Source organism: Phaseolus vulgaris, chromosome 6, assembly GCF_000499845.2.
Source record: "Phaseolus vulgaris cultivar G19833 chromosome 6, P. vulgaris v2.0, whole genome shotgun sequence".
Taxonomy (NCBI): Eukaryota; Viridiplantae; Streptophyta; class Magnoliopsida; order Fabales; family Fabaceae; genus Phaseolus; species Phaseolus vulgaris.
Genome location: NC_023754.2, coordinates 16,781,181 through 16,853,269, shown reverse-complemented (window position 1 = coordinate 16,853,269; position 72,089 = coordinate 16,781,181). Strand labels below are relative to the sequence as shown.

General features: G+C 30.5%; 6 protein-coding genes and 1 non-coding gene across 13 annotated transcripts; 1 reads left to right on the top strand and 6 right to left on the bottom strand.

The window, feature by feature from the left end:
- Positions 1-11,843: 11,843 nt before the first annotated feature.
- Positions 11,844-13,660, bottom strand: LOC137831394 (uncharacterized). Its single transcript, XM_068639058.1, has 2 exons — positions 13,527-13,660; positions 11,844-12,813 (listed from the first exon to the last, which is right to left on the bottom strand). Exon 2 carries the CDS (start codon positions 12,804-12,806, stop codon positions 12,144-12,146), a length of 663 nt encoding a protein of 220 aa, XP_068495159.1. The 5' UTR covers positions 12,807-12,813; positions 13,527-13,660; the 3' UTR covers positions 11,844-12,143.
- A 7,138-nt stretch (positions 13,661-20,798) lies between these two features.
- LOC137831390 (pentatricopeptide repeat-containing protein At2g22070-like) lies at positions 20,799-26,677 on the bottom strand. Of its 4 annotated transcripts, XM_068639055.1 has the most exons (6): positions 26,492-26,648; positions 26,268-26,358; positions 26,119-26,166; positions 22,711-25,391; positions 21,983-22,172; positions 20,799-21,035 (listed from the first exon to the last, which is right to left on the bottom strand). In XM_068639055.1, the coding sequence occupies exon 4, from the start codon at positions 25,214-25,216 to the stop codon at positions 23,135-23,137; it is 2,082 nt and encodes a 693-aa protein (XP_068495156.1). In that variant the 5' UTR covers positions 25,217-25,391; positions 26,119-26,166; positions 26,268-26,358; positions 26,492-26,648; the 3' UTR covers positions 20,799-21,035; positions 21,983-22,172; positions 22,711-23,134. The 4 variants fall into 4 exon arrangements, with proteins under 4 accessions (XP_068495156.1, XP_068495155.1, XP_068495154.1 ...); XM_068639054.1 differs by having other exon boundaries at positions 20,799-22,172; positions 26,119-26,186; positions 26,492-26,677; XM_068639053.1 differs by having other exon boundaries at positions 20,799-22,172.
- Positions 26,678-29,042: 2,365 nt separating this feature from the next.
- Positions 29,043-32,313, bottom strand: LOC137831389 (BTB/POZ domain-containing protein At1g55760). Its single transcript, XM_068639052.1, has 4 exons — positions 31,439-32,313; positions 30,955-31,100; positions 30,567-30,685; positions 29,043-29,898 (listed from the first exon to the last, which is right to left on the bottom strand). The coding sequence occupies exons 1-4, from the start codon at positions 31,555-31,557 to the stop codon at positions 29,296-29,298; spliced, it is 987 nt and encodes a 328-aa protein (XP_068495153.1). The 5' UTR covers positions 31,558-32,313; the 3' UTR covers positions 29,043-29,295.
- Positions 32,314-41,369: 9,056 nt separating this feature from the next.
- Positions 41,370-41,453, bottom strand: TRNAL-CAA (transfer RNA leucine (anticodon CAA)). The gene has a single exon. It is a non-coding gene; the product is annotated as a tRNA-Leu (tRNA).
- A 1,046-nt stretch (positions 41,454-42,499) lies between these two features.
- LOC137833075 (uncharacterized) lies at positions 42,500-45,566 on the bottom strand. Its single transcript, XM_068641455.1, has 3 exons — positions 45,202-45,566; positions 44,135-44,333; positions 42,500-43,823 (listed from the first exon to the last, which is right to left on the bottom strand). The coding sequence occupies exons 1-3, from the start codon at positions 45,503-45,505 to the stop codon at positions 42,713-42,715; spliced, it is 1,614 nt and encodes a 537-aa protein (XP_068497556.1). The 5' UTR covers positions 45,506-45,566; the 3' UTR covers positions 42,500-42,712.
- A 1,709-nt stretch (positions 45,567-47,275) lies between these two features.
- On the top strand, positions 47,276-48,560 carry LOC137831388 (uncharacterized protein At1g08160-like). The gene has a single exon (XM_068639051.1). The coding sequence runs from the start codon at positions 47,622-47,624 to the stop codon at positions 48,378-48,380; it is 759 nt and encodes a 252-aa protein (XP_068495152.1). The 5' UTR covers positions 47,276-47,621; the 3' UTR covers positions 48,381-48,560.
- Positions 48,561-51,037: 2,477 nt separating this feature from the next.
- LOC137831387 (uridine kinase-like protein 4) lies at positions 51,038-58,128 on the bottom strand. Of its 4 annotated transcripts, none has more exons than XM_068639046.1 (15): positions 57,892-58,128; positions 56,618-56,778; positions 56,056-56,147; positions 55,193-55,262; positions 54,593-54,705; positions 54,308-54,404; positions 53,761-53,840; positions 53,250-53,444; positions 53,063-53,146; positions 52,928-52,988; positions 52,102-52,162; positions 51,898-51,991; positions 51,742-51,814; positions 51,517-51,599; positions 51,038-51,423 (listed from the first exon to the last, which is right to left on the bottom strand). In XM_068639046.1, the coding sequence occupies exons 2-15, from the start codon at positions 56,766-56,768 to the stop codon at positions 51,247-51,249; spliced, it is 1,431 nt and encodes a 476-aa protein (XP_068495147.1). In that variant the 5' UTR covers positions 56,769-56,778; positions 57,892-58,128; the 3' UTR covers positions 51,038-51,246. The 4 variants fall into 4 exon arrangements, with proteins under 4 accessions (XP_068495147.1, XP_068495150.1, XP_068495151.1 ...); XM_068639049.1 differs by having other exon boundaries at positions 56,448-56,778; positions 57,892-57,992; XM_068639050.1 differs by having other exon boundaries at positions 56,641-56,778; positions 57,892-57,990.
- Between the last annotated feature and the right edge of the window lie 13,961 nt (positions 58,129-72,089).

Here is a 72,089-nt window from a genome sequence, read left to right as displayed (position 1 = left end):
CTAAATTGGTTATTGAAATTGTTCATTTTTTTAAAAAATAGAATATTTTTTCGTTTTTGATCTTTAAAATGAGTTGGGGAAAAATTTGGTGGCAAAACTAGGTAATCTTGGTTTGATTTGCATTTAACCAAATTTGATGATTTTGGTGGTTAGCGGGTTCTGGTGCCAAGAGTCATGAAATTTCGACCTCATGATTTTTTAGTCCTCTTCGTGGGAATCAAGCACAAGTGGACCCAAAATTATGTTGGCAAGATTTACGTGTAAAACCAACTCATCTTGGTTTGTTTTGTACTTAGTCATCATGTTTTATGGTTTTGGTGACTAGTGGGATTATGGTATCAAAAGTCATTAAATTTTGACTTCATGGTTTATTAGCCTTCTTGGTGGGAATCAACCACAAATGAGACCCAAAACGATATTGGGAAGGTTTGGGGGGAAAACCAAGCCATATGAAGTTTTTTGAATTTTTGAAATTTGACCGTTTTTAAAAAAATCATGAAATTCGAAACCTTAACCAATCTTAATAAAATATGGCGGGCACCTTCTTGATATTATTATGTGATGGGCTGAGAAAAATCATTCAAAAATTTGAAAAAATCTCATAAAAAATCGATCTTTAGGTCCCAAACACTCTGCTAAAAAAAATTGTATCTATTTGTACAAATTTAACTTTTGCATATTAGCCTATTATAGTGGGGATGTGCTCCTCAAGTCAACAACCCTCACAAGGGCTGGTTTGTAGAGTGTGCCATGAGGCATCCCCCCTCATGTTTTTCACTTGTATTCATGGTGGTGAGGCATGACTTCACATGTAATGATTGATCCATCAACCAGGGTTGGTGTCATCCACGGTCGAAAACTTGCCCGAAATCGGTCGACTTGTGACTTAAATTTGGAACTTGCCAAATTCGTTTCAAAAACTTGTGGGATTCATCGTGTGACTTATTTTAACACCCATAATTGATGAATGCTGCCAAATAGGGGCAATTTTGTTGCCTCTCGATTTTCTAAGGACCTTAGGCGATATTGTTTTTTGTCATGGGTGATTTTTGTGACCACCAGGGGTATGGCTTGGCTTCATTTGTGTGGTTTCTCCTTCAACACCACCTTCGCGGAATCGATGCCAAATAGGGTCCAATTTTTTTGCCTCTCGAATTTGAAAGGCACTAGACAACATCAATAGATCCGCGTAGATGGTCTTGCGAGAGTAGCCGCACGGATGAGAAGGGTTGTGACCATCCGTGGAGAGGCTTCGCTTCATTGGCGAGCTTTTCCTTCAACACCAACTTCGTGGAATCGGTGCTAAATAGGGTCCAATTTTTTTGCTCTCAAATTTTAAGGGCATTAAGCGACATCATTTGATCCACGTAGAAGGTGTTGGGAGTAGTTGCACGAATGAAGAAGGGTTTTTATCTTTGGTGATCACTGGAGGGAAGGCCTAACTTCATTGGCATGTCTTCTTCTTTAACACCATCTTCGCGAAATCGGTGCAAAATAGGGTCTAATAATTTGTTGCCTCTCAAATTTGAAGAGCTCTAAGCAACATCATTTGATCCACTTGGATGGTGTTAGGACCAAGGTTTTTCAATAAAAACATCATATTTTTCAAGCTTAGGTATAAAAGGACCATTTGTGATAGCATCCCAGATTCTTCTATTAATTGATTCAACAAAAAATTTCATTCTAACCTTCAATAATTGATAGTTCAACCCACAAAACAAAGGTGGTATGTATATAGAAGCACCCTCCCTAAATGGTAGTTTTTTAGTTATTTTCAAAAAGATTTTAGGATCAAAACTTGAGTAACTTTTAAGAACTCAGCTCGTGATACCAATTGTTAGAATTAATGTTCTAAACAAGAGGGGGTCGGGGCGGAGCAGCGGGGTGAATTGTTTTCACAAGATTTTTGCAAAGATTGGATGTAGAGTGAAAAGTGATGAAAATCAACCAATTGATTTTCTGTTCAACTTATTAAAATTTCGGTTTTAAGGTTCTTTATAGAAAATCAACCAGTTGTTTTCTCGATACAGCCGGTTGTTTATACCAACAAAATATAAAACAATGTTAAAGACAATGTATAAGAGAACCTATAGAGAGAATCACACAAGAGGTGTACACTGGTTCATTTTTAACCAAGAGCTACATCCAGTCCTCAGATAATCACTGAGAATTCAGTATGTAATCAAACTTAAATTACAAAACCCACACCAAAAGTGATGTTCTTGAACCCCTCAAGAACACACACCACTTTTTGGCAACATCAAAGTTTTCAAAAACCTTTTCTGAAACTACCTTACACATAAATACAAAAAATATAGTGTCCAAATAGAAGAGATTAAAATACACCTGAGCTTTACAAAGCTATATTACAAAAGTACACAAACACCCAATCTCATTCCACACACGAGTGATGATCCAAAATTCTTGATCTCTTGAAAAACGTTTTTGATAAACTATCTTTCTTAGTGACTTGAAAAAAAATATCAAACAACCTTTATATAAACTCAATCAAGTGATCAAAGTTGTTATATCAAAAACCAAAGGCAGTTGGAAGCATTTAAAACAGTCTAAAACACAAAACAAAATTTTGTTATAAAAACAACAAGTTGTTTTCCAAAACAACAAATTGAAATAAATTTTATGTTAAGGATTTCATAAAAACAACCAGTTGCTTTATCGAAATAACCGATTGTTTTTGTTGACAACAAAGACAAAATTAAGCAAAACTTTTCCAAATCAATTTGAAAACACTAAGAGTTAAACAATAGGTTGTTTTGACATTTCAACAGATTGAAATTTCACAACTTTTAGAAAACCCATATTTTCAAAAAAGATAAAGAACCAATTGAGTTTGGATCAAAATAAGAAGTTAATTAAATGGTAAAAAACTACTAGACAACATTGACATTAAGTTTAGATAATCATACCTTAGTGTCCTTTAGTAAAATCACTTTGCACACACCTCATGCACCACCCTACACAAGAAGAACACAATGCTAAATTGTTCATACAAAATTCACCACTTAATTTGATTGCGACTAACTAACTATATTAGCAGTGAGATTATAGAACTTAACCTTTGTTTCCTTGACTAGATAACTTTACACACACCTCATGCATTGCACCACCCCACACAAGGACAACACAACTCAAAAATTCTAAAATTACTTAACTGTGCAGAAAATTGGTAGTAGGTCACCATTTATTTCTACACAGATCACCACTTAGTCTGACTAACTACATTGACACTAAGATTAGACGATTTTGTTAGAAAAGATGGCTTTAAACTAGAGGGGGGTGAATTGTTTAAAGATAGTTTTCGCAAAATTTTAAAACAGGAATGAATTTATCTCAGGAAACAATTGATTCAGAAATTCAGTTCGCCAAAACAGCAAGCAAAAGCTGTAGTACCAGAAAAAACAATCGGTTGTTTATACCAGCAAACAACAAAATAAACTGAATTTAAAGAGTTAGAGATAGAGAGATTGTACACAGTTGTTTATACTGGTTCACTCCAAACCCAGAGCTACATCCAGTCTTCTCAGAACCCTGAGGAAATCCACTAAGCAATCACACCTTGATCACTTACACAACAACCTAGAGAATGACCTTGAACACCTCAAGAAACACACTCTCCTTGGCCAACACACCAACACTAAGATTGTTGATCTTGAACCCCTCAAGAACACACGGCCAATCTCAGCAAACACAGAAATGAATACTTGTTCAATAGAGTACAAGGATTACACTTGTTACAGAAGATAATCTGAAATCAATACAAGTAGAATCCTATTCCATACACTTTGATCAATCACAAACTCTTAGCAATCTCAGCTCCTTGAAAAACTCAAAAAAAAACTCTTAGCAAAAACTTGTCAAAGATTCTTAATTTGCAAATCTATTTTTCTGAATATATTCAAAGATGTAGTTTATTATCAAATCTTAACAAACTCTTAAATTGCATTAAAAGATTGGTCAAAACATTTAATGACTGAAGCGTAAGTAGTTAAAATATTTAAAGCTCAGTCAAAGATAAAACAGTTTTTCAGTTATGGTCCCAAAACAAACAATCGGTTGTTTCCTCGAATCAATCGGTTGTTTTGGTACTTAACAGTTCAACCATTTTAAAAACAGTTTTCAATCTTTTTCTCAAAACACCTAAGTACAAACAATCAGTTGTTTCGACAAAACAATCGGTTGTTTTAACTTAGTTTGAAAACATTTTACTTTCACAAAGATTGAGAATGCTAATGCTTTAGATTTAATCAAAGGGTGGATTACAACATATAAACTACTCCAGAACAAAGCTAAATCAGCACAACAACATCAAGCACAACAGAGGACTTGGATTCTTCAAAGCTTGAACACCACTTGGTTCAACAATCTCCCCCTATTTGATGAAGACAAATCCCTGATGCTTGTGTTGTACCTGATTAAATCTGAAGCAGTACCTGCAATAGAACTTTGAACAAAACATAGAACTTCTCATATTTTGTTAGGCACAGATAAACAGTAATAAACTTCAGAGCTAAATATCAGAAAAAAAATATTACATATCCCAAACTGTTTTAACAAATAAAAACAGAAACTTAAACACAACATATATCTCCCCCTATTTGTCTTCACAAATAGACAAAGATAAGAGATAAAACAAGATATTGTTTGGATTACATCAGAATTAAAGCAGCAACAGCAGAAAGAAAGAAATTTAAAAAACCAAAGATAACAGCAAGAAAACAATCGATTGTTCCGATAACCCATCGGTTGTTTTTCCTTCACTCTTCTTCATCAGCAAATTGAAGATCAAAAATTTGATTCTGAACAGCTTCAATCTGTTCATCCAGAGTCCTGAATCTTGCATCCATGTTGTTGAATTTGTTATCAATGTTCTGGAAGTTGCTAACACACAGATCATGAAGATTCCTTTGATTCTCCCCAAAAGTATCAAGCCTATTGATCATGTATGTTTCAAAAGAAGACATGGTTGGCATTCCATCTTCCTGATCTCTAGCACCAGCACTAGGTCCAGCATCTTGATAATCTTCAGGTTGATCTTCATTTTGAACATCCATATCAGCAAGTTCATCTTGTTCAAGATTAGCAGCACCACTAGATGAGGCACCATGATCACCATCCTTGCTTATCCATTTTCCACCTACTTTTGTAAAACCCATCTTGCTGAGTGATCCATTGTTCAACTCTTGAGTTGACTTGACCAACTCAGAAGTTTCATCTTCAAGGTTAACTTCAAAATAGAGTAGAAATTTAGATATCAAAACAACATATGGATAATGATAATCACCTAACCTCATGGCTTTTTGCATGTGTTCTTTGATGATATGAATCCAATTGATCTTGATTTTCTTGGTGATGCAGAAGATAAAAACCAGATCTTCTTCAGTTAGCACAAAATGATTACTCCTCCTTGGAGTTAGAATCCAAGTTACAATGAGAGCAAGCAATCTCTCATCAAGCTTCAAACCTCCAACCGAGCATGTACTAACTTGAGCATGTTTATTCTTCAAGCAACTTTTGTAGAATTGGATTTTGTTAAAATCCTCCACCACTCCAAGGTTTCCCTTGTTGATTCTAAGACCAGAGAACTTGAGACTAGGAACAGCAGTCCATACTTCATGAGTTATCTTCATTTCTACACCCTTCACATGAGAAACTAGATTGTTTCCATCAAACTTTAGGTTTGTGTAGAACACCCTCACCAAATCTGGATATATGTTTCCCTTCATCTCCAAGAACTTTCTGAGAGTTTGATCCTTGAGCAGCCTTCTCACATTATCAAGCTTTTGACTTTTCAGCCAATCAAAGCATACAACCTTGGGGTTGTTTATCGTTTTGATACTTGTTTCATACCTATACTTCTCAATAAGATCATTGTCTCCAAAAAACCAGCCTTCTAGCCTTCCTCCAGACCTTACAGCCCTGGTTTTGACTCTCTTTGAGGTGGGAGGAGTTGATTCCATGATGGCAGAGACGAAAACAAAGTAGAACTCACTTCACAGATTTTTGCAAGAGATGTTGCAAGCGATATTGCAAGAGATGTTGCAATTGGTTGTTCTTGTGGAAGAAATCTGCACCAGATTTTATAGCAGAAAAAGAATCAATTTGAATTTAATTTCATTCAATGGGTACCTGATTTTCAAAGAGAGAGGACTTGACTCTGCTCTGCACAGAAAATGTCAGAAAAAGCTGAGAATCACATGGTCTTCACATGTGATCTTTGACTAGTCATTAAGGCTCTTGAATTTCCAAGATTTTGGAATATTTTCCTTTATGACTGTTGTAACTCCTCTCTGAACATAATCAGCTTTCAACACAAATTCTTTGACCAAGATTCTCTCTTTTGAATTGATCTGCAACGGGTAGAAATTCAGAATAGCAATTAAAACAATTTCTTTATAGTGTTGTTAAACACAAAACAATCGGTTGTTTTTTTGCAGCAGTTAAAAACTGTTTTTGAATTTTAACCATGAGCAGAAGGAGTTCAAAGCAGATGATATTGATCATAAAAGGATTGTTTAACCATGAGAAAAAAAAACTTTGAAACAAAAATTAAGAACAAATAAAGGAAAGTCTTATCCTTATGTTAATTCTTCAATGAGCCATGTGCTTTATGATCAAGAATCCTCTTTTCACTGTTGAGGTCTTTTGCATAGCATTGATTCAGCTTCAATGATTGTCTTTTTCTTCAAGAACTTGATCAGATGACTCAGTCTCTCCTTTTTCTTTTGTTTTCCTGCATAAAAGATTTCAAGTTGCAAGATTTGGGTCCGTTTGACTTTTCTTTGCAATTAGAATCTTCACAACCCCTAGGAATCCATTTCATAAAACCTCTTGGAACATAATATTTCCTTATTTTACAGAACCTAACAGAGTGGCCTTTCTTCATGCAATAAAAGCATGTAACAACCGATTGTTTCGTCTTAACAATCGGTTGTTTTTCTGATTTTCTTGAAAAACTTTTTGAAAACTTATCTTGCTTGTTCTGTGGATTTAAGCCTAAACCAGCCTTTCCAAAAACACGACTTTGAGATGCCAAAACATTCTCAAAGTTTGATTTCCCCTTTGAAAGCTTGTCCACAGTTTCAACAAGATAGTGAACCTTTTTCTCAAGATTTTCACAATTTTCGTAAATGAGAGTATCACACTTGCAAGAGGCATTTTTGAAATGATCTTCCAATTTTTCAAAATCACTTTTTGCTTTTTCCAAATCCTCTTCAAGTGATTTAACTCTCTTTTCAAGCCAACTGTTAAAATCTTTCAATCGGTTGTTTGAAAGAACCAATCTATTAGTTTCGTCATGTGTTTCTTGAAAAGCTTCAAGTAATTCACTGTAATTTTGTTCATTTAAGGAAGCACATGAACTTACCTCACTTGAGCTGCAAGATTCATTATCATTTTCAACTACCAAACATATGTTTGCTTTTTCATCTTCACTTGATGAAGAACTTGATGATGACACCTCATTTTCATCCCAAGCTATGTAGGCTCTTTTTGTCTTGCCTTTCTTCTCCTTGTAGCTAGTCTTTTTTCTCTTTGCTCTTGTTTGGACAATTTGCCTTTATATGACCTTGCTCACAACAACCAAAACAAGTATAGTTATTTAAATTGAAATCATTGGGTTTCTTGTTTCCATACATATCCTTGTTGTTGTCTTTGTTGCGGTTTCTCTTTAGGAATTTGCTGAATTTTCTTGACAGCAAGCTAAGGTTTTCCTCATCACTATCATCACTGGAATCTTGCTTTCCCTTGTGCTTGGATGCTTTCAAGGCTATGCTCCTTGTGTGCTTATCTTCACTCTCTTGAACATTGAGTCTATTCATCTCTAGCTCATGTTCCCTAAGCTTTCTAAACAAAGAAGCAACACTTAATGATGTAAGATCTTTAGATTCGGAAATAGCAGTTACCTTTGGTTGCCATGCTCTATCAAGACATTTCAAGATCTTGATGTTCAGCTCTTCTTTATCAAAGGTCTTGTCAAGGCTCATAAGGTGATTGATGATGTGCGTAAATCTTTTATGCACCTCAGCAATTGTTTCTCCTTTAAGCATTCTAAACATCTCATATTCTTGGATAAGAGCATGCTTTCTAGCTCTTTTCACCTCATTTGTTCCTTCATGAGTGACTTCCAAAGTGTCTCACATTTCTTTTGATGATTTGCATTGCGAGACCTTGAAAAAATCATCAGAATTTAAAGCAGAGGTTATAATATTTTTGGCAATGCAATCGAATTTGGCCTTTTTTCTTTCTGCATCAGTCCATTGAGACCATGGTTTCTCAATGACAGAACCATCCTTTTCAAACTTTGGGACAAAAGGACCATTTTCAATTGCATCCCAAACTCCTTTGTCAAGAGATTCCATAAATATTTTCATTCTTACTTTCCAAAACTGGTAGTTCAAACCACAAAACAAAGGGGGAATGAATTTATCTCAGGAAACAATTGATTCAGAAATTCAGTTCGTCAAAACAACAAGCAAAAGCTGTAGTACCAGAAAAAAGTGACCTTAGTGAAAGTTAAGTTCTCTAATCTCAGTAAATATAAGTGGTGACTTATGTTAAAATATGTGGAGACCTAGTAGCAACTTTCTGCACACTACACAAAATTTCAAAATATATAGTTTATTGTTGTTCTTGCAACATCATGCTTGGTGTCATTGTAATTTTCATCATTTTATGCAACAACTTATTTCGAATGATGATGAAATTATCTATTTATAAGTCAATCATTTTCATGAATGATGATGATATATAATTTATAGTTTATTTAGTTTAATTTTTTACACAATACTTTGATTTTGGACACATGTCAAGATTATAATTCAAAAAGTTTTTGAAATTCCTAAATTTTAGGTTATATATAAATAATATAAGTTTAAGATCTAGGTATAATAGGACTTACTGAATATATTTACACATAATAAAATTTAAAATCTTAGATCATAAATAGAAAAATATTTCTTGGATCATAAAAATAATGACTTTTACTGGAAAGCTAAAATGAAAAGTAAATTAACTTAGTTATTTACTCCAAGAATTTGAATGAAAGTTTTGCATAATAAACACTTCACATGGATTATATTCATGAATGAACATTATAATGAAAAAAGGTTACTGCATACCAGTATATGATATATTATATTGTTAGGTGATTATATTACATCATAATTTTTTGCCTAAAGTAAATGACACTTAACTTTTACTATTAAAAGAGTCTTTAAGATCAAAATTTAGCAATGGAATTGAATATTTTCTCCAATTTAGGTGACTACCACAAGTGTAGGAGGTCATGAAATTCTGAGGTAAGATTGACTTCAATCTTCAGGGAGGATATGTGGTATATGTACCAAAGGATTTAGTATTATATGTTTGATTGAACCCTAACCACTTCATTTGCGTGAAACATCTCTTCCTGCATGGACCCATATGCATTTTCTTATGCTTCATTGATTTCTTTGCACCATTGCACATTCACCCACTTTTGCAATCTCAAATTGCTCTCTCAATTCCAACTCAACCAAAATGCCAATCTGATTTTTTCTTCTTGATGTGTTTGCAATCACTTCAACTTCAATATATTCTTGACACTCTAATTCATACCATATATCACTTCAATATTTAGAAACATTAAATAAATAATTTAATATAACATGTAATATAGAACAATCTTATCCTTAAAAACAAAATTCCAAAATATTATAACAATACTCTCAGGCACACCTCGTTCACAATTGTTTCATCAAAATCCATTATAAGCCCTTTTATTAATTCAAAATAAAATTTCAACCTACAAAGGCATAATGAACATTGTTACATAGAAACAATTTTATTATTTTGAGTTGAAGGCAAAGTAACAATAGATATGCAAGTAGTATTCTTCATAATACTTTGGATAATAGCCATGGCCATGAGTTTATTTATTTCATGATTAAGATGATTACACGGGGATAATTAGAGAGTGTCAGTGCAGTGACAATATCATTATATTTATCAAGTGGAGAACTTAAAAGTATTACACGGTTGTATGTTATTTTCTCATCAAATCAAGATGAACCCATTTCAAAAAATTATTCTAGACAAAAGAAGAAAAACTCAATTTTTTTAGCATGTTGTTGGAGATTCCACATCGACTAGATATTAGAACCTTTTATTGTATATAAGTCGGTGCAAACCTCACCCCATGAGTCAGTTTTATGGGGTTGAGTCATGATTTTGGGATCGAAGAGTGTGATGATGTTCACGTTAAGGTTATGATTCAATTTATGATAAATACAAAAAGAATGATGGTTTTACCAAAGGATAAAGTTGTTTAAAATAGAGTGGAGGGAGTGATTCGAAATTAATGTTATTTAATGTGAGAATGAAGTAAGGTGAGAGTACTCTCTCTCTCTTTTTCTCTTGTTGCTTTAAAATAAGGAATTAAGAAAATAGTAGAGAATTAATTTGCATATAAAAATTGTCCCATAACATTAATTTAAAAAAATAAAAAATAATTTTTTTTAAGTAATTCATATGAAATGACAAAATGCTTCATTATACTAATAAAATTTAAATGAGATATATTAAATAAAGGTAGAATCAGAACAAATTATATATATAAAAAACGGTTATAAAGAAGAATCCTCTTTATATATAATAAATATAAATGGTTGAAAAATATTCATGTGTTTTTTTATATATAAAGTCTAATAAATTCAACAATTATATATGCTTTACGTATACAAAGAAAGTATACAAAGTCAATCACAGAGCTTAGACTAATAGAATAGAATGAAACAAACGATTATTTATATATTACAAATTATTTTCGTGTTTATACAATTCTAACTTCGAAAAAAATCAACCTTCTATAAGAAAACACAATTACAATAAATAATACAAATCAGGTAATTATGCACTAGATATCGTAAAAATTATATATGAAAATTTGTAAAGAAATATATATTGTTCAAACAACGATTATACTTAAGTAAGCTATACAAATGAAGAAAGTTTTGTGAGAAAATATAACAATCTTTACATATTCTTTATATTTTCTTTTGTATAAATATTTACATTGTCTTTTGTATCGTATAATTATAATAGATTGTAAAGTAACTTGTTTCTGAAAAAGCTTAAACTATGTATCCTTTATAGCATATTTTATATACTATGTATCCTTAATACAAAAGTAACATTCCTAAAGCATATTTTATAGGTTTGTGACTCATTTGTGAAGAAGCTTAAATTATGTCTCCTTTATACAAGAGTAACATTCCTGAAATATTTTATAGATTTGTAACCAGAAGTGCAAGAAAAAAAGAATTGAATTCATGACATTATGAGAAGATTGAAAAGATTAATTAGGAGTAGTTTGTCATTTGTAATCAATTTTTGTTAATTAGTAGAATCTTTCATCTTAAACCAACTAGTTAATAAATTTATGCTTTTCCATTTTCACTTTCATTAAAGACGTTGAAAATGATCTTACATTTTGAACTTTAAGCAGAGATAACCCCTAAACTCCCACATACAGGCATTTGTATACACACTAGTTTTGTATATTTATAATTGAAAAGAAAATTTGGATCATGTACCTATGTATTCATGATTAAAATTAAAAGGTTTTTAAGGTCACATATTCACGTAAACATTCATAGCCCGTGTTTCAATTTTGATTATTAATGATAGAATTTGATGGTTAACTAGTATTTTGGTTTATGTAATTCACATGATAAAACGAATAAGAAATAACCTATTTATCATTGATTTTTTCTCTTATCAGAGTCAATTTAAAGAAATAGAGACTAAAAGAGTCATTTCAAGAAGGTAACATATACTCATACAAATACAAAAACGATTTATCATCTATTGTAGATAACGAACTCGGTACACAAGTTAACAGAACTTTCTGTAACAATCAATCAGTAAACATTCATAAATAACACTAATTTGTATCAATGTATTCATGATCACGGCCAAAACTTCACTTACACAGTCATGCTTCACACTCATAACATTGATTGATTTGGACTTGGATAGCGGAACTGAATGAAGCAACTCCTCACAATATCATACTCAACATACTAGATAGTTATAGTCCAAGGGAACAAAAAAAATAATCCTATAATGGCATGACTAAGAGAAGATCAAAACCTTTCTGCCAATCTAGCAGTAACCGCTCTTAGTTTTGAATACACCTTTCCTGCTGGTGATCCTAGAATCAGGCTACAAAGAGAATCTCTGGCAATCTTTATGTTGGCAAAAGATCCCAATATGTGAATTTTGGTGTCAGCAATCACGATTCTTGTCTTTGACGCGTTCTCAATTGCAAACTTTGTTTTACCACCTTTGCCAGATAACCTTCCAATAGCACGAGACAAGTGATCGCCTCTAAGTGTTTTAACATCCTTGATCTCAAAGGACTCAATGTAGAGCTCATCCAGACGCAGAAGAGCGATCGCATCTATGACTTCAAAACCCAGCATGAAAGCATGGACAAAATCAGCACATTTTTGCAGGTTACTAATATCAGGTGTATCAGACCTTGTCTTCAGCTCAACTCTACGACCTTTCAGATTCATACGGAGATCAATTTTCATCTGCTCATAAATGGGAGTATAGATATCCATCCAAGCTTTCTTGAGAGGGGTATAACGATGAGGTGGAACATTCACCTTGCGGAACTGAACCTGTCCCTCAGACATCTCATGAGGCTTCAAAGGCTCAAACTCTGGCTTTGGTGGCAGAATTTTGGCTTCAGATGGGACAGTCTCAATATCCATGGTAGAAGCTGTCTGATTTGACACCATTCTGCAACTGTTCCAAAAGCAACCCAAAATAAGTTGATTTAAAATATACAAAAAGGATAACGCAGAACTAAAATTTAAATAGCCCAAATCTACTTCTCAGTTCTAGACATGACTAATGAGCAGCATAATTATCAATCACAAATTGTTTGAAATAGCTGCGATTTCCTAGTATAAAATAGCAGCAGCAGGCCACTTCACATAGCTATGATGCTCAGAGCATTCCAAAACAGAAAAAAAGCCAAATTTTGCAAGAACATAAAACTGATCAGGTGCTCTGAACCTCCTTATTAACTGATTGGATTATTCTCCGTTATACGAATGGACAATTATTAACTAAGGACTCACACATTAACATACAGCACTTTCACTTCCTTTTCAAATCCTTCACAATTTTATAAGAAAATATAGAATAACAAAAACCTATTCCTCCACAATCGTTTATCAAATTCAAAGATAAAAACTTCATAATACGTTCCAATAGAGCTTAAAGCATGGATTTGTGCAAGGTTTTAGCCAATTTGTGAGAATAAAAGGAGTTATTAAATTCAACGGAAGGACAAACCCTGTTTCTACGAAAACATCGCAGATTTTTATTTTTGTTTTTGTTTTCCCTGTTCACAATCAGAACAATTTGACAACCAAATCAAATTAGGTCAATGGGGTGTAACTAGAACAGTGCAATATACATATACGCAAGGTGAAACAAAGCTAACAGCATACATGAAAAGAGGGAGACGACGAGAAGCCGGCAGCGGTGGAAGCGACCTGCAGTGGCGGCGGCGGCGGCGGTCGAAAGTTTGATGCAGCAGCTTCAATATCTCAGGGTTTGCAGTAATGTCTTTAGGTTTTATAGGGACAACGCTTTGTATTTTAAAATTTGTTAGAGGCTAATTGTGTCTTTTACCTTTTGTATTTGCTTTTGGGTTTTATTATAATTATTTTTCTATAAAAGAAAAGTATTTAGGGTTTTATATGGAAAATGTGACATAAGACAATCATGCTAAAAAAACGACAAAAAGAGGTTAGTTTGGCCGTTAGGTTTCAACTCACTTTTCGTTTTAAAACGGACTCAACATATTAACTGACAAACGTCTCCCAAAAATTAAAAAAAAAGTACATTATTTATTTTATAAAATTAATTTAAATACACAGATTTTGTAAAATATATTAGTTTTTTAAGTTATTTTCCTTTTGATTTTTTACTAGTTTATGAACACTTTTAATTTTTAAGAAACTTACTGCAAAAAGTCAATAAAATTAATATTTACAATAATTTATAATTAGTTGAATATATATATATATATATATATATATATTTTAGTGTTCTGATATCAATAATATCATTAAGTCAATCACTGTATTTAAGGTATTGTTCATTTTGGAATTTGAAGTTTAGTTCCAATTTTATTATTAAAAGACGCAACACTAATGTTCCCACCTTAAATTTGTTAAGATGACATTATTAGGATCAATCACCAAAGAGATATTATCTCCTTTCACCTATTGTTTGTTTTACCTTTTAAACAGAATGAATACTTGTTTTGGTCATTAATGAGAAGTAGAGCTCAACATAATTGTTGATTGACTTCATTCTCCATTTCATTCAATGTTCTTACATGGTTATTCAAAACACGATTAAACAAGGTCGGATTTCCAATCTCTTTGGTTATGTGGTCCTTCAGTTATACGATCCTTTGGTTCTTCATCCCATGAGTACCTGCAAAGACACTTCAACGCTCAAGTAAACAATGAGTATGTTCAGTTACAGGTATTGTGGTTATAGAATCATTACCTTTCTCTTTTGGAATATTTTTTATTTATAGTCTTTTTATGACTTTCTCTTTTGGGATATTTTTTATTTATAGTCTTTTTATGGATTTTTCCAAGCCCATAAAGATACAATCACCTCCCTAATCTTATTTAAGGAGTAATTAGTTATTTGTGAATATGCACTAGACACTCAGTAGTACACTCTCATATCAAGATTTTTTAGTTTTATTTATAAGATATGTTTTTAGAGTAATATCTAATCTTTTGACTATTAAACTATGAAAATCATGTATTTTTTAGAAAACTCAAATAATTTATTTATATCTGATTAAAAGAACAGAATATATATCCACAGAACCCTAGGTATATTAGCAGAAAGCACAACCACATAACCTATCCATTGCTGATAATATATATATATATATATATATATATATATATATATATATATATATGAAACCTATAAATGTTAAACTTGGGAATCATGAGATTCTATATTTGGCCTCTGAAATGCATTTGAGAGTTTTGCCCTGAGAAGCTGAGTGAAGTTAGCAATGTGGTTGAAGAAGCAGAAGGAGGCCAAAAGAGAGAGAAGTAGGTTGATGATGATATAGCAGTAGAAGAAGTGAGTGAGGAGATTCCAAAGCAGTGCTTCACATGCAACTACTCCTGACACATGGAATGTTATGATGGTACTTGGCAGGTTCAAGTTAGCAGTGAATGCAAGAACATGGGAAAATATAGCAAGGAAGAAAAGCAATATGGTTGGACTTAATCTTTGGAAGGGATTGTTGTTGGAGACTCCATACTTTGTTGCCATACAACTTAGCTCCAAGGCTATAAGAACAACATAGGCTTTTTGCTTGTTCATAATGAAGATGATGAGAATGAAAAAAGAGATGATGATTATTATATTATGCAGAGGTGGAGATATGCTGCATAATCATGTCTTCTTTTTCTTCCTTATATAGGCATCTAAGTAATAAATATACAAAGATCTTTGTCAAGTTCCTTTTTTCCTTTAATTGAAAGAGGCATGCATATATGTGCTCTATCATTGGCAGTATATAGTCATCACCATTTACTCAAAAATTGATTGGTCTGAGACACCGTCCGTGTTGAAGGCTGCAGAGAAAGTTTGGTCATCAGCATCAGTTTTTCAAGAAAATCGATCAGTAAAATCTCACTATAGTGGGATAAATTTAACTACCTACTCATTTCTCACAAGAGTTTAATATGATCAATTTTAAATGATTTTATATTTTATTATGCATTCATGAATTTGTGTAATTATAACTAATGAAATTTAACTATTCCTATGTTTTTACATTTTACACTAATTCTATAAAAAGAAATAAAATACAGGACACTTCGAAATTTATTCTATTTGGTTATTTTATTTTATTTGTATTTTTCACTCAATCATTCAATATATATTTTAATTTTCTAACTTATATATTTTAAATTATGTTAATTATATAACTCATTGTTGGTCAATGTAAGTTCTCTTGAATATTATCTATAATTTTATATCTAAAGATTATATAATATATGATTTTGTTCACTTAAAATAAAATATAGTCACAATGAAAAGTTTATCATAAAGATAACTTTAGCGTTAATATTTTCATTGCATTGGACAATTATAATTGTATTTCGACTAACTATCCTTAATGTAATCAGAGTTGATATTAGGAATGACAAAACAGATCGAACCCGCATCAACTCATCATCATCTAGATGGGATAGATTCACTTTTTGAAACCAGCCAATCTCTATTGGCCTGATCCGCCTAACCCACCATTCCACTCTTCTTTTTTTTTTTGACACTTTTAAAGAGGGATCTCATAGAATAAAAATTGGTGGTGATCAATGTTTTATATGAAACTTTATTTACATTAATTTTTTATACATCATTTAATTCATTGAAGTATTGTTGATATTTACTTTATTTTGTTAAATATTAAATTTTCTTTCATTAGAATATTAAAATTTGATATAATTTTATTATTTTTTCTTGTATTTTTATTATCCAAAAAAGTGATATGAATTATCATAACCAATTAAATAGATCTAAAACAAAACAAAAATTACAAAAAGAATTAAAAAAAATTGAAAAGTGGAGGACCAGCCCATCTTGCCTCGCTTTTGACGGGCCAATGGCAGGTCAGGCCAAAACGGACCGAGTTGGCCCGTTTTGTCATTCCTAGTTGGTACTGACACAAATATTTTAAGCGAAAGAAGTAGAACAACAATATCATTGCAATTCATGTACCTAAAGTTAGGGAACTTTTAATACATACAATAATTATTTTATTTATAACTTTAATAGAAATATTTTTTTCATTTATTTCTCATTGTATGTCTAGGCAACGATATTTGTTTGAATGTGAGTATTATGTTATATATTGGATGAGAGAAACAAATGTTACAGATTTTAACATTTGCTAAAGTGTATTTTACTTTTAATGACTATTGCATAGTCAAATGTATACCGTTTTTAACCATCAATTTCCATTGTTCCAAGACACTCCTCCAACACCAACCGTGTAGTTAGGTTTATGATTTTGTCTAACTCACTTATAAATTAGTTTACACAATGTTAGGTTTATGATCTTGTTTAACTCACTTATAAGTTAGATTACACTGATTTTTGTTGAATTTTTAGTACAAATGTTCTGAACTATTTTTTTCTGCCTATTCCAAGTTTTGATTTTAAGGCAAAACCAACCGAGTTTAAAAAAGAAGCTGGTAACATCATCAAATTATGCATCGTCCAACATAAACTTAACCCTAGTCCAATATTTATTTACATCTTTTTACATTAGATGAATTTCAAGGTAAAGTTACATCTTCTATATTTATATGAACTATTACGTAATGTAATTAATCATAAAATTTCAATCTTTTATACACACAATAACTATCATGCTTATCTTCTTATCTCTCATGATTGTGTGACTAGATTGCATGGTTGAGAAAAGCCTCTTAAATGGGAAGGGTTGCAAAGAACATGACAAAATGTGAGATGAATCAAACTGAATCTGCATTGATTGGTTCATGATTTTGTTGTCTACTCCATGAAAGGGAAAGGAGATATATCTTTTTCTACTTTATAGATTATTATAATGCAATGCCATCCACAAGTGCATCTTGGACATACCCTGAAATTATTTTTTCTGTCGATAATGGCATAATATTTTTTTATTCTATTTTATAATTTTTTACAAGTGACAAAATAAAGTGTTTCTTGCAAAGCACGACGATCATTGAATGGAGATAGTGGTGAAAATAAATTAAGCTATCTAAGAGAATAACCAAGTTACCTTTAAGAAGTTATATTTAATTTTTAATACAAAAGGGCTTTTACATCTAAAAGGACATATGTTTACGTAAACATAACTAAGAATTATTTTAATATTTTATTATATTAATTGTTTATAATGTATTAAAATTTATTTGTTACTTTTAAGTAGCTGACTTGTAGAAGAAGATAAAGTTATAATGGGGTCACTTTGAATGATCTCCAACCATGAACAAGAAACTTGACATCTCCAAATTGTTAAAAATGTTAGGTATATTTGTGAATGAGTGGTTCTCACTCCAGCACTTGCCCTAATTCTAATCAATAATTTTATCAACAAAATAATATTGCAGTAGACTTGACCCTCTAAAATGAGGAAGTAACTTTTAAAAATAAAATCATATTTATAATTATTAAAAACTAAAATTTAAAATCATGATAAGGTTTTGTTCTCTAAAATATTCCTCAACTTTTAAAAGAGCCAAATTATATAAGTGCATGTTTCGTACTTGGAATTTTCATGTACCTCCATATTTTTTTATTAATTTTAACAATATTTTTCTATGGATAGTATGGTAAAGTTTTTTTTCATTTTTAAGTGATGGTGACTGATGACAAACATCGATAATTGAGATAAATTTTGCGATATTTTTACATGATTTATTTTTCTTCGATTACTTTTTTAAAATTTGTTTAGAAGTCACAAAACCCAAAAAAAAATCAGTTAAGTGTAAAAATGAAATACAAAATTAAAAAAAATTATTTTCATACTAAAGAATGTCAAATACATTGAATATTTTCGTCCTATACACGCTTAAATGATGAAACTGTCCTCTAAAATATCACTAGAGAGAAATAAAAATGTTACAACAAACTTATTTTCATTGGTATGAAAGTGAAAAGAGAATTTGTCATAAATTATTATAAGAATAATAATATATATATACTTTTATTTAATAAATATAAAACTAAACTTAATATAAATATTAAACTCTATTGCCTGCAAGTAGCGCCTCATGTATTCGCTTTCCCAGTCAATATAGTGTAATAATGACTTACCAAAATGTTCTTGAAATAATGATTTTATTAAAAGATTCGTACTTAAAAATACAACTTCTGATTTATATATAATTCGTATTCATGTATAACTTTATGATTGTTTTTATTTTAAATTTCATGACTTCGGGAATTTCTTTTTTTCTAAAAAAACTAATTACTATTTTCAAAATTATACTTCTTCTTCGAATCAAATTATTTTAAATTATTTTATTGCGACTAACTTTTTAAACTTTCATTAGTTTGTTAATACAATTTTTTCTCAAAATTAAAATATTATAAATAAATTTTGATAAATTTAAAATATAAAGTGTTTTTAAATAATATTATATTTTTAAACAACATGAATATTTTGACTAATATTATATCTTCTTAAATTTTTTTATAAACTAACATTCTTATTGGTAAAAATAAGTTTTATTTTAAAATAAACATAAATTCGGAGACGTGTAATTAAAAATATATTATATCTAATATTTAAAGAGAGTGGAAATTATCTATTAAATAAAGTCATTGAAAAGTTATTTCAATTAAGTTTTGTTAAACAAAACTTTTGTTTTTTACTTTTATTAAAAGACAAACACAGACAACTTTTGCTTTTTTTTATTAAAAGACAAAAACAGACCACTTTTGTTTTTTTAAATTAAAAGTAAAAACAGAAGACATGAGATAAAAGTTAAGTAAGAACATTTTGATTTGAGTACTTTTTTTAAAGCTTACTCGTTTATATATAATTTTAAAAGCATATTACACCATTTTCTTAAAATACCCTATTTTATCTCCCAATTTACTGTCATGAAATGCATGCATTATTATATCAAAAAGCTGTTCTCAGCGTTACGTCTTGTTTGTCTGGAATTTGCTTCATAGACATCCTTAAATACTATAACATGATTAAATTTGTTGTCTATGAATCTATTCTACTTATACACATCTAACTATATATGCAATTGAGTGAGAAAGATTCATCATAAATGCTTGTGTCTAAATGTTATGCTCTGTATGTAAACTATACATAATCCAGGTAATCCCGAAAAAAATGAAATGCAAGCATGCAAGTATAATACACTTGCAACAAAAAGAGCTTCTGGTTTCAAGTCTCAACTGTTTCAGCTTTGTTCTTTTGAACTATTGCACTTTAACTATATACGATTAATTTTGATTCCCTTTCAGTGGTAGAATTAACTAGTTTCTCCATAAACCTTGCATACATCTTCCATTCTGTTCTAGAATGTCTACAGTATATTCAAATCAATTTTACCAATATTACTAGTATTGCTTGTTTTGAAGCAAGGAGTGACTCAATGTAAATTAGCACTTAAGGTGCCAACTAAAAGTAATAACTGATCTGTTGAACCTTGAGGCCATGATGGTCGATCTTACCAGTTAGTTCAACATGATGGTCCTCCACATTTTGTTTCAACAATTTTAATGCTTGCATAAAGAGAAACATTGAGGGTAGTGTAGTAGAGAACACGAGCTTAAGATTTTGGACTAAATACCATGCACAATGAGGAAACAAGTAAACACAAGTCATAAATATAGAGGGCCGAAAAATTTGCTTCATATTAATTTAAAACCCCCTAACAATTGCGCCAGATGATCGCGTTTTCATATCTTTCATTCTCCCACTGAATCTCGTAGCGTGTTCTAACCAATAAGAGTGCCAATAGTTTGACATATCTTACAAATCACTTATATATTATTTGATTGGATCTAAATATTATAATTACAAAATTATCTTTTAGTGTGTTAGATGCTATTCTTAATAAAAGATAGTTTGCCAAATGGTGATGGTTCTCAAAATATCTTTTTTGAATCAAATAAAAAACTACTAAATTAACATTCAAGTATCCAAAATATCCTTAGGAAATTAGCTTCAATCCTCCCTCTTCCTAACGATCTTCTTTGGGAGCAGCAATCAATATATAGCAGTAAAAAGAAAACTGTTTTCTGTACATATGTATATATAGCAGTAAAAAAGAAAACTGTTTTCTGTACAAATGTTTATATGCAGCTAAACCGAAGGTCAAAGCACTCCACTGGTTAAAATAGCCAATCCTAGATGTGTGAACTTCACAATTCTTAACAAAAGAATACTGTAAAATTAAACAGATATATCTCGGATTATATTGAGATAGCTAGGACAGCAGAGTAAACTAACAGACTAATTTCAATCCACCGCAAGGGAAGCAATGAAGGATACAAATATTAAACACAAACAGTTAAATAATGTTGGCATTGTGTCACCAATCTAATTTGTTCAATGGAACTCAACCCAAAGTAGCATGCTTAAAGCTTGTAAGTGAAGGTCCAAAATAAAATAATCAAATAGTAACAAATAAAGCTGAACAAAATCAAAAGTACCAATTCTTCACCATATGCACTTTCACCACCTCTAAAAACATTCAAGATAGCATCCATCAATTAGACTAGGAAGAAAACCTACAGAGTCTTGATCGAACGTGGTTGTGATTTTATGACATAACTATATATGACTGGCAGGATATATTTTGTGAATTAATTTGGTTAGACCCCCATAGTTTGAATAAGAAAATGTTATCTCTAAATTTTTAAAAACCAAACCTTCTCGTATATAACAAAACAATTGGTTGAGCATATAGGATGGACTAGTGTACCATATAACTTCAACCTACATAATCAACTGTTGAAGCAAGACCAACACATTCATGTTAGGAATAGGACCCATTGAATGATGTGTACAACTAGATAAACTTTATAGTAACTCCGCAAAGAAAGGGATTAACATAAATCCAGTTGCTGAACTATAGCCATAGTAAATCGCCACATTAGAATTTACAGAAAACTTCTTTATTAACATATGATAAACATGAGACTATTTATTTGGCGTAAGATTAAATTTTGTGTAAAATTAAATTTGATTTTCTATGGCTTCAATGGGTCCTAAACCTCATCATATAATCATGCTAGACCAAAGCATGCATTTTAACTTTCAAAAGAATAAAGAACCAATAATTATATAAGAATGATAACCGAAATTGAAACCATTTTAAACACTACTTACCCTAAAAGAGCTTCCTGGACCAAATCTTAGTTGACAGGGCCTATCGCAAAAGTCAAATGCCTAGAATAGAACCCTTGGTGGAGATCAAGAATGCAGGCGTATCAATGAATTCAGGCATTAATACTAGAGATGACAATTGAAGATTTAAGATCCAAGCGCATTCAGGTGGTGCTAACCGCTATGTTCATCCCTGAAAAAATTATCACCAAATTATCCTTTCATATTTACCATTGTAAAGAGGCAATGGAAATAAATAACACTGCAAAGCAAAATGCACTCAAAATAGTAATTTATTTATAGTTTCCCTCGCATGCACACAAAATTGAATTCAGAATTCTTTCCCAAGTTGTGGATCTTCCACAAACTTCACACACTCAACGATATAGAGAACCAATATCCATGCATATACATTAATGACATGACAGTATTCTATAAACATTAATACCAATACCATGTAATAGTATTATATGATTAGTTGATCAATGATCAGTTATTAAATATAAAAAATGAAAACAAACATGTATTGTCATCAATAAGGTGCAATAGAAATTAAAACTGAGCTACTAAGAAACAAACCACCGTTAGAAAAATTGAAGGTGATGGAACTGGAAGAATTTCCTGATAATAATATAAGATTGTTGTTATATAACATTACAACTTGACCTTTTTCTACATCGGTAAAAAATATAAAAAACTTTTGAATATGTACAATCATAATTCAAATTTACCTTAAGGTATAAATTGCCTCTGCCAAAATATTGAACAGCATATCACAAACAATATTTAGCCCCAATTTCCCTGCAATTTTTGTGAGAATATTTTTCGACACTTCCATTCAAAGCTCAAACCAGCTCATTCAATGTCAAGTATTGATCAATGAACTCAGAGCATACTTGTCTCATAGTCCAAAACATCTTAAATTGCATTGCTATCACAAGAATTTTTCATCAACGTAATGCTGTAACTTGTACTCCAGACGTAGTATCCTTGTGCTACACATCTGCTTTAATACTAGGGAGTCATGAACCGTATCATGGCTTTTTCCTTTGTTTCAAAAATCTTTTAGAATGGATACAAGTGCATATTGCATTGCTAGCACCCTTCCTTTTAGAAACAGTTAAAAGTACAGAAGATAACCATTTGATTGAGACTTTACCAATTGTCCTTGCAAGAGCACTTCCCATCAAAAAAATGATGAAACCTGTTTGAATCTCTCATAATGATTGGTCGCCCTATAGTAATTGATGCAAACTTCATAAATACATGGCAGTCATCACAGACACGTATATTCTTTATGATCCGTATTGGTTCAATCCCATTGGGCTTTCTAATTAAAGAAAAAGCAAGGGCAAGTTTCTCACTATGGTAGGAAATGGATCTAAATTTTTCTTCCTCTCCCACATTGTGTAGGACAATGTTTATATCCGGATTATAACCAATGTTTTGCAATATTGAGATTAATCTGTTCAATTCTCCATAGATTTTTCCCGCTTCTAGATGAGAGTGATCTTCTGAAACAAATCTGTGAACTTCATTTCCAACCTCAACCCAGCTGTAGGCAGCAAACTTCTTTGCACTCTTTTCCTTCATGAGAGATCTTACAACAGCTACGTCTTTCCATCTCCCACAAGCAGCATACAAGTTGGAAAGCATGATGTAAGGTCCAGCATTATGTGGTTCGAATTCAAAGAGATAATTAGCTGCCAATTCTGCACTCTTTAGGTCAGTTTTGGCACAAACAGATAGTAAGGTAGACCAAATACGGCAATTTGGTTTGTGAGGCATACCTTGGATTAGATCCACTGCTTTATCAATTCTACCTGACCTACCAATGAGAGTGACCATACATGCATAGTGATCCAATGTGGGTGTCATTCCTTGTTCACTAATTGCATCAAAATACTTTTGTCCTTCTTTTACCATATTAGCATTGATACAAGCAGATAAGACAGCCACAAAAGTAATATTATCAGGTTTGAAATTTTCTTGTTGCATTCTTTCATACAAAGCCAAGGCCTCTGGAACCTGTCCATTTTGTGCATAACCCAGAATCATGGCATTCCAAGTGATAATGTTCTTAATAGGCATTGTTTCAAAAACGACCCAAGCATCCAAAGTGACTCCACACTTCGAGTACATATCAACAAGAGCACTTAATACAAGCATGTCGTTCTCAATGCCCACTAAAATTACTTTTCCATGGACAACTTGACCATGATGCAAAGAAGCTAGTTTGGCACAGGAGCTAATCACACTAGAAATGGTGTAGTTGTCAAGTTTAACATTTCTACGTAGCATGTCACCAAACAACATCAAAGAATCCTCATCTCTTCCATTTTGAGCATAACCAACTATCATTGTTGTCCAACAAATTTCATCTATTTTTGGTAATTTGCTAAATATATTTCTTGCATCAGCTACACGTCCACATTGAAAGTAAGCATTGAGAACATTTGAAAATGTAACTAGGTCAGGTTTCAAAGTTGACAACTGCATTTCATCAAACAAATGGATGCACTCGTCAGGTTTTCCCAATTTTACATACCCAGAGATCATGAGATTCCATGAAACAACATTTTTATTAATCATTCGATCAAACAACCACCGTGCCCTATCTATATCACCACATCTAGCATACATATCAGTCACAGCATTCCTTACAAAAGTATTTTCCCCCAACTTGGTAACAACAATCTTCCCATGAATTTGTTTCCCATGCCTCAAATCCAAAAGCTGAGAACATGCTTGCAATGCATTCACATAGGAGTGATGGGTAGGCTGAAACCCCTCTTCCTGCATTCTCATAAGAACTCTCAATGCTTTGCCTGAATTCCCATTATTAGCAAAATATGCAATTAATGTGTTATATGAAATAGAATCACGATAAGGCATTTGATCAAAGACAACATGTAATTTCTCAACCATGTCCATCTTTGCATAAGCAGAAAGCAAGGCATTCCAAGAATAAACATCTGTCTTGGTCATGTTATCAAACACATTTTGAGCATCTGCGAGCCTGCCCAATTTGGCATACAAATGGATGAGTTGGTTGTGGATGAAGGAGTCTTTGGGTTGAAAAAGGTGAAGTTCCATGTGAGACTGCAGTCTCTTAGCTTGAATGAAGTCATTGGCTCGAACACAATGAAGCACAAGACGAGTGTAATCATCAAAAGAAGTTGGTCCATTAGAGTACAGCAGATCTATGGCTTGGTGAAGCTTTTGCTTGACCTTCATTTTGGTTTGGGAACCTCAGCCTCTCCCACCACCACCAGGTTTGGGTTCAATCAACTTCAGTCCATGTCTAACTCATTTTTATGCTCTTGTCATCATGCCCAATATTTCAACTTTAACCAAATGACATATTCAGTATTGAATTTTATGTCTACATGGGTAAAGTTATAACACACTCCTACACCATAATAAAAGTAGCAAAGCAATGAAATCCTTAAACAATTTATATCATAGTTTTTGGAAGTAACAGTAAATGTCTTGAGGAAATAATATATTCATGCATCTCATTTTAAGAGGCCTTTAGTCCCCCGTCCCTAGTGTCTAAATTTAATAATAGCAGTCGAGTTTTCCAAATAAATTTGTTTTTATAAGCAAGTTTTGATATCTAATTCCAAAATTCAAATATCAATGGTTTTAGCTGCTACATACATTATTTGCTCTGCTAATGTATTTATTTCTCAGAAGAATCTATGAACATTTTAAACTTTCAAACTCTCAGGACAAAGGCCATGCATGGTTCTTTGTTTTGGGTGTGCGTGACACATATATGTCACCAATGAAAACAACTTTAAATTCGCTAACCTGTATTGGAGGCTTGATTTCTGCTAAGATATATAAATCTAGGATTGCCAACCAAAGTCACATATCAGAAACACCAATAAAAAAAACGCTTCTTAAAATGCAAAAACGACTAAGAGACACCTCTCAAAATAAGATACAGTAATATACAATACAACAATTGTGTCTCTCCATAATAAGTAGCAAAGCATACTCACAAGAGTATTACTATTTAGTCAAAAGAAGGCACACAAAATTTGAAGTTAAATTTTCAAATGAGATGAAAATAAAAAAATAATAATAATAATTGTTGAATATTGAAATTTCAGTTTGAAATAACTTCTTACCGGCTTCATCAAAGATAATTCCTGAAGCTGGTCGAACCACCATCTCCCCTGCATTTATAGCTTTATAACTGTGAAAGATTCTAACACAATCAATTTGCAGAGGTAATTAAACATGATAAACTTCAAGGATAAAATCTGGTTTGTGCTACCTATTGTAACGCATTTCTTTCATCTACCAGAGATATCTCTTAACATTGGATTTCCTGCAACAGTATCAGCACAGACCTCTATTCCCTAAAACTGCAAATGTACAGTAGTTAAAATGTGAGTGAAAAAGGATTTTGTTCAAATTTAAAAGGTGTAAATTGAGAAACAAATTCAGAAAGAATTAATCAAAACAAGGATTTGCCGCGAAAACAGGAATTGACCTTACCTTACAGTGATGGAGGAAGCTGTGTCCGAGCCGAACCATGGTGAGCGAGAGAAAAATTAGGGATTAGGATAATAACGAGTTTAGGGTTTTTAAGGAGAGAAGGATAATTACAATAGCAGAACCTTAGTGTTGAAGAAAAACAGAACAGAGTTTTCTCAAAGAGGAAGAAATTTTCCAAACAAAATCAACTAAAAAAATTAAAATAAAAATATTTTAAGCAGTTAAAAATGATACTTAAAAAAACAATTTATTAAATATCTTCATGAAATGATTACCTTTTACTACTAAAAGCACGTTTTAAAGTATTTAAAATTGTCTCTAATAAAATGGATATTTCAATTAGTATGTTATTAATATACTTTAAAATGAGATAAAGAATACTTAATTACCTCAATTACAAATGTAACTCATAATTGAAATTTAAAAAATTTAAACTACTTTACTGGTCCTTGAGTGCAATTAAACATTTTTTAAATAAATATCAAATGATATCTCAGTTAAATTTTAATTATTAAAATATGATTTGTTTAGAAATAATTATTATACTAACACTTGCATTTTCTTTTTCCGACAATAAATCAACAAATGAATCATACTACTGTGTTTAATATATAAAACAGTAACTTTATACTTTACTAAAGTTACTGTTATTTATTTATATATACAGAGATATATAATTGTGATTCATTTACTTGTTATTTCTCCAGTTCATCTTCCTCTTGGTTTATTAGGTCCATTTACTAATTTTCTTATTATCTTATAAAAAATTTAAATAAAAAATAGATATTTACTATCTCATGAAAATATAAAAATCTTAAATACTTAGCATATAAATCAAGGAAGAAAATTGGTAAGAAAAGATTATGAGAAAATTTACTATTATGTTAAATGAAACTACAAATAGTAGGTGAAAAAGTCAAGAGAAAACTAAGTATTGGGTCAACATCGAAAACTATGTATTCCTAATGAAAACAAAATCATCCAGTGATAGGGCCACATAACATATTACACTTGCAGCAACAAACAGAAGATCCTTGTAATATTCCATATTCTTGCCAAAGTGTCTAGCATAAAGCATGATGCACTTGCTTGTTTACTTCACTGTTCCTTCTGTTTTCTCTTCCAAGCTCAAACTTGTACAGAATAATACTTGGATTGATATTGATAACCTTCCTCAAGAATTTTGGCTAAGAGGTGAGTAGTTCATCAACTTTTGTGCTGTGTATTGTTTCACCTTCTTGACAATTAAAAACTCTAAATGATTTGTGGTTTTAGTTTCATGTGTTATGCTGAATGGTTTTGGTTTTGATGCTAAGTTGAAGTTCTGTGGAAATCTAAGCAACCTGTGTTTCTTTATGTTGCATGTTATGTGAGCAAAACTTGGTGGTCCACATTTGCAGTTTTCATGACCTTTTGATGGCAGAAAAAGAGCATTTTTGAATGGAAGATGGTCCCTTTCTTCTTAGCCATTATAGATGTTTTGTTATTGGGAGACAATGGAGTCGTTTTTCTTAGCTTGGATATGAAGTGACCTTTTCTTTGTTCTTCATGCGTGATATTAAACTGCTTGTAAAAGAGAGTCATCTTATCATCATTTCAATTTTCCCTTTAATATACAATTGACAAGAAGTGGAGAATACAAATAAATATTGCAAGATAAGTTAAAAAAGTAAGCCACTAGTTATTCAATAAGAGAAAACTCTCAGACCTGTTTTTTCATGTTCAGTGAGAAGCTAGCAGTTATAACTTTCATGTGTAAGAAGTGATTTCTTGCTTCTGAACATGTTTCCAAACACACACTTAATCAAATTATTAGTGCTATAACCTTCTCTCTTCAACCCTACTGACAATGTAACATGAGGATTTAAATTTGTTGGTTGAATTTGAATTTGGAGCAGTATACAGAAGCACAATGACAACTATGATAAGCCAAGTTGAAAGAGTGCTATGCTGCTCTGAAACTGAACAGTATGAGGTCAGTTCATTGCATATCAACCACTTTGGTTTTATGAAAATCTGAAGATATCAGAGTGATGTGACTAGGTAACCACATTTCAACTTTTTTTTATTCCTTTCACATTATTTGAAATCTCAAGATTTCTCTACCTGAATATCAGAAGTCACTGTCTTAAGAGTTTTGGTCCTATCAAGTTAAAAAATTTAGATACCAGTGGATCAGATAAATCTGCTGTCAAGGTTAAAAGGGTGGTGCTTAAATTTTAGAGAAATTGGAAAATGAATTGAGCACTTATAAATGTTGGCCTTTTGTGGAAGGCATGTTCTCTCTATCATGGACTCGTGTGGTCTTATTTGCCATTTTGCTGACTTGGCTTAAGTGTTTTCCCTTTCACTAAGTTGTTTTGTGCACTCATCTTCTTCCATTGTGCTGCCTTTTTTGTTGTTGAAGTATGAAATAAAAGGAGAAGAATTTTATTTGCTTTTTTTCCTAACTTGCCTTTACCGAGAGAAAATTACATTCAAAAGATCAATGGATATGTAAATTCTAAAATGTAAAATTCTCTATACCAACAAAATAAATGCAGCAATCAAGTATCATCACAATTCAGAATCATTTTAATGATGAACATATGTTCTTTATTTACATTTTTTGTAAACAATAATAACTTGTGGTTTACAGTTGAAGACCACAACATAAGAATGTACATCAAATCTTAAAAAATCCATCTGAACTAAAGAATTAGGTTCATCAAAACAAATCCTGCACAACAAATTGAAACAACCTATTTCTTGAGTATGTTAAATAACACCATGCCTTCCTACCCTTCTTTGAAGTTGAGATATCTTCAGAATCCTTTCCAAGCATCTAGAACTTCATGGAAGACTTCAGCAATCAGATCCCTATCTGCATTTTGCAAGAAGGTATTGAAATCATCCCGAATTTCATATATTTTGCCAAACTTCACAAGATACCGGAGGCAACTCATCTTCAGTTTAATTAACTGATATAGAGATGCATTTTGGAGCCTTTCAAGTACATTTTTTGTGTCAATGTCTTCAAGAAGACTCTCATGGCATGCATCTCTCAGATCAGATATGTCATACTTGTCGGCTGCATGAAGAAGGGTCAGCCTATGAATCAGAAAGTCTTCATGTTTGATGATTCCATAAAGATAGTTGAGAAAAGCCTGGCATGAATCAAGTGACATATCGGAGATGTTTATGGTGGACAACTCTTTCTCCTGAAGATTATGTGAGAACATGCTGCGAAATACAGGTGATCTAGCAGCAAGAACAGCTCTGTGAGCTGCTATACTTCCATCAGAAGCATTGATGGTGATGTCAGTGTGGATTCCTTCTGTTAGCATTTTACCAAGAGACTCTATGGCATTTGCATTTGATCTTTGCTGAGTAAATCCTTCTGCCCAAATGGAACAAGGTTCTCCACCCTGCATTAAAAAACAAGGTAAGGTATATTTGTATTCTCAAATTGATGTTCCAAATTCAATCAGACATTAACAACTTATTGCAGACATACACATATTAATGTTATAATAAATCCATCACTGGTTGCTTTCAATACAATTTAACCATGACCAATTGGCTATGTATGACCCTCATATTTCATCTTAAAGCCAACTGGAATTGAGTGAAGTTGCTCATCAAATACATAAGTCACATCAAGTATTGAGCCACAAAATGTGAGACTTCCCAACAATCCAGAGTGCTCTCAAAATGAAAATAGATAACTTCATAGAATTTAATTTAGATGCATGATCAATGTAAAAAAAAGATTTCTACACTCATAATTTAAAAATTATCATAAATAATGATTTTTTATTGCCTGAAAGTATAAAATGCTTACACTATAGTGCATAATAATTAAACTCTACTTTGTAAGTACTAATTCATTGTCACCAATCTTCATGTTCCATCATGGCCGGATAAAGGAATTAGTTAAGCATTCATGATTATAACAGTGGATTACAAAATCCTAGTGGTAGCCTTAATTGATTTAGTTAGACTGTCGCATTCCAATGCCTCAAAATAATCATCATTAGAACTGAACACTAAAGAAACAACCATATCTAAAGAAATGTGTATTTAGAAAACATACGTTTGGGGATGCAGTCTTCAAATCTAGAAACTCAACGTCAATAATGAATTTTCCAGTTAGTGGAACCTCAATTGCCCAAACAAAATCCTCGTTGTTCTTTAACACTTTGTCCTTTATTTCTGCACCATATAAAAAAAGTAGATATATGCATGTACTCAGTCAACATGAAAAATAAACTGTTAAACATAACTTGACAGCAAAACAGTTTCTGACACATTGTAAAGATGCAAACAAAGTGGCACAAGATAAGTCATACCATCTTTGGACCAAGTACAACATCATACTAAGACATGCAAGAATCTAAGATTATTGATTATTCTCAACCTAGATGAAAAAATAAAATGAACCAACAAAAAAGAGTGAGAAAAGGTAAAAAAGAAACAAAGACCTGGGTGTGCGATGGCCCTGCGATCTCCAACAGAACTTACAACCCGAATGATGAAAGATGCAATTGGAGGATTGTCTCTTGTAAGATTGGATACTTCTGGAAACAATTTAACAAACAAAACCCTGTTCTTCTCCACAGACAAATGCCTTCATTTCAAACCAAAAAAATATACATAAAAATCAAACCACACTCTTTGTTCCAATTTGACACCAAATCAACAGCACAAAATCTAAAACATGGGTCTTCAAATTATAGCGCAAAAAACAAACTTTATGAGGTACCAAACACTTTATCACGCACCAAAACCAATTAAACCAAGTGGGGTGTTGCATAATTTGCTGATCAAAAACCAGAACCCCACTTCGTGTGAGTCTTCTGTTTCCGTGTCCTGTTTCTTAAGTTAATATTCTCTTTAAATGAAACATGATCACTTTTTTTTCTAACACACGGAAAAATAAACATAAATAGATGTATAGATAGATACCAATTCCACTTTCCGATCTTGAAAGGATCGGATTTCCGGTAAGTGCAAGAAGCCAAGTTTTCGATTCTCCATTGAGCAAGGCGTGGTGTGGTTTCGACTCTGTATGCAGAATCGCTCATCCTATCAGCAAAAGCAAGTGCTGTGGTGATTTCATGGATGCAATCCAAAATTCCCTCCAACAAAAACTCTCCCGGCTTTCCCAGGTTGACTCTTTCTTCTCCAGCTCACTTCACTCTTCATATGAATATCCTCTGTTTCCTCACTCTGTTTCCCCCAACTCTGTTTTTCTTCTTTTATTTATTTCAAAACTAACCCAAAAACTTCAGAAAGTATTCAACAACATTCACTCTGCTTTGATTAGATTGCAATTTCTTTCAGAGGTTTCGGACACGCAAGGATTTTGGTGTTGCTTTTACCCTTTTGTTTTGGAGATTAAAAGAAAGAAAAGAGAGTGAGTGATTTGTACTTTTATTGGTATGGGATGGTGATGGCCTATGGTGATAAATGTGTAATGGTTGGTTTGTTCAAGACATGTCTAAGCCTTAACATTATATTGGTCATATCATTGGGGATGAAGAAGGTGTACGTGTTGGATTTTGTGTTGATTCAGGATGACCTTGTGGTTGGGTCATGTGTGAGTCTGCTTTAAGGGGAAAAGAATTTTTTATTTTTTTATGCTTTGAAGCAAAGTAAGCAAAGTATCTGTTCCTTCCAAATCTCACCAATTTCTCTAAACCACATTCTTGGATTGTGGTTGCAACATACTTTGCTCACAAATAAAACTTCATCTCTTGCATTATTAATGTACTAATAATATGGTTAACCTTAAATGTTTGTGTAACTTGCATATTTTTCATTACTATCACATTGACTGCAAGTTAATGCCATCAGTAAAACCATTCATTATGAATGAGATTCATTCATGATATACTTAACCATAAAAAAACAATAAAATTGTATTTAAATGAGGGTATATTAAGAATTGGATTTTAGTTCCAACTAAATTCTATAAAATTAGTTCATAAAGCGAGGTTTGCACACATCATGAAATGTTTTTATTTTTAGTTGATATAAGATTTTCAACACATCTTCTTATACTGAGACCCTCAAACTCATATGCAGGATTATATATTTATAGATATTTCGATAGCAGCTTCATAGTTGGTGGTCTAATAAGTCAAACAATAAAATACATTTAAATTAGTGTATATTAAGAATTAGACTTTAGGTCTAATTAAACTTTATAAAATTGGTTTATAAGGTCATGTTTGTTGAAGACCCTTCATCGACTAGAGATTAGAGTCTTTCATTGTATATAAGTGGGTGCAAACTTCAACCTCATGAGTCGGTTTTATGGGATTGAATTAGACTTAAAGTCCACTTCTTAATAATATTTGCATACACACCATGAAATGTCCTTATTTCTAGTTGATGTGAAATTTTCAACACACTCCCTCACATCAAAATCATCCAACTCATGTGTAAAACTATATATTTATGAGTAGTCCAATAACAATTTCACGTATTCAATTTTTGTTGTTATCTTTCAAAGTATAGTCCGATGAAAATGTCCCACTGGATGAACTTATTGCCTCTCTCTACACGTGTCCCAAGGTGCAACCTTTGGTCTTGTGATATTTAATTCTACGTGACTCTGATGCTGATATAGCCAATGTTGTGGCATGCTTCATTTATCATTGCAACAGTGTCTTGCATCAGTGTAGAGTGTTGGTTGGTTATGCTGAGTTACGGTTCAGTTGCAAATTGCAAAATTTTCTTCTGAAATGGGCCACACTCTGTGTAATGAGTCCACTGAAAAATCCATTTTATTCACATATCTTCCCATGCCCTTTTTTCTGCCGTTGCAAGTGGACCTGTGACTCACTTGCAAGTTGACCTTGGTGCATGCAACATCACCCTAATGTAACTATAGTTCAACTTTTAAGTTGAATTTTTGGTGCACCTCTTAACTTCAGGGGAGAAGAAGGAAGAAAAATAGCAGGAATTAGGTGCACTTAAACTTAGCCACCTCTTCATTCAAACACACTTTAGGCATTTCATAATTAAGAATTTAACAAGTTTTCAAATATGTTGGTGGAGAGAAGTTGTAACTAAATGAGTAGGTCAAGATTGCCTATTCCAATAAATTTTCAGCAAATGCTTGTCTTCTACCTTTCATTGGGAACATCACATTCACATAAAAAGGTAGAAAAATCAATCAAACTATTAACATTTGATTATGTGTTGAGCATGTTTGAATAAAAAAAGTATTTGCATATGAAAGAAAATATGGGAAAATATTTTTTTTTTGTGAATCTAAAAAAAAAGTAGTTTGTGACTTCTTTAGCTTCATCCATGCCATTTTTTCTTGTACAAAATCTGTTTTTTTATAAATGAAATGAATTCTTAGAACCACTTTTCATCAAATTTATCCAAAATAAAAGTTAATTTGAATTATAATCCATTATACATAAAGTTAATTTTTAAAATAATTTAATTTTTTTCATTAAACCAAAAACACACTCTTCATGTTAGAACATCTCATAATTTCTTAGAGAGAAAAAAAAATATAAATAACCAGCTTTTTCAGCCTAAGGAGAGGTTTCAAATGGTCAATAATAATAATAATAATAATAATAATTCATTGCTTAGATAACACACTTAACATCATCAAACTTCAAAATTTCATAATTTGTTTATTTTACATTTCCATAATGGTGACTAGTGGAAACGCATTGTAATTTATAATTTTAGAGATTTCCATATTTCTATATCCGTATAGTTTTAATTTTAGCATAAATTTATGTGTAGATATATTTTTTAAATATTATCATAATAAATTCCCTTTTTTATGCAATGTTATAGATGATTTAGTCAAGCAATTTTTAGCTTTTTCTTCTCTTTTATTATGCAATTTTTAGTTTTTTCTTCTCTCCTATTATGCACTATGATTACCCTTTATATAAAAATGGAAGGAAATTAAATCATGCAAACAAATTTCCATTAAATATGAGACAAAGCAAAGTATGGTGTTGACGTTGATTGAGAAAGATGGAATAATGATATAAATATGGTTTTCTCTTTCATGGAAACTCCAAATTTCATTTTCCTTAGGAAGAAAGAAGACAACATTGGTAATAAGTTGTTAAACCAAAAAAAACAAAAACCTAGAAGAGACGTATGATAGAAGGCAATGAAAGAGGGAACCTTTCATGCAATCTTAGTAATTGAATTAAACATTTTTTAATGTATTTAGTCAAGTGGTCACACACACCATTAATCTTAATCATCATCAACCCTTTGTGTTCTTTTTGGCTTTATAGTTTTTTAATCAACTTAATTATGCTACTTCATCAATGAATTTGGACATGATTATTCTCTTCAAGTGTGATTAGGAAATACCTTCATCTTCACTAGATTAAGTGCATGCATGAATAATTACAGAATCTCTTTGTTCTTTATATTATTCATTCTTAGATACACTTGCTTGTTTCTTCGTAATGGTGATAAATGATTACCACAAAATTTTATAGTTTTTAATTATTTTATCATCTTACAAACACTACTACAAGAAAATCATGAAATATAAATCAATTTTAGATATCAAAAATAGTTATTTGTAATAGTAACTAAATTAGAAACTATTTTAGAAATTAAAAAAAATATTTCTAAATTAGTTTCTATTATTGTTAAATAGTTTCTAAATTGATATTTAATTAGTTACCAAGGTTTTAACTACCAATTATTTATATTCTAAATTTGATAGCAAAAACTTTGGTTACTAATTAGATACCAATTTAGAAATCATTTAACAATAATAGAAACTAATTTAGAAACCAAAAACTATTTTAGTCTCTAAAATGGTCTCTAATTTAGTCATTATAGCAACTAATTATTTTTGTCTCTAAAATTGGTTTTTATTTCATGATTTTTCTTATAGTGAAAGTATCACCTTTTACAAATTTTACCACTTAAAGTTGTTTTTTCACCCATTTTACAATCAATGTTTTAAATTTTTACAAAATTTATTTCGTTAGTTTAAAAAAAAAGGTTATTGCCTGCAAAATATTACCATTTCGACCTAATTTTAGTTTTTTTAAAAATTCATGACTTGCCATCATGTTACAAAGTTTCCACGTAATTTTGTAAATGTAAAAAGTTCATATAAGGCGGAAAACAAATTTGAGTAATAAATTTTCATAATGATAGTAATTTTGTGGTAAAGTATGTGATTAAGTATGGGAAATTTTTTTATTGGATTTTATCTTGTTTTTGTAATTTATATAAGAAAATCTTACATTAAGAAAGAGTATAAGTTATTGAATTAAAAATTTAATTTTAAATAAAAAATAATATATTTAATTCTGTATGTTTACCACTCAATTGTGGTGTTTTTACAAATTTTGTCACTAAACTGTTTTTTCACTATTATGTAAATTATGAACTTAAATATATTTGATGAATCTATCAATTACTAAGCAACTTTCTCAATGAAATAAATAGAAAAATTCATGATAAGATGATGGTCTAAGACTCTTGAGTGAAAATACTGAAAGTTATTGTGATGCACTTTTTAAATCATTAGTCTTTCTTATTCATTTTTTTCCAATTTAATCAAATAATTTTTCACCACCATGTATTACTGTTGGACATTTTCAAACATATATTTCTTTCAACACTCAAGCTTTATCTTCAATATTTTAAATTTTTCCTTCAAAATGTATTCTCCATAGTCATTTACCTCTAACTTTGCCCACTTCATCTTGACAAAAACCATAAATGGTTTAAATTTAGTTTACTTTGGTCTCACTTGAACAGGACTATGATAACAAAAAATATTATTAAACACTTCTTTTTCACACCTTCATCCATTTCTATATGACTAAGACTTTGTCAATTCTACTTCTCAATTTTTCATTTGACTTAAACCAACTGAATTTTTCACCAACTAAAGGGATATTTATTAGTTTCATCTTCTCAGTGAATTAGTGTTTCTATCTAGTAACTACACCTTACTCTTACACTGCCTCTCTTGTTACCTCTTGACATAATTGAAGTCGTCTATTAAACGTTGGTATTGTAGCTAATCTTCCTTCTTCTTTTTAATTCATCACATGTCCTTTTTGTTCCTCCCCAAGTCTTATGATGCATATATATATATATATATATATATATATATATATTTATATTGATAGTCTAACCTTCTTATCCATTACTCTCTAAGCCCCTTCAATCCTGAGAAAGTCTTACAAATGTATTCAATAGTTTTGTTGCCAAGATGTCTTAATTTGTAATGCCAAAGATCAACATTGTTTTCATTATAATTGAAAACAATGTTAAGCAAAAAAACATTATTTTTGAATCTAATGTGAAATTCATGAAGATAGTCTAATCCTTGATACAAATTAGCTTGTCCAATCGTCTTGGATGAAATGTTGTCCTGAATCTAATATTTCTCAAGAGAGAAAAAATAGTTTGTAGTGTAAATCTTTAATCAGCTTTTGAACTGAAATAATATTTAATGAAAATTCAGGAATATATAAAACATTTTAGGTGATAAATTTTTAAAAAATTTGAACAGTTCCAGCATAATGAGTGGTAATGAGAGATCCATTGGGTAGTTTTATATCTATAGTTTTAATTTTGTAAAAAATAGTGAATTGATCTTTGAGGTAAGTCACATGATCAGTAGCACCAGTGCCAATGATGCATGAATTCTTACCTTTTATTTGTGTTTCAATTGTAGCAGTTTCATTGTTATACCTTTAAATCTAATTGATACCATGATTTGTTGTTGTTGAAGATTCTAATAGTTGTAAGAGTCTTTCCATTTGATCAACACTAAAAGAATTTCTTCCAGTTTCTTCTTGACTATTGTTTTGTAAAGAGTCATTCTTTACATTTAGATTACACATTCTATCTTGATTAGTGTTGAACTGCTCATTCTTTTGTTTGTACCATGGAGGATATCCATGTTTAGAGTAGCACTCATCCACTATATGATTTGTTCTATGATAGTAAGAACACTGTTTTATTTGATTATTTGATCTTCATCTGCCTCTTCCTTGGCCACACCATGCATTTCCCCTTCCTTGAGTCTTCCAAAAATTTTGATTCTGATTATGGTTTTGGGGTTTCCAAGAACCCTGTTTTTTGTTTCCAATTGACAAATTTTTCATTAGTATTCAAGAGAACCTTTATTTTTGTAGTGGCACTTGTAAACTGTCTTTTTTGCTGGAGAACTAGCAAAAAAAAAATATGTTTATATTAGGGAGATGATCCATAAGAAGGATTTGGGTTTTAACTGTATTATAAATCTTCCAAGACCCTTTAGGAAGCATATGACATATTTTGAATCTTTGTAGCATGGATTTTAAACAAAACACAATTATAATGAATATGGCAAACACAGTTAGGTATAAGTCTAAGAGATTTGAGCTCTTCCCAGATAGTTTTCAAATCAATAAAGAAATGATTAACATTTCTTTCTCCCATTTTATGGAATGCAATTCTTGGAGCAAATCTGAGATCCAAAAATGATCTCCCTTTGAAAATCTCTCTCTCAAATCTTCTCAAAGGTTTTGAGCAATGTCAATATACACGACACTCTCTGTAATATGTGGTGTTAAGGTTCTTGATATCCAAGAAAGAACCATTACATCACATCTTTCCTATGCCTCAAAATTAGAATCACTCTTGTTGGGTTTAGAAATGTTGTCATCAACAAATTTAAGTTTATTCTTGGATAAAAGGGTCATATTTCATGTTCCTACTCCATGTATGATAGTGGGTTTCATTGAGAGAGAGACAAAAACTAGTCCAAAATTTTCTCCAGGATGTTAATAGTAAGTACCAATGAGAGTCAAACATTTGTAGCAACAATAGAAGTGGTTTCTGGTGAATAAAATTCTATTGTTCCTCAATAAAGAATAAAGAAACGAACAACAGAAGCATAACATGCCTTAACCTATGCCCTACTGTTTTACCTACTCCAGCTCCACCGAAAAGTCCAATTTTTTCGCCACGACAATAAGGAGCTAAAAGATCTACTACTTTTATTAATGTTTAAAAAATAGATAATTTTGTATCTAATTGTATAAAGGTAGGCGCAGATCTATGAATGGGAGATGTTGTACGAGTATCTACAGGACCTAAATTATCAATCGGCTCTCCAAGCACATTGAAAAATTCGTCCTAGAGTTGCTCCGCCTAGTGAAACACTTAGGGGAGTCCCTCTGCATAGAAAATGGTAAAAAAACAATTAAAGGCAAAGAAGTAAAATAAGGTAAGGACAAAATTGGAAAACCATATATGCATGAGAAGAGTAAATGTGAAATATCTGACCTTCAGTGTGCATATTCGAGAAAAAAAAATATTTTAATGACGTTTTGAAGAAAGTAATTAGAGAAAAAAAAGAAAGAAAAACACTGGACTAAGTAAAAACGAAAAACTAATATTGTAAGTCAATTTACAGCAATGAGCAAAACCCCTTTAAATAGGATTTGGAAACATACTACATAATGTATTTTCAATAAAGTTTGAACTAATTTAATTACTATATAAATTATTGCAAATAAATAATTTAAATTGTTCATTATTTTGTTAAGAAATTTAATGCTAGGTAATTATTGGTGTACCATAAATAACATTAACAAATGAAGATGCTATGATAGTCATAATATTAAGTATTCTACATGCACCATCTTATTATTATTATTATTATTATTATTATTATTATTATTATTATTATTATTATTATTATTATTATTATTTCGCCATCTTAATAAAGGTTGATGCTTTTGTTTCACAGTCATAATTGAAATAAGAATGGGTCCCATGATTGTTGACAAAAAGATAACAAGCAAAATATCTAGGTCTTCCAAAAATAGTAAATAATATAGTAATAATAATTATGCAATATGTATATGGTTTTTGAAAACGACCCTTTCTTTTAAAATAATAGAAAGAATAAACAAGCCAATGAGGTAAGGAGTGTGTCATTCATTCCCCCTAAATTGGGCCACAAGTTGGAGTGAGAACTTCAAATTAACCTTGCTCAACAAATATAAAAAAAAAAAAAAAACACCATGTTTTGTTTAAAATATTTATTAATCAAGAAGAATTAAAATGCAAGTGTAAGAAAAATCTAAAATTCAAAGAAAATAGAACGTGTTAAAAGAAATTAGAGATAATGAAATTTATATAACAAATGCATGATTGCGTTAATTTTAAAGCACTTTAACGTCAACATTTGAATTGATTGCTAAGTCTTGTAATTAATTTGATAGGTCAGAAAATTGGAGCTATTTTAAGTGCAAAGGTTAAATGAGAGGAAATCCCCTCTGTAACCCTAATTCTCTTCTCAAACAAAACCTACTTTTCTTTTGGATTTTATTGTTTTTTTATTTTTCAATCAAAAAAAGTTTATCGAAAGGTATAAGTTTATGAAAGCAATTTTTCTTCTTAAAAATAATTTTTTAATTGTACAATTTAAAATTTATATCTGACTTTTAGATTACACAAGTTGATAGCTTCCATCATCTTAATTATCTTAAGAAAAATAATCATCAATATCATAACTTGTAATAAATTTTTTTTTTTATATATATAAAAGTTTTATATTAGACATCACTAGACGACTTGACATCTCACTAGCCTGACACTTCAAATGACAACAATCATTTCTCATCACTTGAAAAAAAAATATTATTAAAAAGAAATACAAAATATTTACCTCAAATATCACTTGTTATTTTTTACGAAAAAATCACATGACTTTTTGAAAGTCATTTTTTATTTTTGAAGTATAATTAAGTGAATAATATGACTTCCAATCATACAATCTATATAATCTATAAATTTTTTATTATATAATAAAAATACTTTTAACTTTTAAATGACATAATTGAAAAGGACAATTTTTGTATATATATTTATAACGATACAAAAGAAATTAGGAAAAATACTTCAGTTTGGAACGTAAATTTTAAGACCCAAGACTGATGTCTTGTTTGGATATATTTCTGAACAATCACTTAAAAAGGTAAAATGAATTAAGATTCTTTTTCTAAGTTAAAATTACATCGTTAACATATTCGTCTAAGAAATTTGTATTTAAAATAGATAAATGAGAAAGTTTTTACAAAAATTTAAATTCACGTTGATTTTAAAACTTAATCACTAGACTCATATATATATATATATATATATATATATATATATATATATGTGCTAATAATAATAATAGAAACATATATTTCATATTTTTAAAATATTTAAAATTTCAAAAAATAAATAATAAAAGTTTAAATTTAAATATTTAATTTATTTTTTTCTAAGCTTTTTAAAAGAAATACTAGCCCATTTGGAGTCCTACCAAAGTGGTAAGCTTAGCATATTAGCATGACATTCGATCTATTCATTTTGGATAGGTTGGTACAACAAACTCACTTTGCTATTGCTATTTAAAATAAATAACACTATTAAAAATTATTTTTTTAATAAAAATTAAAATTTTATGTTAATAGTTATTTTTTAAAACATTTATTGTAAAATTAAAATATCATCTTATTTGATTCTTTTATTGAATAAAGATATACAAACGTTTTTGTTACTTGTTCTGGCAATACTATTTTTTTAATTTTACAAAATAGAAAAAATAAATTAATAATTAATTAATTATATATATATATATATATATATATTCATTTACTCAATTTTTTTACATTTTTTACTCGAGTTTTAATCCATTTAAAATAGTCACTTAAATTTATTTTTAATATTTTAAAGAAAGTCTTAGTTTTCTTCTTATCTCTAAAGAGATTATTTTAAGTTTTGATCCCGTAAAAGAAAGGAGTTTTAGTTATTATTACTTTTTAAGTTTTATAAAAAATTTAAAATAAGTGTTCTTTAATTGAATAAAAGGAATAATTGTCAGAAGTGGGATTTGAACCCACGCCCTCGTTAGAGGACCAGAACTTGAGTCTGGCGCCTTAGACCACTCGGCCATCCTGACTTATTTGTTATATAAAATGATATTATTTAACATAAACTTTACTTATTATTTTTATACGATTTTAACGAGCTAAATTCAGGCATATTATTAACCTTCTATTTTGGGCTTCATAGTCACAAAAGCCCGTTGGTTCCACACCCCCATTTTGAAGAGACTATTTTATTCTTTTTAAAAGTGACTTTGAATTTTTGTAGTTTTTGTGTACAAACTTTTCGAAAATGCTTTTCAAAATAAACTTACTTAGGTATATTCCAATGTTTTATTTGAAATAATAAATGGATGGAATGGATGTGGCAATTTAATCATGTTACCTAATTGTAGGGTGCATGTTAAAAAATGGGGGTTAGAGGAACTAACTCCCATGTTGAAATTTGAAATGATTTCCATTAATTATTACAAAGCTATTTTTTTTTATATTAGTTTTCAGATTTTTTAAATTAATTAATTTAATTAATCTTTAATTTTGTATATATTTTTATATTTTCATATAATTAAATCTTAAACCTGATATACCCATTTAAGGTAAAATGAAAAAAGAATTTAATAAATTAAAGGACAAAAATAACTATATAATAGAAAAAAGATAATTGGACAATTTATGAATTTTCTTAAACCTGGTACTAAAATTACGAAGCATTTACCGATCAAAAATTGCAATTTAAAAAATGATTTATTTATTTGGTCTGTTAAAGAATTCAGGACATCTCCAAATCAGTTTTTAATTGGGATTTTTAAATACGTAATTTATATTATTTTAGAGTCTTATCAGAAAGTGGTGAAGTTTAAAATGTGTAAAAAATATACTACTATAATTGAGAACTAATGTTGTAGTTAATTTTATATAAATTACTCGTACTTACACTGAATTTGGTTTTGAAATTATTTTACTGTGAGTATGAAAAGTGAGACTGGTTTTTTTCTATAAAATCAGTGTAGTATTTTCTACAGACAACTTAACAAAAAAAGATTGCTGATAAATTTTATCAGTCATTATATCAATCAACAGATTTATCATTCAAAACAATGGCATAATTGGATAGCAAAGTAAAAATTCATGAGTATGCCTTTCCATAGAGTGCATAGAGTCACAAAACCATACTGCAAAAGATCAACATATGGAAAATGTCAATAACAAAATTATACCAGCTTCAGCACGTTGTTGGATATAGGAGGCTTTGGACACAGCCAGAAGAAACAAAAAATATAAAACAGTGTCAACTGGCATTGAATACTTGCACTTTCCAATGTTGACTGGATGATCAGGACTGCACAAACACCCTTCTCTCTGACATCAAAATATTCATTCGGTGAAGCTCACTCTGAACATTCCTCCCAGGCACTTCACCAATGAATCTGTCAAACTCAGAACTTACTCCATAAAGAGAACTTGCACTCTGATTTGTTGTTCTGCAGCAATGTTCCTGTTGCCAATCATTTGAGCAGCCACCATAGACCTGATGATAATAGCCTTCATTTCTAGCACCATGTGAAGCACCATGTGAAAAGGGAGCAGTATGCATTGTTCCACCATGTTCTTCTAGAAAATAATTAGACCTGCCACCATTAAGCCGATGATACCATTCATTTCTAGCATCAAGTGATACACGATCAGTTTCCATTATTCTAGGATGATACAGAGGGTATCTAGTATCGCTTGATGTTTGCCATGTTTGCTGCAATGGCTGCATTGGTTGCAATGTTCTTCTAGTATAGAATGGTATAGGATCTGTCGGAGGGTATCTGAAATAAGCAGATGTTGGCCGCAGTTGCAAAGATTGCAATGGCTCCATTGGTCGCAATGTTCTTGGAGGGACTAGACTCATACCAAAAGAATAGCCACCAGAAGGAGCACCTCTTCCATGCACTTCTGCCATGCTACTTGAGTGACACCCAGTGATTGAAGTATGCCTATTTGTTAAGGCAAATATTGATGTCTCTTCTTTCATTTTTAGATAGTGACTTGTTCTAGGGGAATAATTGAGATAAACTGAAGTTGGTAATTGCTCCACAGCATATTCAATCTCTTGAAATGGGAGATCTATTTGTTGTCTAGAAACCATCATGTGTTTTCTCTTCATACGCTTTCGCTTAGCTTCAGGAATGTAGACAAACTTGTATGTGCAGCACTTACCAAGTGGAAAGGGTTCATCGCATCTATAACTATCACCTCTCTTATTATTGTAACCAGGGTAATCTTCTGCATTGAAGTCAGCAGACTCAATCAACGTCAAAAAGCATCGTGCAGCAAGATCCTTGATGTTCCAGTGGCTAAAAGGTGCTGTAGTTTTATGACTGACATGTATTTCACCATCGGCTCGAAGCATGCCACTTGCATTGTTGAAGAATCCAAGCACAAGGGCTTTATGCTTCCTGTAAATTCGTGTAGACAAAGAACGCAGCATGCAATCACGTAGATTGTTGAAAAGCATTTCAAAATTAAAAAAACATGTTCGATAAACAAAGAAATCTGACATAACTGAATATTCAAACCAGCAATTCTGCAAAACATGAAATTCAAGTTCTCATTTCCAGCCTTCCACAAACCATGCTAAACTTTTACACTACATCTATTTCTTATATCAGCAAAGCAGAATCACGAATATCCCATATATATTTTTGTTCCTTATAAAGTACTTCAGATATTCATCAGTCTACAAATTGATTTGTACTAGAAAACTCACTTAATCATCGATGTGCTATCTTCCCTCCCATGAAAGCCAGCATGAGGAAAGTTGAATATGACTCGATCAAACCTTCGCATTTTTAAATCTGAATGAAGCTTCATTTTGGTTGCATCAACTCCATGTAATAAGCGTGCTCCCAACTTGTGCAAGTGATCTAAATTTGACTTAGCATGCTTGTACATCTTGGTAACATTATCTACATGTGAGAGTTCATTTGGATTTTGAACACGTGAGCGAATATGACTCTAAAAGGTACCCCTTATTTTCATTCATCAGCTTTCCACATTGTCCTAGCAAACACATTCGAATCTAGAGCAAAATAGATACATCGATGTGTACATAGATAGAATAAAAAACATTAAACAGTATAAACAACACTTCCCCAAATTGTGGAGAATGAGAACATAGTAGAAATGGAAAAAAAAGGGACAAAGTTGCAAACAGATCGTTGCTAAAGCTTAAAATAACATACAACACCAAAAGGAAGTACTTAAATCACGTTTCCTCAACTAACCCAACACAAAATTGAAAATGGCTTCACTTCCAAAAAAGGACAAAATGAAAAATGTCAACTCTACAAAACCACGCCACTGACTTCCCACTGAAAAAATATCAACATGTCCAGCTGCAACAATCTTGTTCGATTGGTATGCTTAAATAGTTTGAATCTTCAACTTTGGTCATGGAGTCTAGGTTTTTGGGATCATGTAATATCAAGGAAGGCCACAAAAATGCTACACAACATTGCTAGCAAATTTAAAACGTTTCAACAAGAAACTAACTTCCATCGTCTTCAAAACAATAATAATATCAAAAAGCAAGAATAAAAAATTAGGGTTGCTTTATGTATATTAAATCTGACATATAATGAAGAACCACATATGATCGAAACCCAAGATACACATTATATTTTAATGGGCAAAGCATAAACTACTCCTCATACATTTCTCACTAGCCCGCACGTGCCAAGATTGAAACTTTATCATGGAAACGTGCTGCGCAAGCCAAAAGCACAAACACAAAGCTAAAGGGTAAGAGAGGGAGAGGGAGAGAGAGAGAGAGACCGAGGGAGTTGAGAGAGGAAGCGACGATGTTGACAGCAGAGCCAAAAGATTTGGCGAGGGAAAGAGAGAAAGAGAAATCACCCTCTCCCACCAACAGAATTTGGTGATCACTGGAATAATGGGTTACCCATTTTGCATTATCTTCTTCCTCTTCATCATCATCTTCTTCTTCTTCTTGTTCATCTTCTTCTTCTTCTTCTTCATCATCTTCTTCTTCTACTTCTTCTTCTTCTTCTTCATCTTCTTCTTCTTCTACTTCTTCTTCTTCTTGAATAGTGTAGCACTGGTTCTTTGATTCCTCCATGTTGAAAATGCAAGAGCGTGTGAGAACCCCCAGTAGCTACTGTCACCACTACTACTTCATAACCGTTGGACAATACTGAGAAAACGGAAGTGCAGGAGTCGTGATGCAAAACGCAGTGTGAGACTCATATTTGTTTATACTCTTTCATGATAATTGCACAATAAAGGTATTCTTTTATGATTTCAAAAATGTTAAAAATAGAATGTTTTGATTTGTAGAGTTCATAATTTTGTTTACTTTTTTCTAAAACAAATTGAGATGGTTTTGGTTTTTAGGAGTGATTATTTTACAATACATTCTATCATATATTTCTTACTCTTAAACTATTTTTTATTTATTTATCTTACAAGAAATAGTAAATATTGAAAATATAACTTTTTAACATCATGAAATTATATCTACTATACTATATATAGTTTAGAAGGACTTCCAAATATATTATAATTCAATTTTCACTCATACTCACATCTTTGATAATATTTTGACTCACTTGAACTTAGAGACTTGTGAATATATGATAATTCAATTATCACTTGAATTCATTTTTTTCCTAATATATTTATTGACTTAAGCGGGTCTAAGATTCTTTTAAAAGAAAATCTCCTAATTTATTATTTTTTTTCTTTGGCCAACAATATATCTAAATATAGACTAATTCTCCTGGTATCATATTAATTTTGATATCCACCCATCATCATTGATTTTTAAACTCCAAATTGTCTTTGTCATCTTTTCTGGATTTTCGTATCCGAAATGAAAAAAAAAAACTTTTGGATTTTAGCATCTGGAAAACATTATTGTCATATCCGGAAGGTACAACTCAGTTCCAGATTTGTATATCCAGAACTGTCTTACTTGTGTTGTAGATATAAATATTCAAAAAAATAAGAGTAAAACAGACATTTTCTTTAAAGTATTGGGTGTAAGTCATAATTGGTATGGTGCAGGGAGAATTAGCCCTAAATATATCTATATTAGACCATATTCATTTCAAATTAGAAAGTGTATTATGAAATGAAAGAGATAACTTAGAGGTCATTTAAAGAAGGGTAAAATGTTATTTTAAAAATTGTAAGAGTGCAGGTTCAAAAGTGGGGGTGCAGAAAGTAAAAGCCCACGTTGGATATCCAATACCTCATACCCGTCCTCCATGAAATTAGGGTATTTTATCTCACTTTACAAAACTCAATTTATACTCCTTTTTAATTAAAAAAAAACTACGCGTGATTGCATGTTGTATAAGTATGATATTTGGATTGCAAAATAAATGTTTCAAAAACACACCTACACTATATTCTTTTCGGTTTCAAATTTACTTCAAAATAAACATTTTAGAAATATATTTTGATTTTATAATAGGGGAACCAAAATAATAACACTATCTTAAATGAGTTTCAAATCAGATATTATCACATTACCCATTATCGGAAGTTGTCATACCATTCTAACATGTTATCACATTCATGAGTTGTCACTCTCAAAATGAAAAAAGTGTGTTAGAAATCTCGAGTAAATATTAAAGCAGTTTATAATATAAATGAGTGCAAACCTCATTTTATAAACCGATTTTATAGAGTTGAGTTAGACTTAAAGTCCTCATCTTAATATTAAAAAAAAAATTCTATTCCCAACAATTATAATCTCAAGAATATTGAAGAATATTCTCTTCAGACTAATGATTTAATCATATGTTAGCATTGTGATTAATATATTACTGAAATGAGGTAATCGAAATATAGAATTCTGACATGACATCCTTAAAGGGTAAACAGAGAATGTGTGGGCTCTGTTGAACTAATTTTTCAGAACTTTCTCAAACATTACCACGTACGAATACCACCAACATTCAAAATCCAAATCTGAATGTAGCTCCACTTTAGTTACCAATGTTCCTAACTTTTGTCAATACCCAGAAAAAGGAAAAACACATTGTCCCTACTGCTAAATTAAAAGCTTCTTTATCCCTTCTTCACTTTCCTTAACCCATCACTCCACTTAGAACAATAAATATACAACAAACCACTCATGATCATGATCTTCATCTCTGCATATCATTGTTCTGTTAGTTTTTGAGTGAAGTGTCACATTCTCTAGCAGCATCTACTCATTCTCAACCATGCTTGCCCTTCCACCGCCACCTCCCCCTCCACCCCTAGCCACAAGAAAACAAATCAAGCAAGTCTCTCCTCACCAAATTGTCATAGCAAAACAACATTCTCAAGAACCAGAAGCACCAAATTATGTTTCAACGAAGTCAATTAGACCACCACCACCACTACCACCACCACTAAGGAGGCCTCCATTTCAAAGGACCAACCCAATAATATGGTTTGCTGCAGGGTTGTGCCTCATATTCAGCCTTGTGCTTATCCTCTTTGGAGTTGCAACTTTGATCATCTTCCTAGGCATCAAACCAAGGAACCCCACTTTTGACATCCCCAATGCAAACCTTAATTCAGTGTACTTTGACTCACCAGAATACCTCAATGGAGACTTCACCCTCCTTGCAAACATCACCAACCCCAACAGGAAAATTGATGTGCGGTTTGAGTCCTTGGATGTTGAACTTTTCTTCTCAGACAGGATCATATCAACACAGTCCATTCAGCCCTTTACTCAGAGGAGAAGAGAGAGCAGGTTGGAATCATTGCACTTCATATCCAGCTTGGTGTTTTTGCCTAAGGATCTTGGTGTGAACCTCAAAGGACAGGTGCAGGGCAACAAGGTCAAGTACAATGTAAGAGGAACCTTTAAAGTGAGAGTAACTGTGGGGTTATTCCACTTGTCTTACTGGTTGCATAGCAGATGCCAGATAGAGATGACTGGTCCACCAACTGGTGTCTTGGTAGCTAGGAACTGCATCACAAAGAGATGATAGTAAAGGGTACAATTTTTGTGCTTGTTTATTGCTTTCTATGTTTGGATTCATACATAACTTGTAGTAATACCATACCAGTGAGAGAAAAAAGGAGTCTTGAAACTACTTGATACACCATTAAGAAACAGTGTAATTGTTGTATGTTGTTAATATAGAAAATTGTCAATTGATTAGAAACCAGGGTCTTCATGATTTTTAAAGTAACTATCATGAAACTGAATGATTGAATGATAGTGTAAACAGATTTCTACACAGAGATTGCAGATAGAGAACATGTTTTGGTGGATTCCTATCTGACTCAGTAAAGTAAGAATTGAACTCACTTTCCTATTACTGTTTTAGTTTATTCCTAATTGCACAGTTTTTCTTGAACAGCAATTAGATTTGGAGACTTTTTGACAGTCTAGAATAGTAAAAGTCAAAATGTGTAAAAGATTTGGCAAATGCATAATTTATTATATAGTGAGCCTTATATCTCGAAGTCATGATGTAGAATATTAAAGTAGACACTCAAATTATTTTAATCACATATAGTATTAGAAAATCCTTGTCCTACTAGTGGCACAAAAAATTGGTACTACAATCACAAATTCATTGCATAACATCGTGTGAGTAACTTTTCAGTATTAAGATAAACTTTCAGTTGAGTATCATTCATTTTTCCTTATCATAAACAAGCTCAGTTTACCACATTTCCTTTTCTTATAATTAATTAATGTATAGATAATGTTTTGAATAATATCTTTATATGTTAAATAATCAAGAGGATGTTTCATTAAAATGTATGTGGAATATTGTGAATATCTATATACATATATGAGAATTAAATCTCCATTCTTATCATTGTATTTTATAAACCCCAAATTTGTATATCTCCCCTATATTATTCATACACTACAAGAGGTCAAATTAATATAATGTGTAATTTGTTTTTACTTTGTTAATAGGAAAAACTTTACTACTTAACTCTATTACATATACATGCATTTACACAAACAACCATTGGTTGTATAACGTTATCATAAGTTCTTTAGTTTCCTAATGATATAACTTCCGTTGATCAAGTGATACTTGATGTTCAATTTCTTTGTGTCATGATTTCAAAACTCATAATTCAATCATGGTAACAAGCTATATAAGAAACATAAGAAAAAAGTTATATACAATTCATGCATGTGACATCATCTACTACCTACAAATGAATAATGAAAACATGTATTTATTATACTTACACTGCATACCGAGTGTCAAAACTTGAACGTCTAAGTACCTTTTACATATATCATCTGAACTCGAAGTTCACGAAGACAAGGAGTGGAGGAGTGAGAGGTGCAGAACAAGTTTATTTAAGAGGAAGAAAAAACTGACCGACCAATCAAGAAAAAATTCAATCATTCTTTTGATTTCAATCTCATTAAAAAATAAAAATTATTAAAATTATTTGTAAAAAATAAAACAGGTTATAAAAATGTGATTACATCATCTAGAATATTATTTTCCCCTCATAGTTACACTTTGAGAATGTATTATGTTATATAGATATTTTTCAAGAACACAATAAATTTGTTAGTTTTTATCACTATCAACCTAGTTTTACTTTTGCTAACATGTTGACAAATAACTTTTACTAATATGATTAGTAAAATAACTCTTTATGATGTCGGCTAAAAAATACACATGATTAACTTTAGTAAAAAAAGTCATCAAAATGTGAAGTAAAGAGACATAAATTTAAGATTAAAAAAAAAATTAGATGAAATTTGGAAATCTCTAAAATTCTCATTATTCAAAATAATTATCATCTTAAAATTTTTCATCCAATACAATGTAAAAAATATTCTTTGGAACCAGTTCACACTTCATGTTTCCCATTTTATTGAGGTTTAATTTTATCCTGGGTTATATAAAACATACTAAAGTAACTATTTTTTTAAAATTTGAATTTGTAACTTTTATTAACCAAAATAATGTTGCTTTATTATTTCTTTATTATTGTTGTTTGTATAGATAAATTAATTTTAAATTACATTTTAAACTTTTGCTTGTTTTATAACACCAACCTAATAATCCACACAATAATATATTTCATTAATTCGGATTTTATAATTTTTTATTTTATTTTTTGAACCATTTATATAATACTGACTTTAATTTTAATATTATTTTATTTTTTATTTCTTATACACACTACTTTCATGAATTTTGTAATTTTCCTACAAACTTTTTATAGAAATTTTGGTAAAATAAAAATACCAGACCTTCTTTAAATTTGTTGAAAATTACTGCAAGTGATGTGGGATTACCAGTCCTTCACTACCCAATCATGTGCTTCTACATTCCAATAAATTTGTGTATATTCATATGTGTATCAGTGTAGATTTTTTGTCTTGAGATTTACTTAAATTTAAGTATTTGATAACTTATCTTAGGATATATATATATAACTTAGAACTTACTATCTATTTTTACTAACAAAACATATATAATTTTTAACCATATAACATATTCATACATTTCTAGAATCTTATTGTAAGTGCAGTAGAAACTTAGCCAAACCAGATTTGGGGATTCAAATATACATTAGTTTCTATATATACAGAGTAAGGTTTGGGAAGTATCCAGAAAATAAAAAATCAACACAACTTCAGAGAAAATTTCTAGAGTAAAAGGTAACATAAATTTTCCATAAACTTAAATAAGCACAAGGACAATAATATAAGGGTGATCTAAGGTCTAATAGTGTCAAAATTGATTTAGAACTAAAATTCAGACCCCAGCACAATATTCATAAAGCAAATCTCAATCACCTTACTAGAAGACCAACTAGTAACCAAAAATTATCATGGATTTTGCCAAACTATAACTACTGTGTAGAAACCACCATTTGCTCATCATCATCATCTGTTCCAAAGTACCTATCTCCGAACTCACCCATGCCAGGTATGACACGAAAATCTTCATTCAAGCCGATTTCAATCTCAGATGTTACTATCTTTATTCTTGGAAAACTTTTGCATACAACATGCACACCTTTAGGTGCCTGAAAAGATGCAGAGATAAAATGAAAATGATCTTAAATAACACAATAACATAGAGGGAAAGAGAGAGAGGAACTAAGATATTGGTCACTTACAGATATGAGATTAAGAAATATGATGTTGGATTCAGGTACACCTTTCCTTATGAGTAAAGAAATTGCTTGGACAGCAGAATTACCTAGGATGAAAATGTTCAAGAGGCTAATTCAATGAAAAGAAGCAACACCAAATATCAATTTCTTTTAAATCTGCTCTTGCTACAATGTAGTGGCAATAGACACCACAGACTTGCAACTTCAAAACAAAAGAGAATGACAAACCTGTGCCAAGTATAGGGTCCAAGAGTAACACATGCCTGTCTGAGATATCATTGGGCAACTTTTCATATATTAGCTGTTTGTTGATCAAAGATAAGATATCAGTGTCAAGAAATGAAACTGAGATTTGTTCTAAGGCATACATGCAGATGGACAAACCTGCTGCCCATTGTCACCTTCTCTGTGAATTAGAATTTTCCCAATCTTGATACCTTTGCAGCATGCTCTTAAAGCATTCTCCATGCTCTCCCCACTGGAATGAGAGTATGTTAATTATGATAACAGAAAATGAATCTCCAAACAATAAAATATACTGCAATCTAATGGATTTGATACTTCAGCTTTGGACAAGAGTAATAATACCTTCTGATAACAGAGACACCACACAATCTTTTACAAAAATCAACACCAGTGTATACAGAACCTGCATATGAGGACAAGAATCAACAGTTACCATAAGAAGGTTCTAATGTGAGCAAACTAACTCTTTTAGGTAAATAGAAGAACAAATATGACAACCACATTGAAACATACGCAAAATATGACAATTGTTCCAATTAACATCATGGGAAACAACAGACACATATCCCAAGTATAGCATAACAGACAGTTGATTCACACTATATCCTTCACATGGCAAAAGCCAAAATGAATGAATTATTTGTAGTCTCCTTTCAGCATGGGTTCATGAAGTAGAGCAACACGCCATCATACCATGAATTCAAATCAAATGGAGGCATGAAAAAGTAAATCATTAGAGGGTATACAGGAATGCTGACATTTTATAATCAACTTCAACAGATAATGTTAGAACCTCTAATAAGACTAGCATTTAAGGCATATGATAACAGAAATTTAACACCAGAAAATAAGCGAACTAAAATTATAGCCATAGTTATTTGTAGAATATAGCAAATTAGTTGTAGTTTATGTACTCCTCATTTGTGAAATTGTGACAATACACTACTAACACATGATAACCTAGACATCTGATGTACATGTTATCCACAACAATTTGCAATGAAAGCAGACAACGAAACATGTATAACAGCAATACAAAACCTGATATGGCAGTCAAAACATTCATCTAAATATTTTTGCCACAAAGATCAAAAAGAAAAAAATATAGCACATAAAACTAATGCATCACAACAATCAAGGAGGAAAGTATTTAAAAAGTTAAGATTACCAGTGGGAGTGAGTACTTGTTTTTCTGTAAATGGCAGATGCCCCAAACCATGTTCAACAACCTGGTCAAGTTCAATTATTATGATGTCATATTGCCATTTATATGAGAAACAAAAAAACAAACTTGTTTACTTACCAATCGAATCAAACGATCAGAGTAAAATACAAAATCATGCTTCGTTGTTTGAGCATCACGTATCAGCGTATGCATACCCCGTATCTGCATAGTAGTAATGACCAAGATGGTTTAACTTAAAAGTAAAAATCAAAGATCGGTGTGTTATAAGTGGGATGACTGAAAATGTCTTTAATCAAAGGGGTACCTGAAAAGTTGATTGAATAACATATAAATTCGGATATATTTTACACAGGTCATGCTGACCTAGCTTTGTGCGGATATGTTGTACAATCAAATCAATGGCCACATGATTATCTCCTCCACGGGGTATAATTATATCAGCATACTTCTTTGTTGGAAGAATAAAGTCATCAAAAGCTGGCTTCACAAATTTTGAATACTGCAATAAATATTACAAAAGAATCAGCTGCAAAATATCCATTAAATGGTTAATATTAACCGTGAAAATCTGATGAAGAATATGATAGCTAGACAAATATTTATAAACAAAAAGAATACTTAATGACTTAATTCCATACAGTACAAAATGATCATATGTTTCTATATTAAAGGAATTTGCATAGTAACCAACCAGCAGCACGAAACTAAAAACTATATTTCCCAAGTCTTGCAATGAAGTATATATAACAAGGTGAAAAAAGAAATAAGAAATAGTGAAAATATGTTATGTAAATGGTGTGGCAGAAAGTTGCTACCTGATCAAGAACTGCTCCAATATCCCGACCCTTCTCATTAGTATCACGCCTAATCCTTCTTGCCAATCGAACATCAGCATCTGCACTGAACATTTTAAAATGTAAAGTAACAACTTAACTCAGTATTTCAACAAAAGACCTATAAGCAAAACAAGTACAAGTTGGAATTGAATACTCAGCAATTTTAAACATTAAGTTTATATACAGGCTTAGAAAATGCCTAGCAGATACACATAATAACAATTTAATGAAAAAATAAAGAACCAACAAATAAATGAAAAGAGTAATAATATGAAGATGGGTCAAAGTATAACAAATAGGCTCATAGTACCCCAAACCCTCAAAAAATTCTTAAATGATATAAAACAATATGAAGAATACGAATTTTTATATATCATAATGTGGATTATAGGGGGAAGGGAAGACACCAATTCCAAGAGATGAAAAGAAATGAATCTAACAACATGTCCCATTTAAATTAACAAATGCAGCACAACTTACAATAAATAAATTCTGACTTAAAAATGGAAAAACAATAATAAAGGACCTGTGTCAACAAATATCTTCATATTCATCAACTCCCGAACACGCTGATCATGGAAAACAAGGATGCCTTCTAAAATTATGACATCTGAAGGGTTCACCTGAAAACACATTAAAGCAACACAATGAAAAGAGAACGACAACAACAACTTTGTATAAGCTAAAATATGCATTTCGATTATCACATAAATATATTTTATACTTGTAATTTGCACTAAAAGTCTTTTGAATGATATTTGCAACTTCACAAGTATTGAGTCTAACAAAAAGAGAAGTTCCAGAGATATACCCTTCTTAACACATCACTTTTGTAAGTCTTAAAATCATACTTCGGAATATCTACTGCTTCACCATGCTTCAACTTGTCCATAACACGTAGTAATTGCTCAGTATCAAAAGCATCTAATTAAATATCAAAACATAAGTACAGGAATATTAACACAGTTTCTTTAAAAAATTAAAATGTCAACATTTTCACTCCTCTAGCTACCCTATCAATTTTCAGAAATATTTTAAGAGAGAAAAAGGTGTTCACTCTATATAACATTTTTACATGTCATCCAATCACCATGGTAAGTTTGTTGCTTTTACAATAATCACCTCAAAAATCATATCAACATGATTTGTAATTGGATAATAGAGTAAAATTATTTTACACTGTCAGTGCATTACATTAACTAATACTTTAATTCACTAACATGCAGCTGTAGTTAATGAGTTCATAATTAGTTTACTAGAATGACTAAAACATGAGAATGAACAAAAGTTTGGACCCTCAGACTCAAAAGTAAAAAATGCATGTTAATAAAAACAGACAACACCATAGAATATTCCATTTATAATACTTTAATATGAAGAGAATGTCGGTAATGACAAAGAAGTGTACTACCAGGATGGTCAAAGTTGTAATCTTGTACTCGTGTAAGTTCCTCCTCAGAAAAGTTATTGTAAAAGGAATCCTGTCATAAATAGTTTCTTTATTAAGGTCAAAGTATCAATATAAGTACAGTAAGAATGTATGGACCAGATTTGGAAACATGCCACCCAAAATGAAGTTAAAAGGAAGGAATAACTAATAGAATGAATAAATAAAGATAATCAATGACATGAATGACAAAGAAATAGCATAAGGATATACTTTGACAATACCCAAAGAGACATGTTTTTTATATCAGCTAACATTACAAGAAAATAATTGAATAACAACTAATTTAGAGACAAAAAAATAATTAGTTATGATATTGACTAAGTTAGATATTGTTTTATAAACTAAAAAAAAATCGTTTCTAAAGTAGTTTCTACTAGTAACAAAACTTTATAAAGTAGTTTCTACTAGTGTTAAAACTTTATAAAGTAGTTTCACTAGTAACAAAACTTTATAAAGTAGTTTATAAAATAAAATCTTTTCTACTAATTATTTTGTCTCTAACTTAGTTGTTATTTAATCATTTTCTTATAACCGAAAAGGGCAGAAAGAAGCTTAGACGAATACTAAAAAAATAAAAAATAAAATAAACATAGATGAAGTATTTTGTTGTAAATGGGGTCAAATTTACAATAATGGTAATAAAAATGTTCCTTAAAATTCTTTGAATATCAAAAGAAAACAGAATCCCCAGGGATTCAGATCATGGATAGAACAGGATGCATATAGGGTCTGATGTACAAACCAATCGATTGTTTGTTTCCAATGATCCCTTTATTATATTTTTTCAATTTGATCATCGAGAAGTATGAACAGAGATTCAATACCTGATTAACAAGTACAACTCGTTGATCATGAAGCTGTTGAATAATCATATCGCAAACTGCTGTCTTGCCAGATGCTGCACCCCCAGCAACACCTGCATCATAAAACATAAGCAAAGCAAGTTAGAATCATTAAGATAAAAGAGAAGTGGTAAGAATTGAAGGCAGGGATTCCAAACTTACACCTTGAGGTATAAAAAAACTCTACTCTATTTCAATTGACAAAATTTGCAAAGCATAAAAGGACTGTGTAACATTGATATTAGTTGAAATGATACTATGATACTAGAACTCAGCCATATATCAGATGCTGTGCAATTAAATTTCATGTTAATATGAAATAACTCCAGCAAGATGAATTTGTGATTTCTTTTCAAAGCAGGCATGATTCTGACCTGAGTACATCAACTTTCACACAAAGACACAGGTTTCAAGTCATGAAACTCTATTACTTCAACTAGTACAAAATTGTGCTTTAACAGTAGTGATTTTGTTCATGTACTCTGTAACACAACTTCAAGGCCTCGTGTGAACTTATTTGGCAGTTTGCCACAGGAAAACACACCTATGACAAAAGGTTGTTCATACATGTCAGTTTCCGAGGTTGTTGGTTGTTCTATGCTAGCCTTTCTTTGCTCAAAACCATCCATGTGAAATCCAGAAAAATGAACCTCGTTGGAAGACTCCATTAATTCTACAGCCGACTTAGCATCCATTGGCAAAGACCTGGAAAAAATAATAGTTAAAAATTACAGATAGAGAAATGAAAACAGAAACAAAAATGTCTCCAAGACTAATCTGAATCTAGTATGAGTATATATAGCGAACAGATTAACCACCTTTTAACCAACTTTATAGTGTACGTATAGATACACAATAATATATTAAAGATTGGAGTTCATATAGTTTGTCACTATCTAAAGAGACATTCACATTAAGTTTTACAACAACTTGTAAATGTGAATGATTGGATCAAGTCAACCATCTTAGCCTTTGGTACTCTGTCACTACTCATTCTTAATAAAAGACTAAAATTGCATTTTTCTTTATTTTGCATATCATGACTTTGCATTGACTAAAATGGACTAGAGTAGCATGCCATTCTCTTGTGTTCCACTATCATTATATTACAGATTGAGATTCTGTGGTACACCCATCTTTGGACCTTGGTAATTTTGGTACCATTTTTAGTAATTGCAGATTATCTAAGGCTTTCAAAGCATGTATGTATACACCAAGGGAATCCGGAGGTTTCTCAGCTCCTCCCAGCACCATTTTCATAAATCTACCAAAACCCTATAAATAGACTAAGCACCCCCAATTCCTCAAGTATAACACAAATTATACATCCCACTTTCACCTTGCCCTGGTCTATCATGGACCAGATAAGAGTAACACATCTATTACTTTTCCAGCATATACATCAAACACAAAATTATGCTCACCCACTCATGAAAATCCTTTCTACAAAGTAGCAACAATGATTCATGTTTCACTCACCAAATAACAAAACCTCAATAGACAGAAGTCAAATAGGGAAAAGCACCTACCTACCAATGCAAGTAACAACCAAGGAAAATAATAAACAAGATTAAAAAAAAAAAACTAACTTTATGCTCACCCAATTCACACTGAGTAAAACAGACACACCCCAGTAATCACAGCCGAAATTCTCTAATGGGTTTTCACACCCAAATCCAGATCCAAGAAAAAGAAAAAGAAAAGGCAAATATTGTAGCTGCATAATTCATCAAAGTTGAACCCCAAACAATCCAACCAATGGATATAAAAAAAAAATACTAGTTATACCAAATAGACAAATGCTGATTCCTAACATACCTGTTGAATGGAAGAATTTGACAAAAAGCAGCAACAGCAGAAGGGTGAGTTATTTATTGCAAACAGACACAGAGATGAGTTAAGTATAAATGTTTTTGTGCAATCCCTTTGTTTAGGCTTGGTTTATATACACTCGTTGTTGGCAAATGGCCCCATTTTCTCTACAAAATTACCACCTTCACCTACCATTGAAATTTTCTTTTATTCTCCTTCTGATTCCAATTCTCCATGAAATTCATAACTTTCAGAAATGATAAATTATTAAATACTCATTTTTCTTTCTTTTTTTTCTTCATTTTACCACATTATTTTGTAATTGTAGAACTTTTCACCTTTTTAAAAGATGAAAAGCTTTTTTCTTTCTGTAAAGTTTTTTTTTGTTTGAAATGAGCTAAATTCTTTTCTCTGTTTTGTCTTGGTTGATTTTATATCAATTTATATTAAGTTTGAATTTGCGTTCGTAAAAAAGATTTATAAAATTGAATTTGTGTAAAAACCCAATATGAAACTTTATTTAATATAAAAGTTATTGAAGTTGTTTTAATTCAAAATTAATTTTTCATGTTGAGTAAATTTTTAATATGATTAAACGTGTGAATAGTTACTTAAAATCAATATTAATTATTTTTCAACATAAAGTTTAAATAAATTTCAAACTATTAATTATTTCTCACACATATCATTATTACACTAGTACTACAATAAATATAAATATTCTCAAAATTAAATATTAATTTACTATATTATTAGACATTGATTCTTACGTTTTATTCATTAAATAAATTAAATGTAAAATATTTTTAAAATATATTTTTAATTTCTTCCACATAACTATTTCTCTTTGTGACCAATCGGAGAGCTGTTTATAAATTGTATTACGTCCCCACAAAAGACAAAATGGTTTCGAATTTAGAAAAGATAAATTTAAAATTGTAATAATTTGCATCTCAGATAAAGTTTATTATATTTGGGTAAATATACGAGTAATTCATCACACTTTCTAAAAAATTAATTTAAACATAATAATGCATTATGATATTAATTATATTTTAATTCAAATAATGCATAAAAATAATAATTAAAAATAAAAAATAGTTATATTATGTTTTAGTTAAATATATAGCTTAATTTCTTTATTTAATTATTTTAAAATTTAAATGTTATAATTATTAAAATAATTAACTTATATTTTTAATTTATAAAATATGAAAATAATTTTTATATATTTATATAGACAAAAACTCAAGAAAACAGACAAAAATAAAACGTTTTAAAAAAAATCCTCATTGATAAAATCCAATTGCGTAAATAATGTCATAATTAATCAACATATGTTATTACCTTCCCCATAAATATTACAAAAGAAAAATGCATAAAGCAAAGTTTCAAACAACATTTATGAAATCCCAATAAAAAAAATGTTAACATTAGTTATAACTTTTCACCTATTTTCATATTGTATCTGGGAAATAAAGTAATAACTATTTAAAAGAAATTAAAAAAAAGCTTAATAGTGTTAATACATTATATATAAAACATTTTGGTTGGTGATAAAAAATAAAAACTGAACATTATGAAAAATATATGCAAATCATAATAAAAACACAACTAAATATATTATTTTTAATGTTTTTAATTCTTAAAATTTGGAGTTGGTTTTTCAAACTTAAAAAGATAGGTTTTTTAATTTCTAAACATTAAATTAAAGGGATTAAAACATTTTCATCTGCTTTTAGTTGCTAAAAATAAATTTGAGATACTGAAATTGTACATTTTTAAACTTAAAAACTAAAATATTTTTTGCAATTTGAAGGCTAAGATTCTTCTTAAATTTGAAGTCTAGAAATTAATTAATTTTGTTTACAAAATCTAACTTCGTTTTAATTAATTTTAGAAAATTATATTGAAGAACAAATTAAAATATATCCTTTTTTATTAAGATTTTAATATAAATTTAATCATATTAAGTAGAAATTAGAAGAATATTTGTGTATGCTGAGATGTCACTGTACTAATTACTGCTGACAGTGTGACTCAAAGCTTATCAGATTTTTCACAATCTACGTTGGCAATGATTCGGATGTGGGCCCCACTCACTTTTACGCCAATTTTTAAAATAAAAGTTATATTGTTTTAAAACTATATTTAAGTTTTTTAACCTTTAAAAAATTTAAACTTTAGTTTTTTTTTATTTCTCTAAAATAATTTATCAGCTTTTAACTCTCTTTTTTCTTTTAATTTTCACATCTAACTTTAAACTGGTTTAGACGGTATTTTATGAGGAATGTTAGCGCAGTGTTTTATAAGGTATAAAATGTGTTAGAACAAAAAAACACACATTTTATGTGCGTTTAAAATCCTTCATAGTGTAATTCATTATCTCCGATAATAACAAAATACAATAATATTATGATACAAAACAGTGTTTTATAAAAACAGTTTCGAATTAAAAAAAATTATTGACTAATACTCAATTTTATATCATATATGTTTAAATATATATATATATATATATATTAATCTACATAGTATAATTATTGCAATTAACAATACGAATAAGATATACAAAAGTAATTTATTGAAATAAACTTTCTCAACATAAAAATAAATATATCAAAAAAATATATTTTAATAACAAATCACAACTATTCAATTTTTTTCAAATACCAACTTAGAACAACTATATAAATCACACATGGATCTATACAATCAAAACGAAATATCAATTGACATCTTTCAGAAGACTCATATTAAGTATGTCCTACTAAAGATTAATACTTGATTCAATTCACAAGACTTAGATTTACAAGCGAACTTAGGAGAATTAATCAGGGTAAAAACTTAAGTCATGTATCAACATGTGTTACGATGTACAAGACTCACATGGTAAGTTCAATACAACCTAAGTCGTGCATCCACATATGTCATGGTGTGCAAGAAATTGCTCCCCATATTCTCACCACCTAATATCTTAGTTTATGTGACTTAGATCATTAGTGAAACAAGGAATTTTTGTTACAACATATGTTTCAATACTATACACAAATCAAACAATGGTTCACGTATCATTTTAGATATGTGACCATAAATTCATACAAATTCTATCAATCTCAATAAACATCAGACAATATAACTTATTTAAACAAACACAAAAAAATCAATTAAATTTACAACTTAATATTCATTTCACATTTAAAATAAGCATTCATACACAATCCAATCCATTGAAGAGACTAGAAGAAAACAAAAGAAAGAAAGAAGAAAAATATTTTGGCTTAAGTGATAATGGGCTCGCTTGAGCAAAAATCTAGCAAAGAGAGTTGATTTTTTTTTTAAATAAAAGCTTCCATGTTAGGTATCACTATGCAACTTAAGATCTCAGCTAAGCTGACACCTCAAGTTACAACAATCATTTACCATCACATGAAAAAAATATTATTGAACAAAAGAAAAATAAAAAAAAAATACAAAAAATACAAAAATACGGGAGGACTATACCAAAACCCATATGTTAACAAAAACGATACATAGGTAGACTATACCTATTCATAAAGAATTCTAAGAATAGACAAGGTGGAAGCCTATTATACCAAAGAAAAGGTTCTCTATGAAAAAATCCTAAATTAGCCAACTTATCAGCACACGCATTTCCTTCACGAAAAATATGAGTAACCGTAAATCTAATTTTCCCACAGTAATTAAGACAAGCATTCCATCGATTACGAAGAATCCAAGGAACAGTTGTCCTAGTAGTAAACGCAGCACAAACCAAAGCAGAATCACATTCCAACCAGACATTAGTAAGCCCCATCTTTTGAGCTTCCTCCATAGCATGTATAACCCCATAAAACTCAAAAGAGAGTTGATTTTCAATACTATTTTGCTTGAGCGAAAACAAGATTGAGTTGCAGGGCTATTTTCCCTTGAGTGATAATTGACTCGTTTGAGTGAAAATACCAAAAAATCAACCTTTGCAACAAAATAAACCTATTTTAAAATTTATCCAAAACCGATTTAACGAATAAAAGTCTCAAATGCAGTAATCTGCACACAAAATGACAACGCACAACAAATTTCATTCATTCAAACTACATAAATCTCATCTCAAACTCAAACATTAAAAACATATTCAAATGATTTTTTCCTTTAAATTACAATGTGTTAATTTGTTGATTTTATGTATATTTTGTTTTAGCATCAACTTTTCACTTGAGTAATGTACAAAGGATAAACAACCATTGTGTTCAATTTAATATTGTCTTATATATGTGTGATGGAGCAATTATTTATTGTATGGAGCTCTCACTGCTTAAGCGATAAAGTAGTCATTCAAGTGATGATGAATTTAAGTTTGAATGATGTTATGAAACTTGGTGGCTTATGTAATAAGTAATTTAGCTCAAGCGATAAAGTAAGGTTTCATCTAGAAAAAGTCACCATTGATTTTTCTCTCCCTTTGAAATTGTTCACAAAAAAAACTCGAGGACACTCGAGGGAGAGAGATAAAATAAATTATCTCTCATTTAGATCTTGTATCACTCAAGCAATACAAGTTCGTTCAATGGGTGGTGATGATTTTATGTTCATGTGATAAAATACATAAAATACATATTGAAAGTTATGATATCTTGAAAATTTAGCTTATCTTTAATTTATTGTGTATTAATATTACTAGATGATATTAAAAATATAAAAAAAAATCATAGACAAACCTAGATATATTATAGTTATTTCTACTTTCTTTTCCTATATATACATATGTATATATTATATTTATTTATTGAAAATAATATTATTCCAACAATGTATATATTTAATTTAATTTGATGGATAAGTATATATATATATATATATTAAATTAGTATAAATATTTTGGAGTTTACACATGTTACTCCAATTAAAAAAATTAAAACTTTCATTTCCATCAATACAAGTTAATATCGGGATGAGTTCTTACTAAATATTGAGTTATTTAAAGTGTTGAAATAAAAAAAAAATTAAGTCCACCTAAGTTATTCAAATTTAAAGGTGGTTTTATCCAAAATCTCACATGGGTCATTATATTTCATTATTGAGTTAAACTTTTTAAATTTTAACATGTATTATTTGTTAATCCGCGTTTATGTAATGTTAAATATAAACCGTGATAGAAATGTAAAACGTGTTTAGTTTTAAAATATTAGCATGAAATTTGTCAAAAATTAGTTAACAAAATATATAAAAATATGAAATTTCATTACTAAAACTTGAAATTAAAAATATATTATATATATAATGTCATAATATTATAGATGAATATAATATATCCTTTTCTAAAACTTCACATCATGTCATTTTAGAAAGTTTCGTCTCACTATCCGTTGAAAAAGTGGATTGGGTCCACTTTACCCCTGCCGACTAACATAATCATCATAATCACCACAATTTGTCATTAAAAAATTAATTAGTGGGAGATTATAATTTCCTTTTTTACATATACTTTTAAAAATAGTGATCCAAAAATTATATTTAAGTAAACAATAATTTTCATGTTGACCCCTCCTATCTCACTTTAAAAAATATTTTAATTTAGGGTTAATAATATTTTAAAGTCTCTACAGGTTCTTAAATTTAGATTTTTGTCATTCATTTTTAAAATATCATAAATACTGAAAATTTAATTCTGTATGGGAGAAAGGATTCTTCAGAAATTAAAATTTGGATATTTTAAAAAATGTTATTTCATAAAAACACTATTGACCATAAAAAATGTTATTCATATATATAACCTAAAACTTAAAACACTTAAAAGGACTTCTTTTAAGAGAAGTAAATCTGTATAAGATAAAGAAATAATCAAATTATTTAATTAGAAAATATTGTAATTATACAATCAAATTTAATAATCTAATATGAATTTATCATTCGTGCATTATATTATAATTTATAAGTATAAAGAAGATGATTATATTGTCAAAAAAATAAAAAATTATCTTAAAGTGGGTCTTTTTTTAAATAAGTATAATACAAGTAAACAAATTTACCATTATACAGTTGAATTCATATATGAATAATATCAAATTAAGTAAATTAGAATTTGAATTCAGAATAATGGTGGAGTGATCCACGTCGACTAGAAATAATAATATTTTATTATATAAATGAGTGTAAATTTTATCTATGAACCCGATTTTTTATGAAGTTTGTAAGGTATGGGCGAGGTCGAGACCCACATAACCAAGACTAGGGGAACCTGGCTGAGACCTTAGGAGACTTGGCTGAGTGGCTGACAGGCCGAGACTTCAGAAGACTTGGCCGAGGCGACCGAGAGGCTGAGACCTTAGAAGACTTAACCAAGACGACCGAGACCACAAGGATTTGGCCAATGGCCGACCCACACCATGGGAGCTTGGCCGATGGTCGAACCCTATTACAATTAACGCTCAAACCAAGATCAGTAAAGCTAATCCATCATCAAGAATTAGGTAATGCAACCTTAAGCGGTATCCACCTCGATAAACGGGCCCAACAAGGTAGGCCCATTAGAATAATATAAATAGTGCGCATCCCAAGGAGTAAGGTATGTCATTTATTACTGTTCACCTACCTGAGAGTTGACCACCCGCTTTACTGACTTGAGCGTCGGAGTGCCTTCGCAGGTACCCCCACCATCCGGTGTTCAGCCGAGACCGAGTGCCAAAGAAGTAGCAGGAGGACGAGAAGAATCCCAACTCATCACCCAGTCACCTGACCGACCGAAGGAAGGAGAAGAAGACTTCAATAGTTCTCTAGGTCCCATCTCCCTAGCAGGAACAAAGTTGAATTAGACTTAAAGTTCATTTCTAAATATGATATAGAGTAACATCGACTAAATGAAAATATTTCATTAAACTTTTATAATTTAATATTTTATACATACATAGAGTTATAATAGCTAGTAATAATGCACACTAAAGATAAAAATAGAGAAAGAACAAACATTAAAAAAATATAGTTGATGAAACAAAGTTACTAGGAAGGTGAAACAATTTAGTGTGTTCATAATTGGTAGTAAACTACAAAGAAAGTCGTTATAGCAACATAGAAATGCATACTACCAAAATCAATTGCATTAAACACACTTGTGTTAAAACCAAGAATGTTCATATAATGTGAATAGGCATGACTAAAACCAATTTTGCTTAAAGAAAACCAGAAAAATATTGAAAATAAAGTTTTTTTACCATCAGTTAACAAGAGTGATATTACAATGTTCCAGAAATGTTTCGAATTATATTCCTATTACACATTAAAAAAATTTATTAAAAAGAAACCAATTCTAGAGACAAAAAATAATTAATTGCTATATTTACTAAATTAGAGATAATTTTATCAACTAAAAAAGTGTTAGTTTCTAAATTAGTTTATATAATTGATAAATAATTTTTAAATTGGTATTTAAAACTACCAAGTTTTTTCTACCAAATTTAGAATCTAAATAATTGGTACTTAAAACCTATCTTCGTACCTAATTAGATATCAATTTATAAACTATTTATCAATAATAAAAAATAATCTAAAAATTAATAATTTTTTTATTCTCTAACATGATCTCTAATTTAGTCAGTATAACAATTAATTATTTTTTGTTTATAAAACTAAATTATATTTAATAATTTTATTATAGTGACATATTTTAGGTCACACTCCATTAATAAGTGACTTTAAGTTTAAGTTAATTTTATAAAATTAGTTTATGAGATATGATTTACTCCATTTATATATTATAAAATGTTTTTATCTCTAGTTGACATTATTGTGACATGATAAGATCAACAATTTTTCATTATAATCGATATTTAAATAACTTTAATATCATATTAAAAAAAAGTAAATATTTAATTTTAACTTAACCTTAAAAATTACTAATTCAAATATAATTTATCTATAGTCTAGTGAGATTATTGTTAAAATATGTCTTAATTACGGTAAAAAAAAATAGTAATGTGTCCAAAAAAAAAGGCACGATTAGCTGCAACTTTTTTGAAATTGAAAAAAAGGACACTAAGAATTACTCTTTGTTTGGCTTTTTATTAGGTTTAAGTGATAACAAACACGTTATTTTTTTCATGGTTGGCTTTTCAGGCCTTCTAAAAAATACCTTACTCAAAGAGTAGTGTTTATTTATATTCTATTTTTTCTCTTTCCCTTTTTTTATTGTAAAATTTGTTGTTTTATTATTCTATTATATTGTATTCTGAAAAAAAAATTATTATCAGTAAGTTAAGGATAAAAATGTATTATTATCATTAATTTCGATTTTCAAGCCTTGTGAAATTTAATGTAGTACTTTTTCAATAATTTGTTAGTTGAAGTTAAAAGATAAAAAATTAAGTACTTTTTTGTTGCTAATCTCTGTATTTGAGATATTATTAGGTTTGGTTTGAAATGACTTGGTCATGGTATTTGAAAAAAAAAACATTATAACAAATTATGATTTTTTTTTAAATTATGACTTTCTCAGAATAATTATTAAAAAATATTTGCATGATTTATTTAAATTTTTTTCTTAAATTTACGCTTAAAATAAATTTAATTTATTAATTAAAAAAATCCTTTTGAAAAAATCTTCCTAAATAAAATGTTTTGAATTTTCTAGTGTAGCAAAATTCGAAAGAAGGTTTATTTGGTCACGGAATTTGTATACTTTTGTATTTGTCAAATACAAGAATATAATAAAGTGCATAGAGATATGTTAGGATTTTTTGTTTTGTATTTATACAGAAAAAGTATTTTTAATTCAAGTGAGATAAGACTTTTTTTTTTGTTTCTTTCGATAAACCAAATTCATTTCTGAATCGAATTTCTTTTATTTCACCGTCAAAACTTCACCAAACGAAAAAAATTATTTGTACAATTATTTCCTTATAAAATATTTAAAATTAAATTAATCATTATTTTTTATAATTAAATGAATTTTACTTTTTAATTCTTATATTTGCAATATTATCTAGTAGTCCTTATTTACAACAAAATAATTTATAAATGAATTTAATTATACAAAATCTAAACTTAGTTATTTACATGTAATTCATTTCTTACATAATGTTAACATTGTACAGAGTAACTTTTACCGCCATATTTCTCGTGAGTTTTTGCCATTTTAATTTAATTTCACAGAAATTCATATCGAAGTAGTGTTTACGAAATACTATTTTAATTTTAAATTTTGAAATTATACAGAAGTTATGCATATAATAAAGATGATTTTAATTTGTTTTCATAAAAATTGTACATGTTAAAAATTACTTTAATTTTCTAATGTGTTAAATTTATGCACGACAAAACAATTTTTTTAAGTGAAATTGTGTATAGCAAATAGGACTTTTAATGGATTTATTTATAGCTGAAATTATACTTAACCAACACCACTTCAATTGTTTTATTTTATTTGTGAGGTGCACCATTTTTCATTTTATTTTTGTATTAAAAATATTTGATAAATTATTAATAAACTAGTTAATAAATATAAAACACCATAAAAATAGAATGTATAAGTTTTTTAAAAATTAAGCTTAAAAACTAAAATTTATTGAAATATTAAATGAATAGTTTATCTAAATATAAATTAGGAGTATATTGGTAAAATTGAAAAAAATAAATAAGAATTATACTATGTCTGTTGGGCTTGAAACTTTCAAGTCCAAACAGTGTTGCTTTTCGCATCCTATGGATTTAAACTTACACCCTACGAGGGAGTGAAATAACAAAATTGTCTCTGAAAAAATATATTGTAAGATTGTACTTTACAAAATTTATTTCTCGATCCATAATATATATTTTGGATTGTACAATTCAAAATGTGATAATAGATTTCAAATTATACCATTTGAAATGTATTTCTAGATTCAATAAAACAAATTATTGTATACTTCTTAATGTATATTTCAAAAAACAAATACATTATGTCAACATTCTTTTATTAGGATTTTAAATAAATGTTTTTTGTGGGTTTGATATTCATCATAGGGACAAATTATTACTCCTAACTCAATAACTTGCCGTAAAAAAATTAACAAATTATTACTTATGACTCTATACATTTGTTGTAAAAGAATCATCATCATCACACAATCACTGTCAATATTAACATGTCTAACTCGATCAAACTCCTAAAAAATGAGCATCAAAGCATATTTGGAAACAAATCAATGGAATCTTCTATATAAACTGACATTGAAAGTGTGACCCACAACGTGCAAAATTTTCTCAAAGGATGCCTTAATTTCATTATGTTGCAAGGTAATGACATTATTCACTAAATTCCAATAGGTACATAAGCCTTTTATACTATTTTGAAGTACCCACTTAAGGTTCCAATGAGCGGATTCAACCCTATAAAATTAATGTGAAATCAACAAGTTATTAACCCTATTTTATTAATAATAGCTAAGGATACATTTTGAAGTAATTTACCAATTCGATGTTGTGTTACCTAAATGAATGATTGTGTCTATCCAGCACTTAATAAAATTTTCCTCATGTGGAATGATTTATGTGTCACTCACATAGTCAAGAAATATTGGTCATGATGAACAAACAACTTCAAAGTGTTTCTTTCACACATTCCACAAATGCGTCACAATCTCCACAATCTATCACAAAAGGCCCATGAATCCATAACAAATGCCCAAACCTCCACAGAGTCCACTAACATTTTACACTTTATTTTAACACTCATATTAGTGTGGAGTCGGCACATAAGGTTGGTGGCTTTCGAAAATAAAATATTAATTGCATTTAATAAGGCAAAATCTTTGTCTTTGACAATTACTTGAGGAAACATATTTGCTCTAAAAAATAAGCTTCTAAATATTTGAAGGACCCAAATGAAGTTGTTTTCTCATTTTGTTTCTAACAACGCAAAAGTAGTAGAAAAATCAATCATATGTGTTGAAGATGGTTGCTGCCCCTTCAAAGTTGTGTTTGATGAAGACCTATATGTAGTGTTTGATGAAGTCTTTTATGTACATTTCATGTATTTTTTGTTTTGCTTTAAGTATGTCTTAGTTAGTGCTTAGAGGTTGTCTAAGAGTAGCTTTTTGCTGAGTAACTCACCTCATAACCACTGGCCATGTGTTAAGAACAAGCATAAGTTTTCTAAAACTGTTTTTCACATGTTTTACACAAAAACACGTTTTACTGCATAAAAATAAATCTGTTCTTTTCTAAATAAACAGATTCATTTTCTTCACTGATGCCTTGGCTAAAGTCTTGTAAAAATTTGATTTTGTGCATCAGGTATTTTGACTAAGTCTTCTTCTTTTCAAAACGACTGAGTTTCAAATAGTTAAACTTTCTCTGTTTTCGTTTTGAAAAATAAATCTGTTCATCTGTAAATGAATAGATTCTTTTTCTCTCTGGTGCCATGACAAGCTTAAACGTTTTCAGTTTTATCTCTGCACCAGAATGGTTGACTAAGTCTCCTCACTTAACAGATTCTCTAACTGCTTTTTGAAAATAAATCTGTTCATTTTATAACAGCTTTATCTGTTTTTCAAAATTCTGTTATAAGCTGGCTTTCTATAAAATGCAAACTTGTTTTCTGAGTTAAATAACGATTCAAACAGTTTATACATTTGCAAAAAACAAGTTTTGACAGCAGAGAGTTAAGTGTTTTCAAGGATTAGCATTTGTTCTTCAAAGATTTCGAAAATCACAAAGTGCTTGTTCTTGGTTTGGTTCCAAAAGCTTGGTGTGAGGTGCAGCTACTGTTCTAGCAATCTTGCCTACTGGTTTAAGGCTGATCTTTGTTACCTCAATCAGGTGTAGTCGTTTCACTTCTTATTACTTGTAATAGTTTGGTTGATCCCTCTTCTTGATAGGTGTTCTTGGAGAGTGGGTGTGTGTGAGTGCTGAAATAGGTTTTTTCAGCAAGAGTACCTAAGTTCTTGTAGGTTTCAAGAACAGTGGGAAGTGTACTTGATTGTACTGTGTTTTAGTGATTTCCACCTGTTGTTGGTGAAGACTGGATGTAGCTCAGGTTGAGTGAACCAGTATAACTGCTTGTGTTCATTCTCTCTCTCTCTCTGCAATTTCGTTTCTGCATAATTGATAAAACAGCAAAGAAATAAATCTGTTCAATTGAAAATAAATCTGTTCTTTCTGGGCACTGTGCATACTGTTCTTGATTTCTGAAAAAGCTGTTTTAATCTGATAAGAACATATAAAATCTGCTAAAAGCCACTGGAACAGATTGACTGTGATAGGCTGCTCAAGAAACTGTAAATGCTATTAATTGAACCTTAAACAAATTACTTAAAGTTGAAGCTTGCTGTTCTGTGATTCATTGTTCTTAATTTCTGGAAAATTGCTTGACATCAAGAAGAACACTCATAGTCTGTTAAAAGCCACTGGAACAGCTTGTTTGCAAAGGTCACTCAATTAATTAGCATGCTATCAATTGAACCTTAATCACTTGCTTGAAATTGAGGCTTGCTGTTTTGTGTTCCACTGTTTTTCAAATCTGATATTTGTGTGTGTGCTGCTGGAAATTCTCACTGCATAATCTTGTGATTAACCTTGCTGAATTAAAAGCGTTTCAAACAAAAACAGTGCTGAAATAAATCTGTTCATTTTCACATAAATCGATTTATTTTCTGTAAAACTGTGTTAAACACTGTTTCTGCGAGAAAGTTTTAAAAGGTCAATTCACCCCCCCCCCCTCTTGAACTTTGGCACTATTAAACCCAACAATTGGTATCAGAGCTAGGACTTGTAGTTTAATCAAGTTTGTTTGTAAAAATGTCTGAGTTTAATGTGCTTTTTGCTGAAGGTTCTGCTGTAAATAGACCACCTATGTTTAATGGATTGAATTATGCATTTTGGAAAGTTAGAATGAGAATTTTTATGGAATCCATTGATGCATTAATTTGGGAAGCTGTGGTCAATGGACCTTATGTGCCAATGCAGATTGTCAAAGATGAACAAGTTGAAAAGCCAAGATCAGAGTGGAATGAGACTGAAAGGAGGAAGGCTCAACATGATCTTGTGGCCAAGAATATCATAACTTCTGCATTGACAATGGACGAGTTCTTCAGAATATCTCAATGTAAGTCAGCAAAGGAGATGTGGGAAGTCTTAGAAGTGACTCATGAAGGGACTGAGGATGTAAAAAGGTCAAGGAAACATGCACTCATCCAAGAGTATGAGCTGTTCATAATGCAACCCGGAGAGAACATTGCTGATGTGCAAAAAAGATTCACCCACATTGTGAATCACCTGGCTTGGGAAAAGAATTTGATAGAGAGGAGCTCAACATAAAGATATTGAAGTGCCTCGACAGAAGCTGGCAACCAAAGGTGACAACTATCTCTGAAAGCCGTGATCTGTCAAAATTGGGAACTGCTGCACTGTTTGGAAAGCTGATGGAGCATGAGCTAGAGCTTAAAGGACTTAAAGAACAGGAAACAACAGAGAGAAAACCCAAAGGTTTGGCACTGAAAGCAACTGAATTGGATGAGATCAAGGAAGAAAAGGAAGATGTTGAAGATGATGATACAATCAACCTTCTTACAAAAAGATTCAGCAAATTTATGAGGAAGAAAAGCAAAAATAGGAACCAACAGAAAAGAAGGTATCCTAAACCCAATGATTTAAATTTCTCTAAATATACTTGCTTTGGATGTGGCAAAACAGGGCATATCAAAACAGATTGTCCAGACAATCAAACAAGGGACAAATCTGCCAGCAAGAAATTTGAAAGGAACAAAGGAAGAAGAGCCTACATCTCATGGGAGGAAAATGAAGTATCCGCAACTAGCAGCTCTTCAACAGAAGATGAGGAGAATAATTTGTGCTTCATGATGAAGGATGAGGAGTCAAGCTCTTAATCAATTGGAAGCAAGAAGAACCAGTGGTACTTGGACAGTGGCTGTTCCAAGCATATGACTGGAGATCTTACAAAGTTCACCAGCTTAAAGCTCAAAGCTGAAGGACATGTGACCTATGGTGACAATAACCGAGGGAGAATTTTGGGCAGAGGAACTGTTGGAACAGGAAATTCAACAGCCATTGAGAATGTGCTGTATGTAGAAGGACTTAAGCATAGTCTTCTCAGCATAAGTCAGCTTTGTGACAAATGATACAAAGTGAATTTTGAGTCAAGTGGCTGCACAATCTCAAGTAATTCATCTAGTAAGGCACTGTTTACTGGTAAGAGAGTGAATAACATTTACTTG

Excerpts from the sequence above, each read along its gene's own strand:
- LOC137831394 (XM_068639058.1), bottom strand. The coding sequence starts at position 12,806 with ATGGTGTCAAATCAGACAGCTTCTACCATGGATATTGAGACTGTCCCA.
- LOC137831390 (XM_068639054.1), bottom strand. The coding sequence starts at position 25,216 with ATGAAGGTCAAGCAAAAGCTTCACCAAGCCATAGATCTGCTGTACTCT.
- LOC137831389 (XM_068639052.1), bottom strand. The coding sequence starts at position 31,557 with ATGAGCGATTCTGCATACAGAGTCGAAACCACACCACGCCTTGCTCAA. Across the intron at positions 30,686-30,954 it reads CAGGGCCATCGCACACCCAG|AAATAAAGGACAAAGTGTTA; the intron begins GTCTTTGTTTCT and ends TATATGGTGCAG. Across the intron at positions 29,899-30,566 it reads TGAAGACTGCATCCCCAAAC|GGTGGAGAACCTTGTTCCAT; the intron begins GTATGTTTTCTA and ends TTTTTAATGCAG.
- LOC137833075 (XM_068641455.1), bottom strand. The coding sequence starts at position 45,505 with ATGGAGGAATCAAAGAACCAGTGCTACACTATTCAAGAAGAAGAAGAA. Across the intron at positions 44,334-45,201 it reads TTCCTCTCTCAACTCCCTCG|ATAATGTTACCAAGATGTAC; the intron begins GTCTCTCTCTCT and ends TCTCACATGTAG. Across the intron at positions 43,824-44,134 it reads GATAGCACATCGATGATTAA|GAAGCATAAAGCCCTTGTGC; the intron begins GTGAGTTTTCTA and ends ACGAATTTACAG.
- LOC137831388 (XM_068639051.1), top strand. The coding sequence starts at position 47,622 with ATGCTTGCCCTTCCACCGCCACCTCCCCCTCCACCCCTAGCCACAAGA.
- LOC137831387 (XM_068639046.1), bottom strand. The coding sequence starts at position 56,768 with ATGGATGCTAAGTCGGCTGTAGAATTAATGGAGTCTTCCAACGAGGTT. Across the intron at positions 53,841-54,307 it reads GAAGATATTTGTTGACACAG|ATGCTGATGTTCGATTGGCA; the intron begins GTCCTTTATTAT and ends TGTTCAGTGCAG. Across the intron at positions 52,163-52,927 it reads ACAAGTACTCACTCCCACTG|GTTCTGTATACACTGGTGTT; the intron begins GTAATCTTAACT and ends CCTCATATGCAG.